This window comes from Chelon labrosus (genome assembly GCF_963514085.1).
Source record: "Chelon labrosus genome assembly, chromosome: 22".
NCBI lineage: Eukaryota > Metazoa > Chordata > Actinopteri > Mugiliformes > Mugilidae > Chelon > Chelon labrosus.
This window is the reverse complement of record NC_140355.1, coordinates 15,308,640-15,369,587: the sequence shown is the minus strand read 5'-3', so window position 1 is coordinate 15,369,587 and position 60,948 is coordinate 15,308,640. Positions and strand designations below refer to the sequence as shown.

The window sequence follows — 60,948 nt, the reverse complement described above, 5'->3', positions numbered from 1 at the left end:
CTCTCTTTGAAGTAGCTTAACTGGAAATGATAACTTTCATAAATGTTACTGTAGGTGTGTTATATTATCATTAGCTAAGTGCAATAAACTAGCACCTAAGCCTATAACTCTATTCAGGCTGATCATCATATTACCTTCAAGAAATGTGTCAAAGCAGCACCATCTAGTGGCAATGAGTGAGCATCTCAGTATAGTTTATGAACTACTGCACAAATCCTAAAGTTGTGGCTATTTGTGTATTTTCTGCCTCTGGTTTGTGTTGAACCCAAACATGCTCTATGCATTTAAGCAATTTCATCCAATAAAGATATAAATCTATAATATGTGTGGCATGAGTGTTGTTTTCACCGGAAGTCCCGCCTCAGATCTAAAAAACAAAAAGAGGTGAAGCCCGCCCCCTGGCTGCAAAATATGTCCAGTGTTTGTGAATTTGCTGTAGCTCCAATTTACTATTAGCTTTAATGGTCACCAGGATGGTTTCTCTGAATATTATACCATGCCTACACCATAACATCAAGATAAAGCTAACCTTTAACCTTTAACCTGTGCAACATCTCCACTTCTGCAAGGTAGCAGCAAGCTACAACAAAGTGGAGTCATATTTTGTCAGATGTGCAAATTAAGTAGTTAATGTGATATTGAACAATAATTAAAATCTATCTATCTATCTATCTATCTATCTATCTATCTATCTATTTTTCAATTTTCAGCACCAACTCGCGTCTTTTTCTGTGGGACGCGAATCCTCCAATCACTTTCGCCAATGCTGTCACGTGATTCCAGCCGACCAATAGGAAGCCGCAGATTAGCCCGTTTGCCGCACCCAAGTAGGATGATGGCGGATGGGCGGAGCGACGACGTAGGGACGACAAGCGCAGAGAGATAAACCCACTCTGAAACCACCGGGGTCGGGGATAGAAAAATAGCGAAAACCGCCGTTTCGCTTTCTCCCAGCATTGTTTATATATTCAAGTGCTTCATCAAAGAGAGGGTAAGTTGTGAAATAATCGACGCGGCTTGCGTTTTTAGCGGCCGGTTGTAACACGGCCCTTGTGTGTGTGTTTTTAACGTTTAGCTTGGCTCGTGTGTGTTTCAGTTGGTCGAGCTATGTTTTGCTAATGTGTTGCAGCTGAGCGGGGGAGTGTGCTCACAGGCTGCTGTGGACATTTAGCTCTACTTTAGCATTTACAATTTAACTGCGGTTTAATGAATTAAAACCTCCGCTCCCTTAGTTTTCTGTAGCGGACAATAAACACAGCCGGGGGGGGCGACACCATGTTGTACCCAGTGTGTTTCTTGCCCCGTGTACGGTTAGCTAGCTACCTGAGCAGGCCCGTGGTGGCAGTATTTTTGCATCTCACATGCGTAAAGACCCCGTAGCTGCTTTAATATGGACTCTTGTGCTCTTTTTTTTTTAAGTCTTAGGGTGTAGGGGGAATGGTGTGTGTATAGTAAGCAAGGGGGAGTTTTCGTTCAGCTGTGTGGTGATGGAGCAGCTTCCTGTCCGAGGTCATGCTGCTCCATGTCCTGCACAATAATATCAGTGCACATTCATCTTTACCTCGTAAACTGGTTTTGCCATTGAAGAGCAGGAAACTGCATGAGATCAGATGGAGAATCTCAATGAACCCTGTCAACACCACGTCAAATTAAAATCTATTTAAGCTCTGAATATACATACACAGTGCTAGACTGTTGTATTATTAAATATTTTGATATGTAAGGCATGTACAGCCTGTGTTGATATTTGAATTGCATTGTCAACACTTTTAATTACGAATAGTTTCATACATTAGCAGATGTGGTCACTTGCTGCTGTTTCTTGTTTCATATTACTGTAAATTGATTAGTTTTATATCAAAACAAGCAATTTGACAATGTCGTCCTGTGCTCCTGAAACAAGTGATGGTCATTTTTACTATTTTATGCATTTAAAAAACAGACCATACGGTAAAATAATTGTTTTCTGACTTAATTGTTCAGCTGTAACAAGAATGCTAGGAATATGATTGAGAGGCGGTCACGACACAGATGCATTGTAATGCTTTTGGCGTTTGAAAGTGCGTCTTTGTCTCGCATCAATATTCATTTTAAAGTCCAAACTCTACCATAACCACTAAGCCGTTGACGTTCCCCAGCTTCTTTATAAAGTGAAGCCCCTTCCCCCCTCTTACTGTATGCGGATTAGCAAAGCCAGACTGCCACGATAAATTGCCTGTGAGTGTGTTAAGGCATGGTAAACTCCCTGGATTCGGTAATTCTCTTAGAATGAGTGAATCTCCCAGAGGACGGCGCTCAGCTCTGTCAGTCTGGCTCCAGTCGACACCCTCGATACACACCACACTGCTACACACTCGCTGTAGATAGAGTGCTCCGTGTTTGTTTAACTCCCACTCCCCACGCCCTCGACTGCAGTGCAGCTGAAAAAAAAATGTGTTCCTCGTTTCAGCTCCACGCTCTCTATTTCACTATTTCCTTCCTCCGTTCCTCTGCGTATGTGATCGCCTTGCGGAGTCAGATTTGTCTTTCACTCACGCCACGGAGGTCGCTACAGATCGACATATGCAGCCACGTCCAGGTCACGTCATTTTCGAGCAAAATGCTACACACAGATGCGCATATGTTGGCACAGGGCAGTGTGTGAGACTAGAGGAAACTGTACAGGGAGGGGTGTGTTGTTACAGACGACCAGTCTCCCACCAGTCTGTCCCATATTCCATGTGACAACCAGATAAACACTGAACCGTACTCGCTCAGTAAGGCAACATAACATCTTATCTGGGTAAGACAGTTAACAACAGATAATACGTTTCCCAGCGTGACTATCCCAAGAAAAAATGGAGTTGTTTTTTCCTCTATGTCAAATAAAAGTTATCCATCTCTTGACTAACTTCATTCTGATAATAACTGGTACTTTATGGCGGCACATTTTTTCTAAGAATGAGAATGAGCTGTCACAAAATGTGTACCATCTTCATTTCATCAACTGCACTGTGTCGTATACAGCATATATATTGAAAAGGGAGTGGAGAGTTAATCCATAACAGGTCAGTGCTGGATCATTTGACACTGAAAAGGAATTGAAACACCTGGTACTCTGCATCGTTCAATATCAAACACTTAAATTTAAGGTGGGATTGGCATCTTATTGCTTAACAGGCACTTGTGGTGGATTAAATATGTGCCAAATTGTGTGATATTCTCATACTTGGCTTTATTTTATTTGTAAATCTGTGTGTACAAAAAACCTTATTTTCTTGCCGTGTTTCACGTAAGAGGCTACAGGCACTGGCAGCATTCCTCCATGTATGCTAAATATGGCCTAGTGTACAAGGCAAGACCAAACTGGGAGCAGCGCTAAAATGACACCTAACGCTTCCCTACTGCTCGCAGCAGTTGCTATTGGATTCTTCAGCCCCAGTAATGACAGGCTTCCAACTCGGAGATATAAAGAGGCCTTGTTTGAGAGCTTCAATTGCTTGAAACCCCCACTGTACACAGACGCATACAAACTAAAAACTCTTAAAGAAAGACTAGCAGCAGCAGTTTGAGGCAAGCTTCCTATTAACGCACATAATGATCTTTTCTGTGGCGATCACTTGCTTGGCACATTTTTGGACGGGACAAAACGGATGTTTTAGTCACGCTGAATAGGGCTTTTAGTGCAAGCTTCCGCCCCTTACAATGTAAATTATGATCATGCTGAAATATTTGCTAACACAAGAAGTGATTTAGAGTTTTATGAGGAGCCTGGTGCTAGACTTCATAAAGTCTCTCTACTGTGTGTTTTTTTTTTTTATCCATCACTGGTTCAACAGAGCCTCTGCAGATAATGGAAACATCTGTTTTGGGTGGTGTCAAAGGAAGTTCAGAATATCTGTTATCTAGAGAAACTGTGTCATTTGTTTGGTGCAACAGCATCCTGTTCATTTTGAGGTTACAAATGTGTATTGTGTCAGTAGGAACTAGCTTTGGAGGAGAGTTTTGTCTGAGAATAAAGTACATATTTAACTTTGATTTCATCAATATTCATTATGTTAAGATCATCTTTTATTAGTTGATTATTTGCTAAGTTTTAATAGATGAGAAAGTACATTAAAACATTACTAAGATGGACGAAATAGGCAGTTGCTCAACGTTTAAGTAAACCCTCTAGAGCAGCATCCTAACATTTAAAACAAAGTGGTTAGGCTTTTGAGCTAGTCGGAGATAAGAGCCCCAGCCATCGGCCAAATCTAATGCCCATAGCATTAGACATTAGGCCGACACGGCGTCTTTCTCACTGGCTGGGGTTAATGCCATCATTGTGTCTCGTGTAAGAGTGAACAAAGATGGATTATTCAAAATGTAAGAAGATCTGAAACTGTGTCTTTACACGACAACCTCACAGATGCCTTCGCAGAGGTTAAACCACTTGTCCAAAGCCCTAGCCTTGGCATTGATTAGGGCACACAATACAGTGCTCCTCCTGACCAAATACTTACTGTTCTGGTAGCTGTGAAATCCCCAACATTTTCAGGAAGGTACACGAGTTGCAGCTTTGGACACACCCCAAGTTTCAGTTTAGTCAGTACTGGCACTTTCCAATACAGACCTTCTAAAGAGTGTGGCTATGAAAGCCAAGGTGAATCTGTCTTTAGGGAGACAGGCCATCAGAAGATGCTCCATTCATACCACAATTGCATGTTTTTATATTCCGATATCTGGTAGAAGAGGTGATAATTTTCTGGTTTTCATGGTCTATATGTTTATTTCAGGCATGTCAGTGCTGCTTTGCAGAGCATTCACAAGTTTTAAGTAGATCGTTTCTGCACATATAGACCCATAAAACTAAATGACGTAAATTTATTTGAACATTGCACTCTTATGTGGGTGGAAGCAACCTTTAGCAGAGGTTATCAACGCGGCACGGAGGTTCTGGGTCCTAAACTGCTGGTCGTCTGGTGTTTTTATGTGGAGTTTTTAGGTTAATGTGAGTATGAATAGGGACATTCTGCTACAGGATACTACAGATGCATTTCCAATTACAAACATCTGGTAAAACGTCAAGTTTATAATGACTTCTTCATTCATAGATATCGTGTTCAAATATTTATATATATATAGTTTGTTGCAGTCCTAGTTAAAATCTAGAAGAGAAGTCTGCACTGATGCAAAATAACATCTTTGTAATAGAGCTTTTGCTAAACACCTTGAAAGAAATGTGTTTTCCTATGTAATACTTGCGACATAGTTCGTAATCTTAATCTGAAGTAAGAGTGTGCCTCTTTCAATTCGGTGTATATTGCATTAATTCACGTACACTTGTGACCCACGGCCGCTGAATATGAGCCTCAGTCACGGCGACATGTTTCGAACTTGTGTATAATGGGTAACACATGAAGCTGTGCGCCTCCGCTCGTGACACTGACTGACTTGCAGTGTGATGTTGGCCTACAGCGGTTATTACATAACGGTAATCTTTAAAAGGCTGTCCCGTGTTTCCATAGCAATGCGTTTGGTTTCCATAGCGATCGCACTCTCAACAGTGGAGTGGAGTGGAGTGGAGGCTAGCCGAGCCCCCCTAGCACCTACATTTCTGAAGAGAGATGAGAATAGGGTGTCTAGTGGGGGGGGGGGGGAACATTCTGTTGAACTTCCTCTACCTACAGCAAATGTTATTGCTTTACTATCCAAAAGGAATAAACAGTGTCAGGATCTGATCATTTGTTTTAGCTGGAGAGGTTCATGCTGGAAGAGTGTCTTATTATTTCCCAGCTGGATGGATTCAGTTTGACATGGCAGAGTGTAGCAGGGGGATTGGTTTACTCAAGCAAAATGTCAGTGTAAGAGACCCGGTTTAATACCATTAGTGTTTTTTTTTATTTTTTTTTATTCACAAAATGATACGTATTCCCTTTGAGCTCTCCTAGTTTTGTTTACACTGACATAAATTTGTCTGCAATGCTTAACTTAGCCTGTATATGTAGGTGTGTGCAGAGCTTGTTGTAGTATGTACTGCAGTGTTCTGACTTTATGAAGTGATGGAAACCTCATTGGATCCTATTACGCAATTCCTGCAGTGCTTTGGTGCAGAGTTGGGGGCAAAATTAGTATTCTAAATACCTTAGGGATTAAATAATTTCCTGGGCTCTTGGTGAAATCTCAAGCTCAAGTGGATAAAGTGGCGTAATAAAAAGATTCTAGACATTATTTATTAATGCCGCGCACAAAGAGTGTGTTCATTTCTAAGGAAAGGCTACAGACTCCATGCAAAAGGTTTATGTCAATGCCTTTCTGTAAAATGTCACCACAGAAGCACACTGTGTCCTTGTGTGGTTCATTGTAACTCAATCGGATACATGAGCGAAGGTGCTGACAACTCTGTCTTTACTGCTCAGATGGATGTCGGAACAAGTGCATTGTCCTCTCCGCGCAAAAAAAAGATCTGTAGGAAGAACTGCAACCGACAGCGAACGCAGCCTGTGGCTTGTCAGCAAGTCAAACTAAATTGAATAAGATCTGACTAGCTGTCTGGAAGCATTATGACTTGCCAGTAAGCCAGGCGGACATGGTTCAGTCTTTGAAGAACTCCAGACGCTGCAGTGTTATTAAGTAACTTTGGTGTGAGTCCAGAGTTCTCCACGTAAATTAAGTAAAATGTGTTTCCAGTGTGACTTTAAGGGGCATTTTTTGTATTTCCCTGTGATAGGCTTGGATATTTGTGTCACAGTTTTTAGACTTGTGTTGTTGCCTATCCAGAAACTGGGACTCTCTCTCCCTAATGACGGGGTTTGGCATTGGATCTAATTGCTGATCTCCCCATTATTCCTCTGTCAATAACCAATGTCCTAATCACATGAGTGGGACAGAACAACAGTATTCCTTCCTGAATGATCGCAGAGGGACTTCGCAGCTCGCTTTTCTCATGTTCTTCCATTTCTGAATTTGAATTTAAGCTAGCCTTTATTTATGACGAAAGGAACACAGCAAAGAGGATATGGGAAAGTGAAGATCATGAAGGAATTTGGTTTTAGGAAATCGGGTGTGAATGCATCGGCACCGGCTGCCTCGTCTTTGGACAGAGTTCGGAGTTTCTTCGCACGCGGAAGGCGTAAGGATTTTTTTTAAGAGTCATTTATTTTAATTTGTCTCAGTGTTTCACGTAGATGTTGAACATTTTATCCAGAATAACCGTCTGAAAGGAGAAACTACACGGTCAAAGTGAGGGTTACCAAATCCAGTCCATTGCTGGATTTGGTAACAAGCTAGTGAGCCCTGGCTAGCTTAGGTTAAAGCTAATTTACTTAGTATTTCTACTGTAATTAAAATATATCAGCTGTGATCAGTCAGAATCTTTGCAATATTGTTTGGTGTCTCATGTAACAAATTAGAATGTAGATAAATCTAATTATGACAAGTAAAAGCGGGCAAACTAGTGCTACTAAAAGGAAGAGTCAAAAATAGCAGGACTGCTAATCAGAATCTGTATTTGCTCCTAGTTGGTGTTATTTTACAGTAAACTTTTAAATGTATTTAAACGACTTTGATTATTTTAGGAATGAGTTTATTTGTAGTCCCATATAATAAACAAGATAGTTGTTAAATTCAGTTATATCGAATACCGAAAAGGAATAAAGGAGTCCTTTTAAAAGGAAGTTAGTCTGGCCTAGGTTAGCAGTGTCTGTGGTTTTTTATAGTGCAAGACAAATTAAAGCATTAAATCCTTTCTACAGTTTGGCCTGGCTAAAGACTGAAGACTTTCACATTTAGCTTTTTTGTTGCTCCCAGTCTCTTTTTGAAGCAGCCAGCACTAACGTTGTGAAAGTCTCATTTTGCTCCATTAGATGTATGTGTGAAGTAAAAATGAATAAGGTGTTGACGGCCCAGAATTAGCGAAACAGCACGCTAACACAAAAGCTCTAATGAAAGCAGGTGGCCTGAGATTTGTGAACACGTTGGTTTGGTTGTTGTGGAAAATCTCAGAAGTCCAATAAAAGCGGACAGAAACAGAGAAGAGGGTCTGTCAGCTCTCAGTGTGATGCTGGATGCTTTTGGGTCCAGTCTGCAGTTGTCATGGTAGTTTTGGTTGAACTGTTGCACTGATGCGGACTAATGGGCCGCATCAGTCTCTACTGGAGCACCACCCATTACCCATGCATACTTGCACACACATTTCCCTATGTTCGTAAGTCTGCCCCGTGGCCTTCAAAGTCGGAGCTTGAGTAGCCTCTGCAAGGATAAACAGTCTCCTCTTGTCTGTCACAGCCTGTTGGATGGACATGTGTCTATTGGAAATCTGCCTTCTAGTCGCTTTCCAAATCCCTTGCTGTCAGTTTGTTATTGCAACATGACACAACTACAAACACTTTTTTTTTTTCTCCAGGCTAAATGGCAAAAAGACCTGTGTTTTTATTTTATTTTCCCACAGCTGCTCACAGCTGACAGTGGTGTTATGATTCCAGGAAACGCACTGTGGAAATCAATACACCACTCTGAGCTGGGGAGTGACTGAGCAGGAAGTAGGGAGTGCGTGATTTACTTTCCGGTCTAATGATTGGCAATGTTCATTTCCCCTTTTACAGAAGGAAACTTTCTTCATGTCTTTCTGTCAGCATCTCAGTGTCACCTTACTTCAGAGAATACATTTTATTAGTTAATAATTAAATAGCGAAAGAATGCTAGTCATTTTATTTTTGTAGCTTTTCCAGTGTACTCATTTGAAGCTTATTTCTCTTCTATATTGCCTTGAAACAAATGGCTTCTAGACTGGTCATGCAAATAAGATATCCCTGCTTTTATGCACTAGATTTAAATCCTAAAACACATGCAAAGCCACCGTATAAATTTGGGTTGAATAACTGAACGTGCCAAATGCTTCATGTTTAGTTTTAGGCCAAAACCACAACGCCCTGTGATTATGATTTGTCATTTATGTCACTCCCACAGGAGGCCAGCCCAGGATGAACGGCGAGTCAGGTGCCGGAGTGGTGACGGCCCCGCCTCCCACCACAGCCCCCCACAAGGAGCGGTACTTCGACCGTGTTGATGAGAGCAGTCCGGAGTACCAGAGGGAGAGAAACATGGCGCCGGACCTGCGACAGGACTTTAACATGATGGAGCAGAGGAAGAGGGTCTCCATGATACTACAGAGCCCGGTCAGTGGATCTGTAATCCTGCATTCATGTAGTCGGATTAAGTTGTTGTACGTTATAAGTGGTCACGATTTTTTTTTCAATGCAGCTTGCCTTAACGTGAATATGCTGCCTTAAAGTGAGCAGCCTTCTCAATATCACATGATGGCTCCAGTTTATTCCTCATCAACAGTGTGATTGTGACCAACTAAATGCCCAGGACAGAGAACGGCACTGTTTAAAAATAAATAAATAAATATATGCATGAAAAACACTAGTGTATCTGAGCAGGCCCTGAATGCATGGGTTTTACGTCTGTGTTGAGGTCAGGACAGTGTAAAGACAAGCTTGTTACATGTACATGCTTGGTTATGTCTCCCTTTCACTCATGCTCCAATTTGTTGACACATATTTTCTTTTTTCCATGTCTTTGTCGATGACTGGCAGGCGTTTTGCGACGAGCTCGAGACGATGATCCAGGATCAGCTGAAGAAGGGGAAGACGCCGACAAGCCTGTTGGCTCTGCAGCAGATCGCAGACTTCATGACCACCAGCATGCCTTCCATGTATCCCGCCGCACCACAAGGAGGCATGGCGGCGCTCAACATGAGTAAGCAAAGAAGAGAATGAGTCTGTGCGACTTTTTGACCTCGGCCCTGCTTTGTCTGCGCTCACAATGAGTAATGCAGCGTACGTCAGAGATAATTTCAGGACAAAGAGTCGAGTCGGATTTCAGCCGGCGTAACCCATCTAATTGTAATAACGTGTAACAAGATTTCTTTCTTGTTAGAAAAGAACATGGTGGAAAGTGCTTCTTCTTTTTTTTCTTTAGAGTGCAACATTTATCTTCTTTACTAAACGTGAACACTGTCTTTCTGTGTGACCCCGTCTCTTCCTGTCAGGCTTGGGGATGGTGACTCCAGTCAACGATCTGCGTGGCTCTGACTCTATTTCTTACGACAAGGGCGAGAAGCTGCTGCGCTGCAAGCTGGCTGCCTTTTATCGGCTTGCTGACTTGTTCGGCTGGTCCGAGCTCATCTATAACCACCTCACAGTACGTTTATTATTTATAATGTAATGAACCATCATCTGGCCATTAAGGGATGATATAATTCACAGTGAGGCTTTTGGAATACCTGTATACACCGATCAGGCATAACATTATGAACTAAATAACAATGACCATCTTGTGACAATACAGTGTTCTGCTGGAAAACTTTTGGACCTGGCATTTGTGTGGATGCTATTTAGACATGTACCACCCACCTAGACCAGATCTCATAGCAATGACACTCCTTGATGGCAGCAGCCAACCCCAGCAGGATGCAGCCTGACACAGGCTCACACACAAAAACAGTTTCGGAACAACTCAAAGAAAAAACTGTGGGATGCACTGGAACAAGCCTGATCCACAGAGGTCCCTCCCCACAACCCATAGGACCCAAAGGCCCCCCACTAACAACATTTTGTTGCCAGACACCACGGGACACCCTCAGAGGGCCCATGTCCATTCTCTGATGTTGTTTTGGATATTAGGAAGGTGGTCATAATGTTATGTCTGATCAGTGTACTTTTAATTTATTACATATCCTGGCAAATATTCAACTAATTTTATACATTTCTGATTCAAGCTTTATGGGCTCTAGAGAAATGTGTATTTGTGTCGCCCTACAGCTTTGATCTATAAATCATAATATAATAATGTCTTCTAACGTCACCGTCTCTTGTCTTCATAGGTCAGGGTGAATTCAGACCAGGAGCGCTTCCTTATTGTCCCCTTTGGCCTCCTTTACAGTGAAGTCACTGCCTCCAGCCTGGTAAGAATCCGTTTTTAAGAAGAGAAAAAATCCTGTTTTTGGAGATTATGTGTCTGAACTAGCATTTTGTTTTTTTAACTGACGCTATGTTGTCTTCGCTTCCGTCCAGGTGAAGATAAACCTTCAAGGTGAGATTGTGGACCGGGGCAGTACTAACCTCGGAGTCAACAAGGCCGGCTTCACTCTCCACTCTGCTATCTACGCTGCGCGGCCCGATGTCAGGTCTATCGTACATATACACACACCTGCAGGCGCTGCGGTAAGAGACAGTGGTACCTTTATTTATTTAATGCATATTCATCATTGTTGTTCATGTGTTGACATTGTTCGTTTGGTTTCAGGTGTCAGCCATGAAATGTGGCCTGTTACCCATCTCACCAGAGGCGCTGTCCCTGGGTGAAGTCGCCTATCATGACTACCATGGCATTTTGGTGGATGAGGAAGAAACTACTCTCATACAGAAGAACCTTGGGCCTAACAGCAAGGTAACAGCCGTGTCTGTCTGTCTGTCTCTGTGTATGTGCATAAAAATAAAAACAAGAAATATTGCTTCTGCAGCCGAGTCAAGAAATGTGTGTTTTTCCTCTTTTCCAGGTGCTCATCCTGAGAAACCATGGCTTGGTGTCAGTAGGTGAAACCGTGGAGGAGGCTTTCTATTACATCCACAATCTGGTCACTGCCTGTGAGATCCAGGTAGGACACAAACTCGGATTTCTCTGGAGCTTAACACTGATGTTTGTCAAATCATCTTAAAGCCCCCATGAAATCAAATTCAGTGTTTTAAGTGTTCTTACGTGTCGTCCTGTTTACATTGATGTATGTACACCAGAGCTTGTCATCCTACACTCAAGGGCGTATACTGCTTTATCAGATTCCCATGCCCCTCCCTCCATGTGCCACTGTCCTTCACCCGCAGCCTTCCTGGCTTCAGCTTTCCGTTTGAACACTTATAGACAGCATATAAGCATTTGGAGTTTTTCAGGGTGGGGGCATCCCTAGCTTTGTTTTTGTAGAAAACATGTAAATCAAGCACTCTGCTAGCTATTTTAACAGGACTTTAAGCATCTCTATTTGCTATCTCTGTGGTATGATGTATAAAACATACATCTATTTGTCTTCATTTTTCATAACAGTTATCTTTGTCCCTTGTCTTTTTCACATCTCTATATGTGTCCATCTTTCTTCATGTTGGATGTTTATGTCTCTGTGCTTATGTCCACACCTTTTTTCTGTCTGTCCTGGACCTGTCTGTGGTTTGTCTGTTTGTATACCCTCTTAATGTGTTCCAGGTGCGAACGCTGGCCAGCGCTGGAGGGCCTGACAATCTGGTGATGCTGGACCCCGCAAAATACAAGTCACGCCCGCGGGTCCCTGAGCCAGCTGGTGACGGGTCCTCTATGCATCCCAAGTGGCTTATCGGGGAGCAGGAGTTTGAAGCTCTCATGAGAATGCTCGACAACTTGGTAAGCATGAAGGAAGAGGATAACTTTGACAAAGTTTCAGCATCAACCACTTTCTAACTCCTGCTGTTGTTCTGTGTCTTCCCGTTTCTTAGGGCTACAGAACGGGCTATCCTTACCGCTGCCCGGCATTGCGAGACAAAGGTAAAAAGCACAGTGACGTGGAGATCGCTTCCTCCGCCCACGGTGGTTTTTCATACGGGGAGGACAGTGACTCTGGTGCTCGCTCCCCGCTGAAGCACAGCTTCCAGCGCGGCCAGCGCGACAAGACCCGTTGGCTCAATGCCGGCGGCCGCCCCGACGAGCCCTACGAGGACGGGCCCGACGGCAGCAGCCCCAAGTCGAAGCCTAAGGTGTGGACGAACATAACACACGATCACGTCAAACCCTTGCTGCAGTCTCTCTCGTCCGGTGTCTGCGTGCCAAGCTGTATAACCAACTGCTTGGTCTGTGCCTACCTTATTGTTCATAGTATAGATTTTACAGCTACCTTGTTGGTGGAAACGGGTAGTTGGTCGGCATCCTGAGGACCGGGGGACAAAGCGGGAAAAAAAAATACAAAAAAACTAGGATATAATCTGAACCTGCAGTTTTCTGATCATCTTTTCTTCAGCCTTTGCAGAACTACTTGTACATACAGTATAACTCTGCTTTTCACTTCTTTTTTTGGCTCAGTCACACTGTAATTGCTAATGTCCTATTAACGCACCTTTCCAATGCAGTCAACCCTGCTTGTGTCTTAGCTGTAAATACTTTCCCTTCTTCTATATCCTTCTAGTCCCCTAATGCTTCACGATGCCGGGCCAGCTGCCCAGAGCATGCCCCACTGCATGTGTAGTAGTGAAATGCATTGTTGGTGTTGATGTTTTTCCCAGAGGAGCGAGCAGCAGGGGTGTGGCATGAGTCCTCACGTAGGCAGGTGAATGTGGCAAGACAAGGTGACTTACCTGCTAACCACTGTATTGCTCACCACCACTCAGCACACACGTAGCTGTTTCTCTGCATCTTGATGTTGGCTACTTTTATTGCTTAAAAGATGAGCAAGGCAAAATAAAAATAAACGTTAGGAGAGCTCTGAGGCTATGTTAACCAAAACTATGGACTTCTCACACATTGTATTGATTAGACATGTCAGTAGACAAAAGAGGAAGGTGGCATGTCTCTGAGAATAATGCTAGATGAATTAAAAATAGTGAGGCTATGAAACAAAACAAAAAAATTATTATTAGAGTTGTGCAGCCTGCTTTTATGATTTCTCTCAAACTTTTGCAACTGCTCGCAGTTGTGCGTTTGTGTTACCGCTATTATTTATGTCCGCTTTTAATTTCAGTTTTATTCCGAGAGTGGTTTTGAACACCTCAAGGCTTGCATGATTGGATTTGTTTGAAAAAAAAAAAAAAACATAACAAAAAAAAAAACATGAAATTTGACCTGACTTGTGAATCAATTATCTCCTGTTGGGAAAGTAGGAAATGTTGTGTTGTGAGACTCTTTCTCAGTGAGTATATCGTGTTTACATGTTCCCATCTCATACTCAACCAACCCAACCCAGCTATTTCCATTCAGAATCCCTTCCTCATCTAGCCCCTGGTTTGGCCGCTAACCAGCCAAGCTTGTAGTAAACACAGGAATGAAGTCATGAGCTTACGCTTTCCACTGCGAGTTACATCTTCAGTTCAAAACGGTTGATTGAATCATTTTGCATGAAGATTTGATTTCTATATTCACCTGCCGCTCATCAAGTTTGGCGCAAGAAACGAGCGCCGACTTTCTCCTTCAGTCATGCTGAGCATTACCAGGTTGACAAAAACACTTTCTTGTAAAGTACAGGGAGTATGTCTTCACATTAAGAGGAACACGCTAATTAGCAAGACAATGAACGGTTTCTTCCTCTGCAGAGGAGAGATTCTTAGTTTCTAGTCCTGTGACAATTGCTTTTTTTTGTCCCAACATGGACGGGTGTCCTCGGTGTTGTTTCTCTCTTATCTCTGTCGTCCTTGTTGTTGTGTATCAGCCTGGAAAGTGACTTTGGTGATGCCAGCTCACCCCTCACTGCCACTCTCGCTTCGTAAGCCAGTCTCATCGTCTCAGTCACCCACCCAGCCATCTCTCACTTCTCCCCCACCTCTCGCCACTCCTCACTTCTCCCCCTCCCTTAACTCTTTACCTTTTTTTTCTCATCCTGTGATGTTTTTTTTTTTGTTTTTTTTATTAGTTGATCTTCAGTGTGCTCCTCCTGAAGCTTTTTAATTGAAATAGTATATCAATGATGATGACAGAATATTTTTAGTTGCGTAAATGGCACTGTTACGCTTTAGTCACGTCGTCTGAACCGGTCCACATGCTGGTGACCTCAAAAGCAAGAAGGTTTACACTCATCTGAAGAACATTACTATTGTTTTTTTTATGTCGACGGGTGGGTTTATCTGTGATTTACTTCCCACAGCCTGGACCAGGGTTAAGTAAGAGTTTCTATAGATTAGCAACTGACATAAATTAATCTAAATAATCTGTCACAGAATACACCCAATAGATGTTTTGAGTTAAATAAATTCTAAAACTGATTCAAGTGATATAACACGTCGTCATTTAAGCACCAGCAGTTTCTTGCCAAAAATCTTTACAGTAAAATCTTGCATGCCGACAGAAATAAGATCCATGATCGTAGGTTGATAAATTAGCATCGTTGTAAATTAAATGTATAAAAACAAGACCAAATCTTGGATGTATTTTCCTAAATGTGCCTCATCATCATTGGTTCACGTATTTTTACATTCTGACCTTTTTTATTTATTTTATTTTTTACAGTCATCCTACTTTGTATATTTCAGTTAAGCATGATTCCTGTATTGTGAAGCCTGCATAGTATTATGTCAAAATATAATTTTGTGCTTGGGTTATCATGTATGTCTCTCTGGTTCTAGCTGTTTTATTAACGTTTTATTTGGTGTTTGCAGTGGGCAAAGGAAGAGGGGCTCCGACAGGCTGCTGCAGCCAATCAGTTCATCCCACTGAACACCAACCCAAAGGAAGTCCTGGAAATGAGGAATAAGGTATCGCAGCATTCTTCTTTTTAAGGTTTCAGCTGGTTTCCTGGTCATAAGAATGGTTTCCTCTGTGTTTCTAGTGTGATAAATGTTCCTGTTTTGTAGATCCGAGAGCAGAACCTGCAGGACATAAAGACAGCAGGGCCCCAGTCTCAGGTTCTGTGTGCCAGCGCCGTGGGTGAACGCAGCTTCAACCAGGTCAGTCTGTGAACTCGACACTTGTATACCTCGCCGCTACAGCTATCCAGACCTGGACACGAATATATTATTTCGTCTCTTCAGTTGAGAAGACCCAATTAACGCAATACCTCCTCTCATATATTCTGTCCAGGTATGGAGTCGTCCCATAAAGATGCTGCAATGTGTGAATATTGTATGAAATAGTCCTGGACACTGAGCTTTAATGAAAGAAACCAGTCGCAGTTAAAAATGTGTACATTGTAATCTGGTCTGACATCCGTTTCTGACAAAATAACCGATAAAAACTGAAACAAATACACCATACTCCATGTTGTTTATTAGAGCATGGGTTGGCTTTGTAACTGTGACATTATTCTTTGGCTACAGAGATTGTCAATCTTGCAGGTGAGTAGTATGTTGGAGAGGTAAACTCACTCTGCTCTCCAAAAACTGCCAAATCAGGCTGTGTCCATATTCATACATTGTACTTTCTTTTTAATTGAGTTATTTATTTATTTATTTTTTGATTTGCCTTGTCTTTTGGGTAGTCCAGAGTCCCGGCTGTTACTTGTAAGAGCGTTCGCAAGCTTTTGGTTCCTTAAAATGATAAACAAAACCCCTGTTACAGTGTGCGTTCTTCTGTGCATGTCGTCTGTTGAGAAGAACAAATGCAGAACATAGAACGTCCTTGAGATGTTTCCTTTGATTTTTGTTTGCATGGCGCATCCTTCCTTCACCAAAGAGCTCATAGATCACAAGTAAAAAATGTTAGAGGTTACTAAATCCCCGGTGCATCGATAGGAAGCCCACAGGAGGCACTGATGGGCTGTTGTTGGATATCAGATTCCACATTTCACTCTCCTGTGTGAATCGTTTGCCTCTACACTGCATGCTCCTGGCTGTTCCATCGCTGCTACGCTTTTCATAACTCCACGTCTCTTTGCATGCACTTTGTGTATGTTTGTGTGGTATGTATGGATGCAGAGGTGGAAAGCAAGTAAGCACAAAGAGCGCTGTGAAAGAGTTTGAGTGCAGCTGCTAGGGATGTCTCGATCCGATCTTAAATACACAGGATTACCTCCCCCGGAGAGTCGTAAAGGCTTTTCTTATCTTACTTATATTCCCATCATTAAATCCATTAAACAGAAATGTCAAAGCTAATGTAGCGAGGAGAGGATAGCTCATACTAGACGCTCCAACAGATGGTGAAAATCTATGCTCTCTATTCTAGAAATGGGCTGGTCGACGCAATAAACTCAGTAACCCTCACTGTAATACATTTCACGCCGTTACACTGTCTTGAGGAAACCTTTCTTATCTTTTAAACATGTTTAGTGTTTGTTCTTTCGGTGTAGCCTTTGCCTGAGTGTACCCTGCATATTACATTGGGGTTTTTTTTGGTGGCAGTATTCAACACCGATGATCCACAAACATCCACAGTGAAAAATGAAGTCAGTGAGACAGCAAATTGTAAAGTTCTTCCGCTTTAATGCTAGCCAACCGCCACGAAAACAGAAGAAGAAGAAGTTGTCTTCTTCATGTCTCTTGTGGCAGCTTTGGCAGCTTTGATGCTAGCTCACTTCCATTAAAACTAAGGCTTGGTTGATCAGATCGTTTAAAAAGTACCTAGATCGGCCCTGGTACCGATCGGGACATCCCTAGCAACTACTTACGAAAAGACAGAATCATACAAAACAAAACTCAACACAAGTTGTAGCCTCACGTCTGTGTGATAATTACTGATATAGTAGTACGTCTGCTAGAGTGAGATGTTGTTACTCTTTCCCCCTTTGTGTGTGAAAGGTGGTGTGTTTGTGAATGTTTGCACACATTCACGGCTGCCTGACAGACTGCTAATTTGAATGTGCTGGTGTTGAAGAGCTGGGTTGTGCCCCCACCCACCTCACTCGGGTTTGCTATTGCAGGATGCCCCTCTGTCTGACTGTACAGACACTATTGATGGCCTCGATGTGTCCGAGGGGTCCTATAGTCCTGCTAAATCAATTAGAAAGGTACTTACAGCTCCAATCACAAATATATTTTTCACCCGTACTACACATCATCCTCCAGTCACTCCGCTGAGCCTGCAGATAGGCAAAACGATATTTGGCTCTAGAGGAAAGTGCTTCAGTGAGTCCATGTTATGTTTGTAGCATCATGTGACCTAGCCTTTTCTATTTTTTTTTTGCTAGCTATATGGCTGTGCAGAATAATTTTTCTCAATATGAGGTTAGCAGTAAAATGGCTTTAGATCCAGTGATTTTGGTCTTTCTTGCATGTTTATGTGTGGCAATTACAACTAACATACAGTAATGTGTTTGGCTTTAGATGTGCAGTCACTGTTAGTGCTTCACCCTGATTATAATCTGTGTTGCACTGTTGGCTTGGATTGTTTCTCAGACCCATCAGGGATTTGCTGTATTAAAGCTACAGTATGAAATTTCAAAAGACCCCAATGCTTTTCTATTCTCGTGAATGTAATGTATTTATTCTGTTTATATTAGAAGACAGCCGGCAGCTCTTTTATTATTAACATGTCTGCTAGTGTTGCTTAAGAATCATGTGAACGTCTTGCTGCTCATCTGATTTCAGACTACACTTATTTTGCAACTGCTGCCAGATTTCTATGTGTGAAATATTCTGGGCCGCTTACAGTAAGTTAAATCTTCCCTCTGTGTGTCCTAAAGGGCGAGCTGGTGACCGCGTCCAAGGCCATCATCGAAAAGGAGTACCAGCCCAAGGTTATTGTCAGCAAGCAGGGCCCCAACCCATTCACCAAACTGACCGACCAGGAGCTAGAGGAGTACCGCAAGGAGGTGGAGCAGAAACAGAAAGGAACTGAAGGTACATATACTTGAATGTTTGGTGTTAGGCTATTAAATTTCATATCACGAACACAGCAATACTTTACCTAAGCATTGAGAGAGAGATAGAAATTACTTGTTTTTATTTTCTCGTCTGATTTGACAGAAAGTGTTGAATGACCTTCACATGGTAAAATTGTAATGGTGTTACAGAGACGGCAAGGAAGTTTGTTGTGTGTTTCACTGCTTCGTCTTCTGTAATGATTCTTACTTAATGAAGAAACGTGTAATAATATTTAATACAGACATTTTAGGAACTATACTGCTACACAGCGAAGATTCAAGCAATAATATTTTATGATCTATATGTTAAGGTTAAGTAATGTGCATTTATTCAACAATGAAATTTGATGTATTGCAAACATATACCACAAATATTCCAGCAAAATAACGCCAAACCACATTTACTCCAGACTGGTCAAACTGTGATGTTATCTCTCCACACACACACACACATACGCATGGATTCACAGTGCAGGCACGAGACGATTGTAGGGAGGGATCGTCCTCCAGTGTTCCCAGTCCAGAGGCTGAAACGATGCCACGGGATCAGGTCTCTGTGTCCGCATCTCTACCGTCCACTTCTGACTCACCGAGCTTAGAGAAAGCCCACCCTACAGCTACCCCGCCAGCCTCTGAGCAGGGCCTTGCTTCTACTCCCGGCCCATCTGGTGGGACTGAGCCAGCTCTGAGCGGCCCAGACTCTGCAGGGACAGTAGCAGATGATGTTTTTTCGACTGCAGACGAGGTTTTTTCAGCTCCGGATTCTCCACATAAGGAGTTCCACTGTGCCGTGGTGCGGGCCCTCACCAGTGAGTCGTCAGTGGTAGAGCCAGCTAAGAGGGGTCAGGCTCCAGGTACAGCAGATAAAGCAGAGTCTTGCCTAAACGCTGGCCTTCCACTTCCCTCCTTCCCTGCTCCGCCCTGGCCCGTCTTACTACATACCACTGCAGTGGGAGTCTGGGATTCCTCGCCTGCTGTGTCTTCTCCTTTTTCTGAGGGTTTGGAGTCTGCTGCCCTCCCTACCCACAGTCAAATCTCTGAAGCTTTTGCTTTATTATTTTTTACCTTTTTATCCCCTGTCTCTGATGTCTTGTCCTAAGGCATCAGAGTTCTGGCAGATCAGATACATATTTGCAGTTTGATTGGACGAGGAGCTGAGCAGAGAGGATGTTTGGAGTAAAGCTCATTTTAAGATTTAAACTCATCCCCTGTCTTTACGAACTCTACTGCGAAGCTGTCATGAGTTTTCAGGAAGCTGCATCTGAGCTCAGTCATCCAATCAGAGTGTATCGAGTTCAAAATTCTCTTCCTGCTAACCTGGTTATATCTCTACTGGTGTCAGCTGTGTCCCCCGTGTGTTTCTGACTAATTTTAATCAAGCCTAATGATCAGATCCAAGTCTTTGGGATGGTTTAAGGTTGATCTAGTGGGATCTGTGTGCATAGGTTTGCAGTGTTTTCCTGATTTAGCCTTCTTCCCTGGTTTGGTTCTTTGTGTTGCCTTCCTTTTCCTTGTGTTGCCGTGTTGGTGGTGTTGACGTCAGGTGGAAACCGTAAATAATTCCAGTGCAGATTTATTTAATTATTTGTTTTATTTCGAAAAGCTTCTTATTTTTTAATTTCTCTTTTAGATCCAGAAGAGCAAGTAGAGTCTGAGGAGGAGCCCAAAGCTCTGAAACCCACTTCCACGCCACCCAGCACCCCGGTCAGAGCAGAGGAAGGTACGTTAGCTTCACCAACTTGACTCACATGGCCTTGTCGTGCCTTGGTTCCAGCATGGGTTTCTCCAGTCCTCTGGCTGGACGGTTTCTAGGGTTTACAGAGGGATTCAGAGGCTCCTGTCTCTATCCACTTGCCTGTCTGTCTTGGGGTTGTGGTTGTTGTTGTGCTCTTTAATAATACTACTACAAGTGTTGTGCTGTGTTTTCTGTAATAACAGGCCAAGAGGTTTTGGTTATTTGATCAGATTTATTTTATGAACAGTGCAATCTGACAGTGATAATCTGAAAAACATTGAAGGCTTACTGTCAGAAAAAAGTAATCATCTGTTAATGGACCTCAGTGCAGACATTTAAATCCGCAATGCGCAGTTTCTGCCACTATCCGTCTGTCTCCCTATCCGAACAATTTAAACAGTTTGGGGAAAAAAAATGAAATACTGACACGGCTCAGGCAGAATAATTATTACACATGAGGTAATGTAATATTTTATTCAGGTTAGATTTTAGTCATTTCATTTTAGTGAAATATCTGCTAGTGACGTAATGTTTAATGCCAATTAATTATTCGACATAGTCCCATACAGCTACTGTAGCTAACGTTACGTAGTTGTTTATAGGTTATAGAAACTAAAGGGGATATTATTCCATTGACAGGTGACAAAATTAAATGCAAAGTTAACAATTTTTTTACCTTTTAATACAGAAATATTACATATTATACTTTTTTTTGGTCCCTCTTGGTCTTTATTACTATTGGATTACACCTATGTCAGTATCATTCATGATGATGCTTTAAAAAACAGGAAGTTATGATTAGAATTGATCTTTTTTTATTAAATTTATTAAATAACAGGTGTAATCTAATACCCAAAATGTTGTAATATAACATGTCTCTCAGTACGACGGTATCTCCTCTCCCCCTTCACTTCCATTCTCCATCTTTGTGGGGTCTACTAAGAATGGTTCCCAACCATTCTCCTTAAAAAAAAAAAAAAAAAAAAAAAAAATCCTCTAGTGTTTTATTTTTTTTTTCCTCTTTCACATTTATTTTATTCCTTTTTTTAATTTCACTCGGTGCCTGTGGTTTGATCTGCATAGACATTTGTTTCTACTTGTGCTTTTTCTTCTTTGTGGCTGCGATTACAATCAGGAGATGGAAATACAAAAGAGTACCTGTTGCCATAGTAAGTATGTACAGTTCCACCTCCTCACCACCCTCCCTAATTACCCGTCACCCTCCACGCCCGTGTTTGATCATTTACCCGTTTTCTTTGCATGGCTTCCGTAGCAGAGATGTTCTGTTGTCTGATCTAACCCGTTTGGGATTTGTGACTGTTCTCTAAACTCCTTTTCTTTCTCTGGGTTGTTGGGGGTTATTTCAGAGCTCCTCTCTCTCGTTACTTGCTTCAAATTACTGTTTTAAGTTTCAGTATTTAAATGGCTATGGCAAAAATAGCAAGACATAGTTTGATATATTTTCCTAATTCCCTTAGAATCTGTAATTTCATGCAATGAAGCGGAGTAACGACGCTATACGTGAAAGTGGAGGATGTTCCTGAAGTAAACCTCACAACCTATAAATGTTTTACATTAGATAACCTCTTTCCTTCCTGCCGATTACTCACTGTCTAATTAACCAACCTCTTGCACATGAGCACATTTCCTATAAATGTTTTGCGACGATGTATTTCTGTCTCATTGAAATGTCGCGGGTGATGTTTTTGAAAAAATGTGTCGTTTGTCTTACAGACGAGTCCTTTACCAGGTACATCAGTGCTTTATTTGAGTGTGGCTTTCCAACCAAACCTGCTGCTGTTGGTTTAGCTTGACATGTGGTTGAGGCCTGAAGCTTCGCTGTGTGGTGCTTAGTCTCCATTTTATCTTGTCTGTGCCGTTCGGTCTCATCTCTGTTCTCACAGAAATGAGTAAAAATGAAGACTGATGCGTGGTGTTTTTTCTTTTTCTGATCTTGTATCACACCAGTCCTTGTCGCATGTGAGCGATAATAAAAATAGCTGTAGCTGTTTTGCGGCTGAGTGCTCAGTGTGAGCTTGTAGCGGTGTGTTGGACTCTGCACAAATCTCTCTTTGCTGGGAGTATTCTGATTTATTGTCTAATCATCCGAGATGAGATGGGGAGCTAAATCTGCAAAACCAAAGCCGATGATCTGCCATTTTCTGCTGTATCCAGCACCGTTGGCACAAGTTATACCTCTTATCGCAGACTTTTCAGCTGATTCACCATCTTCAGTCTGCAACAAAATGAGTCAGTGAGAGAAATTACCTTGATTTGCCATTCGGTGTAAGGAACCGGTACAGAAGAAGAAAGACGGAAGTGGCAAAAGTTAACGATAGCTTGTACGTGGACATCTTCTGTATTTAGGAGTCATGGATGCGGCGGGATGCAAACCCGTGAACCCTCGGTCCCAAAGCTGCTTCACTAACAGCTCCGTGGCCCCGGTTAATAATACAAGATGAATGCTACCTTCAAATGGCACTCGTGAGGTTGTGGGAAGTGGTACAAATCATCCGAAAGTGATGAGAACACTGCTGAAACTAAGGCAAGAGTTTAGCAGCTGCGTATTGAAAGGATGGGCCATATTTAATGAAGGAAACACTATACAGCTTAATCAAAGTATAAATATTAATAATATAAAACACGTCACAACATGTAAACTCTGAGCTGTCAGAAAACTTCCTCCTTTGGGGTCAGAAAACACTCGAGGGGGACGTTAATATGGAAGTTTTGTCAAGAACGCAGTCGGCTAGACCCCATTTGAAGGCAGTATTGTTGCTTGTTGCAGGCTGCTCCAGTCTTGAATGAACTGACCTGTATGGCCCCGTCTGACGTATGACATTAACTCACGTTTGCGGTTTTGTTGTTGGCTTCTCTTCCAAAACCTCGCAACCTTGTTTCATGTTGTAGACTTTGATTTGTGTTCTGTTCTGTTCCTCTTTCGTTCTGTCTTGTTTGTACACAGGGTAAAAATGAGCAAGGGAACTGCGCTCATTAAGATTTCCCTGTTTAAATGAAGGTAAAACTAAAATGCCGTGCACCAGCTTGGAACTGTCAAAACAGACTTGAGGAGAGGTGGCTGTTTATGTGAGAGGCGTATTATTTTAGAGTGTTTTTAACGTTTGGCTTTTAGTGAGAAAATTGCTGGATTGTGTGCTCTTCTGCTCATATATAAACGGACACTGTGTGGACTTGCTGAGAGAAGTGTGGATGCTTCTTTTAAGGAAATGATGCTGGATTTGACAGCGTACCCAGTGGCTGCATCGTAGTAGCCTCATAGTAGCTTAGCAGTCCAGATCCACCTGTGTGTAGTCTGAGGTCATTAACTCTATCCATCCTCCCCCCTCCCTCCTCCAGAGTCCTTACCAGAACAAACCTTTAAGGATGACAGCGACGCAGCCACCCTGAGACAGACCCTTCCAGATTTAACACCAGACGACCCCTCCGACGCTCCAGCACTTCCTGCCGAAGACTCCACCTCTGCCGCCGCCGCCGCTGCTGCTGCCGCCGCCGCCGCTGCTGCTGCCGCCGCCGCCGCTGCTGCTGCCGCCGCCGCCACTGCTGCTGCTGCAGACACTGCTGCTGCTGCAGACACTGCTGCTGCTGCAGACACTGCTGCTGCTGCAGACACAGCCGAGGGGGAGGAACCCGCTGACGCCGGCGACCAGGAGGGCGACGAGTCTCCCAGCAAATCACCCTCCAAAAAGAAAAAGAAGTTCCGCACTCCTTCCTTCCTCAAGAAGAACAAAAAAAAGACAGAATCCTAGTCTGGTGAATGCTGGATCGGTCCTCAAGGCTGGCTTCTTACTTCTTTTCATTTCTGCTTCTCGTCTGCTACCATTGCGCCCGTTGACTAAGCCACAAGTTACACACGCAGTTACGCTTTTTGTTGTCGTTTTTGATATAATTTGTCGCTGGCTTATTAACCTATTTTTCCTCATTAGCGCGTGCCAATTTTGTATACAATGTAAAAAAATGATTGCATAAACGTTTTTAATTATTCAAGGCTTTTTAGTTGTGAGCGAATGATGCATTCTGTCTTGTCCACTCCACCTAGGCTTTGATGCATGTCTACGACTACAGGCCCACACAGCTGATGTGAGGTTTTAGGATTTTATCCCTTTTTTTTTTTTTTTTAAGAGTAATACTAAACCATTGTAACCACTAGAATGTATTGGGATTGTATCAAAATATGTCAAAGTGTCTTTTAAAAACAAAAAAACTGCACTCTCTCATATAAAATGATAAACTCTTGACAGTGAGAACTACAAATTGTGTTTTTCTGAAGCTGTGCACCCTTTTAATTACATGTTGGCAGACTGTGACAGCTGGGATATGTTTATTGGATTATTTCCTCATGGAAGACGTGTCAGTAATGCAATATTTTTTTTTTATTATTATTAACTCAGTCAGTACATTCAATCATATTCACATCTGAGTGTTTGTTCGCATTTTTTTAAACTCCAAATTTTTCTTTCCACACAGTCAGATGTGTTGTAAAACAGCTCTAGGTCTTTGTATAGAAGTTAATTCGTTAGCAATCTCCATCAAAGGTGCTGCAATCGTCTGCACGTCTGATGTTGCAAGCAGAGCGTGAATCATCCATGGAAGTGTGAGCAGGAATGTTCTTGTTATTTCAAGGGTTGATGTAATGTAAACGCTAACGGCTGTAAGTCTTTAGCGCAAAAGGAATGTGTAAATTCTCCGTTTTTCATTTTATTGTAATTATTTGAGCTTGGCATTGTTTCGTATTTACCCCCTTTTTAGTTTACGTTCATCTCTGTGAAACCGGCTGCAACGCTACACCTCGTGTGAGATTACATGTTTTTTTTTTTTGTAATCTTCCTGTGCTATTTCTCACAGTTGTAGAGCCGACTGAGCCGTGAAATACTTGGCTGTGAGAAAGCACTGTGAACCTCTTTCATAAACCACTGTTTGGGATGTCATACCACGCGATGCATTTAGAAAGCAGATCGCAACCGTAGAGTTTAGTTACCAAACACGCAAACGACAATGTTACTGTTAACGAAGCCGTGTGCTCAATCATGGACGCTCAGCTTATACCTTCCTGTGTAAAACTCCCAACTGAGCAACTTTCTGTTTCTGTGTTTCCAGTTGCAGCACACTGGAGAAGCAGTTTTACTTATGTCACTGTAATCGATAAATCGTGCTCGAGATTGCAGGGCATTAACCCACGAGAACATTAACACGCTTTGCTTGACGTGTGTGCATCCTTGTTTTAACAAAAGGTCAGTCTTCTTATCCGAGTAAACCTTCTGTCACTACACGTGGTTTACCGACAGCGCTACATATAAGCTGAAAACTCCTGAAGGACTGCATGTTACTAGTGCATAGAGTGTATACTGGCCTATAAATGACTGTAACCACCCTGTTATATTTGAGTTCTATTTTAGCTTAAGTGTGCTGATGACAATGCTAAACATCTTGTAGTCCTTTTTTTTTTTTTTTTTTTTTTTTTAAAAAGTCTCACATCTTATGCCGATTTGTATCCTCTGTCTGAACTACTACTTCCAGTTTCATCATTACACACCCTTCCATAACCATCTTCAGACTTCATCTCTCTGTTCTAATGGTTCTGTCTCTTTTACAACCATGAATAAAAACACTACCTTGAATATCATCACTGTGTGGTTGAAGTTATTTAAGGAAAATTCTCAAGTCAAATGAAAATGTTAATAAAGAACTTGCTCTGGAACATTTCAGTAGATGATGAAGAGTCAAGTAGAAAAATAATTTATTTGCTAATGTGTACACTCACAGGGTTGTTTTTTAACATGTTACACACATTGGGTCTGTGCATAACCTCACATTATAATGACACATCAATGAATACAGAATAAAACATACAATTTAATTCATTATTTTAGCATAAAACACTGTTTCATGCTAAACTACTTTTACTGAGATAGGAGGAAATATAAATAATTGAAATATTCTGTATAAAATGGGGTTTTTCATATGAGAATCCTATTGAGGGTGATCTATTCACTTGACCAGAACGACAACAGACACTTGTCTTCAACCCCCACTTTTTCTAATGTTAGATTTCTTGAGAAAGCAAGTGAATATTTATCCAACACGTCAATATAAAAGCTAAACAGCAGCAAAAAGGTATCAGTATAAAATATTAACAAACTGACGCTACAGTAATAATAAAAGGAAACTAGCTTGCACTGTGCTGCTTGAGCTTGAAATCTTGTGAAAGGTAAGAGTGGAGACACCTGTGTTCATATGTGGTTGTGTTTGTGCTTTTAATTAAATTTATTTGTGCCATGAAGTTGAACATAAATGGTTATAAATTCATATTGTTGAATGAATCCCTCCAGTTGTGTTGTCCAGATAATATTTCTGTGGATCATATCAAATGTACAAATTGCATATTCCACCAGATTTTATAGATTTAAAGACACAAAAGCAGAAACTCGCTAACGTATTTTGTTGTCAGCAGAATATCACATTTTAAAGAGTGTAAGATTTAAAATCAGTGTCTTGTTTTGAAACTGTTCACATGAAGTCTCAGTGGACTGGCATGGTGACGCCGGTCCAGTACTACTGTCAGTGCCACAGCGCTCTCCAGATTGACCCAGCCGACACCTGCGTTTGCTATCATCCTGCTCCTAGCGCTACTGACTATTTTATGCCTCACTGAACTCAACTGCAGCTGCCTTCCTCTTTTCTTTGTTGAATATGCAAACTGTGTGACACAAGTGAACTGTTTTACACGTAGTGTTTAAGCTTAAAGGCTTTGATGTCATTGGTTATAAGTCAGTGGATGCATTTGACCTTACGGTGTTAAATACAGCTTTACAGAACAAACTTTAAGAAAGCACGTTGGAGGAACCATGGCTACGTGAACCAAATTTCACTCACTGTAAACCATTTCAGTAAAGAACTCAATGGTTAACTCAGTGGTGGAAACAAATAAAAAAAAGTCAGAGGTATATAATCTATTCCTATATTTAGTTTAATTACATATTTGATGCATTTTGTTCCATATAAATATATTTTTTTACTTGGAGAATTAAAGATGATGTTTCATTCATCGCCGCTAGAGGCGCTGTAGAAAACCACCACACCGGAAACAGCTCTTTTTTTTCTTTTCTCGTTATGAACCTTTGACCTCAGCCTGCGCACGCTGGAAAATGGAAACGCAGTGAAACAACGTGGATAGTAAAGATTCAGTTGTTATTTATTAAATTGAACGTTTGGCAAAAGGTTGGTGTCTTATGTTTACTTCCGCCTGCATTTAATAATTCGACTCCTCTACTCGGCTAAAGCGTAAACACTTCCGGCTTGTCATTATGTTAGCTTGTTTACAAACTGTTGACCATTTGTAGTGACGCTAATTATCTGTAAAGCGACTCCAGCTTTATTGTTAAGCGGTACAATCGTGTAAAAACCTAATATTAGACACGTACATTTACGCCAGTGTCAATTTAAAATTACTTAAAGGCTAACTTTTAGCTAGTTTAGCTAACGTATTTGTATCGCGCTGCCTGTATTAGTAGCTGTGAGCCTCACCAAGGATATTGTTTTCACCATTATGGCAACAAAAAGTCAAAACCCACACAGCCATATAAGATGCAGAAGCAGCAGCAGTGGTTATTCATTGATCCAGGTTCTCTGTCACAGATGGGGAAGGTTCCGAAGAAGAGGAACCTTGCCGACAAGGTCCGCAAGATGAAGACCTCCACTGAGATCAAGAACAACCCGTTTGAGGTGAAAATCAACAGGAAGAAATTTGAGGTTCTCGGGAGGAAATCTAAGCATGATGTGGGTCTCCCGGGTGTGTCTCGATCCAAAGCTATCAAGAAGGTAAGAGACAAGAGTATAATGTTTTACCACACTTTCTTCACTTATTTAAATGGGAACTGCACTGATCTTATGTCCTATGTATTACGTCCTACTTCTAACAGATGTAAACTCCCTTGCCAGTTCATTAGGTGCACTAGTGAAAACGAATCCATCCTTGTATAACAGTCCTGCATTAAGTCTTCGCTTGATGAAGCTGATATGTTCAGCATTTGTCTAAAAAAACTGAGAGCTGTCAATTCAACTGCGTTTTTGTTTTGGAGGCTGTGGTCTGAGTACTTCTGAATTGTATTATGTTACACTGACAATTTTGACAATGTATTTTACTCAGTGGACTAGGCTACTTAATGGAAACACCTCTGTGTTTAATTTAATCCATCTTGACAGCACTGACAAACTATATCCTCCAGAATTATCACACATGTTAAATACCACCACTCTTATGCTGTTTCAACATAAACGTATGTAAACAGTCACAAAACTAACCTTTCATTGCTTCATTTTCACTTGTCAGCCTAACGAGGAGTTAATTTCACCACTAAAAAATATCTAAAGAACCTAATTTAAAGCTCAACCCCATGCTATTTTGGACCAAACTCATAAAACACCTAGAGAACTGCAGGTTGCAAATAGAAGCCATAGAAGAGCAAAATGTTAGTGATCAGAAAAAATCTGGAGATAGATCTGCAGAATAAATAAAAATAAGTCGGATTAAGTAAAAAAGATACAGAGATACTGGAGATACAGTCTTATTGTGTACCACTATATCTGGCAGCCGTTGGTGACAACTCACAATCCATTTAACGCTATCTGTGCTGCGAAGCCTGGTGCTCACAGTATCATGCTGAGAGAGGGATTTTCTGCAGGAGAGACTGAGAAGTTTGTAAGAACCAAGGAAACCGTGAACCCGTCTAAATCAAAGTTTGAACCACAGTGAAATCTCCTTCTTAACATTAGTTTGGTTAGCGTTCACAAGACACAGCATGTTGAAGGTTTTGTGTTTGCCTGTGACAGACTCCCCCATAAATCATATGAAATGTGTGATCTGTAGAGAAAAGAGACCCTCCTGAAGGAATACCAACAGAAGAACAAGTCCAGCAAATTCATTGACAGACGTATTGGAGAGTATGACACCAAGATGGCACCAGAGGACAAAATCCTGCAGAGGTTTGCGATGGAGAGACAGGTCAGTGATGTGATAATGATAATTTCCAATTGCCCAAAATGACACTCTGGATGGCAGATCTTGCAGAGCATGCAGGCAGATATAATGACTTCTACCTAAGACAGAGTTTTTCACCAGCTTCAAGTAATATTTGTATCATGGATGTAGTACATGTTTATTGTTAGTTTAGTTAACCAGTTTTGCCATGAGGCCTGTTGCAGCTTGACCTGTCATCCATAACCATCAGTGCCCATTTAAAAAAGGGTTACTAACCCTCCAACTTTAAATACCTTTCATTATCTCTTAGCGTGGCCATGATAAGAAGGATGTGTACAACCTGAACGAGGAGGAAGAGCTGACTCATTATGGCCAGTCCCTGGCCGAAATGGAGAAATTCAATGACATTGCGAATAGCGACGATGAATCAGAAGAGAAGGGTCTTTTATCCGGTGAGTCTGAACGACGGATGAGTGGAAATTTAGCTGTAAGATTTTTCTGTGGTACCCCGGGCCTGTTTCATCTTAGCCCCTTGAAATGCAGTTTTGGATGTGGATGTTTGGGTGTGTTGCATTTACATATGAAATTATTTTCTGTCTCACACAGCTGAGCTGACTGCCTCCCACTTCGGAGGAGGAGGGGGCCTACTCAGGAAGAAAACATCAGGGGAGGAGCAGGAAGGAAACCAGAGGGCCAAGTCCAGACAGGAGCTCATTGAAGAGCTCATCCAGAAGTCCAAGCAGGAAAAGGTGAGTTGGTATAAAATCACACCTTCCTGTTCATGAAAGGTCTTTGTAGTCTGGATTTTGGTCGATGCAGTTTTTTATTTTTTTGCCATATTGATATCGCTGCATATAGATCTAGATCAAAAGTTTACTAAATCCTGGTAATTTCAGCCCTTGGCTGATGATTGCAGAGATATTTTTAGAGGAGATGTGATTCAGATGACTGATGTTTGAGTTTGTTCTCAGAGGGAACGACAGGTGCAAAAAGAGGAGGCTCAGGAGCTGACTGAGAAGCTGGACCAGGAGTGGAAGAGCATTCAAGCTCTGATGGTGAAAAAGACACCAAAAGCAGCAGAAAGCGCCGACACACAGGAGGAGAAACCCAAAGTAGGGATAAACAAATCAAAACGTAAAAACGCTGTGTATCCTCTCTGTTGTGTGGTGTGTGATATTTCCATCATCTCTCATTGATTTCTCTGCCGTCTAGCTGGATGAATATGACATGATGGTGAGGGAGCTCGGCTTTGAGATGAAGGCTCAGCCCTCGGAGAAGTTGAAAACCCCAGAGGAGATCGCCAGGGAGGAGAGGGAGAAGCTGCAGAAACTAGAGGTATATTGACAGTGATAGAAACTTGCTTCACGCTGTCTGCACTTGTTAAATTAATAGTCATTTAACGTCTTAGCGCTCCCTGTGATCGTTTACTTTTTGCTGTGTGCTTTCTCCAGGCTGACCGACTGAGGAGGATGATGGGAGAGGATGTCGAGGACGGCGCACGGAGTCAAAACCACATGTCTGCGGACGACATCAATGACGGTTTCATCCTGGATACACACGACAAGAAGACCCTGTCTTATCAGGTACATAAACTGGAGAGTCGCTTATTCTAATCATTTGAAACTGTGATTATTTTTATGTTTACACCTGATATGTTTTATTCCTGTGTGTAGGATGGAAAATGGAACATTGGAGAGGAAGACGAGGGTGATGATGATGATGACGAAGGCGGAGAAAGTGGTGAAGAAGAAGAAGATGGAGAGGAGGAGGAAGACGAGGAGGAGGGTGGCAGCGAGGAAGAAGAAGAGGAGGAAGACGGGGAGGATGGCGGCAGTGAAGAAGAAGAAGAAGAAGATGGCCACTCGGACCTGGACTCTGAGCAAGAAAGCGAGAATGAGGAGGAAAATCAGGAGGATGAAGAAATCACTGCGAAACCTAAGAAAGTTCTCTCCAAAGAGGAGATTAAGGCCCAGCAGGAGGCAGCAAAAGCCGAGCTCCCGTACACATTTCCTGGTAACTACAGTATATACTGCATACTTCTGATCTTCATTCTAAATAGAGACCTTGTTAGTGTGTTGAATAAAGCTCAGATGAGTGTATATCACCATTCCCCCTCCATTATTGTGTTTAGTTTATGTTATATTCCGTGTTTCTTTCCACCATAGCCCCTGAAAGCTACAGTGATCTTAAAGATTTGCTCCATGGCCACACTCCTGACAACCAGCGCCTCATTGTGGCCAGGACTCAGAAATGCAACCACCCTAGCTTGGCTGTTGGCAATAAGCTCAAACTTCAGGTACAATAGAGGAGGTTACACATTTTTTATTTTTTTCAGTCAGTGTGGTACTTGTGTGTCTTTCAGAGCTGTAAGAACTTAATCTCTGTTTCAGAAACTGTTTGGCTTTCTGTTGGAGTACATTGGAGAACTGGCCACCAAGAGTCCACCTGAACTCGCCACCGTAGATAAACTCATACCGTGAGTTCAGAAAGTGTCTCTCTTTCTCAAGTACTACCCAAGGAAACCTGTTTGTTTACCATTTGCACCATCTTTTCTCTTTTTTCTTCTCTCTCTCTCTCTCTCTGCAGTGAGTTGTACGCTATGTGCCAGGTGTTTCCCGAAGCAGCCTGTCAGGCCATGCGGACTGTCCTCGGAGACGCCGGCCACAGCATGGAGGAAGAGCTGGAGGTCAAAGGTCACGCTGCTTTCCCCACACTAGATATGGTATGCGTTATTTTCTGGCAATGCAAGCGCGAATAAAGTGTTAGGGGGTTTAAATGTTACTTGATGTCGTCAGTGTTCGTTCGCACGTCTCATCTCTCATCGACTCATTTGAGTCACAGTTGCTCTTGGGTTGTACAGGATCAAAGTCAGCACTGCATCTGGTTTTGGCAGCTGGCCGCCAGTCAGAATATACTTAAAGATTTTAATCAAATGAATACTCTGACTGTGAAAGATATACATTTAGAAAAGTGAGGGAGAATGTCCCCGTCATGCTCTTGGTATATCGCATTTGCTCCTCTGTACATGACTGAGTCACAGTATGTTTTTTTTGTTTTGTTTGCTCTTTCAGCTGATCTACCTGAAGGTGACAGCCCTGCTGTTTCCTACCTCAGACTTCAGACACCCTGTTACAACCCCAGCGTTGCTTTACATCAGCCAGGCTCTCACCAAGGTACATGCAGCCTTCAGCCTTCTGTTTGTTGTTAGAGAGATGTTTTTGCTCCAGTTTTGTCCTGTAGTGTTCTTCTTTTATTGCATCTGCTTTAGTAATGTTGAGTATGTCTGTATTTTGTGACATTTTAGTGTCCAGTGAGATCACTACAGGACCTGACGTCAGGTTTGATGCTGTGCTGTCTGGCTGTGGAGTACGTTTCGTTTTCAAAACGCTTCTTCCCGGAGCTCATCAACTTCCTGACTGGAACGTTACACCTGGCAGTGCAGGACAAAACTTCTCTAGGTGACTTAACGCTCTTCCACTTCCCCCCCAAAGTGTTTCTTGTCTATGCACGTTTTTTGTGCCTGTGTGGTGTTGAAGCAGAATTGACGTTCGGTCTTACAATGCAGGTTATGCGGTGGTGCCACCCTTCAAGTCAGTAGGGAAGTACAGTGATCTGCTGGTGGTGTCGACCTCGGAGTGCTGCAAGAGCTGGAGCAAGAAAAGCTTGCCACTGTCTGCTACCCAGCACCTGGAACTCAGCAGTGACCTGGACAGAGACGAACACAGGTAGGAAGGGAGGGGTGCACACCTGAAGGAAAAGAAGCTGGTCGGACTCCAGCGACTTTATGTGATTTTTATACAAGTTATGTAAGTTGTTCTGTGTTGTCACCAATATATTCGGCAATGGCACAAACATAAAGCTTTGGCTATGAGGTACCACAATAAACAACGACAACAGTTAGACAGTTAGCTTAGCATAAAAGTTGGAAGTAACAGGTCAGATCAGGTTTTCACTCCACATGAGTTTTTTTTTTAACCAGTCCAAATTAAAACTAAGGACAGAAGACAGCTTAATTTTGCCTGGAACTAAAGAGCACACAAATGGGGGGAGCTGTGGAGTAGTGGTTAGAGATGCAGCTTCAGACCAAAGGGTCCCCGACTCCGCCACACCAAACCAAATTGCTCGGGCACAGCTCCCCCAGAGGCTGCAGCCCGCTGCTCCCACTATCCACACAACTGTGTGAATGGGTCAAATAGCAGGATCGAATTTCCAATGTGGGATCAATACATTATTATTGTTATTAAATGATTTCTGAAAATGCATCACAGGCTGGCGTCCCTCTGTCCTCCAGGTGTGTTGAGCTGTCTGACAGAGCGTCCATTGAGAGTCCAGAGAAACTAATCTGACCATGCAAAACCGTCTGCCCAACCTTTCCCCCTGCAGCCAAGCAAAACCGCGCCCCATTACCCCATATTATACTGCTGTGTCATTTCTTTGATCCAAACAGTATCAGACCAACATAAAACAACCCGAAAAGACTACTCTGACATCACATTGGGTCACGTTCACTGTCTTTTCTGTAAATTTATTCCAAATGGCCTCATCCTCCCATTAGGCCTTTACATATCCTACATTAACTGCTCATTAGTTTGCTAATTGTTAGACTCTGTGTCTTGTAGACGTCAACATTTGCCTAGCAGCGGTGCTCTCACTTGAACTCTCACTTGAACTCTGGGCGTTTAACATCCCATGTCCTAACCACAAGCTCACAAGTGTCATATGTTGCCTAATCGTCATCTGCGTATATAAAGTCATGGATATTATTAACTAGTGCTAACTCGTCTTTTATCAAGACAGAACCAGATAACTGCTTGTTGAAATTAATGAATACTGCACTTTCTCTGAGGCTGCTGAAATTTTCATCTAATTTGTGTAAGGATAAGCGGCTGCACATGTTGCCCCCCTTTCTCTCCCCGAATGGAGAGAGTAGCAATGATCACAGCAAGCCTGTCAGAGTAGTTACGGTTCTTCAGACTTGCTTTACTGGTTCATTCTTTAAGGATCATTTTAAAAATTTAAACCAAAAACTTGTCCCCAGACACGTTGTGTGTGTGTGTGTGTGGCCCAGGATGAAAAAATGAAGCGGTTACTCAGAATTGAATATGTACCAACAACTGAAATTAACACTTTCCCAGAGACAATTAAAGGCACAGCAGGAGGAGGGAGATAACGTGTGAGAAAATCTTTTGTCTTCTCCCTCACACAGATTGTCATGTTCGATTTGGACGTGGAAATGACTAGAGGACGATAAGAAGTAAAACTTATAAATTACTTTTTGTAGAAGTAAAATAACAAGGACAAAACTGAAGGACACAAACATGCACTCCTACACAGAATCGAGGTGGTTTGCAACATCATACAAAAAGTTTCATGCTCCAGGGTGCCGATCATAAAAAAAAAAAAAAAGAATGCGTGACGAGGGTCTTTTGTTATCTTTACATCCACCACTGTATGGGCATAAAAAGCTAAGACAGGCCATCGTACCAACGTGTTTACCTGTACGCGCTGTATGCCTCATAGATGATGCATCCACTCTTGTGATTCTGATGAGCCGCCAGCATGGTTTCACACAGCAGCTGGTGTGTGGGCACAAAGCAAAGCTTGCAAACAGGCTTGAGAGGGACCATGATTGTGCACAGTTTGTGGGAACGTACATTTTTATTTGTGCTCGACTAAAATTAATACTCATGCCTTAAAACGCACCGACTAAGTAATGACTATTTTAGAAAGAAATGATAATATTTGTTGGAAAAAGTAACTTATTTCCTTATTTAATCATCAGTCAGTAAGTATCTGTGTGAAATAATGACCAGAAACGTGTGGTAAGTCAGATTGAACCTTGCAGTGATTTGAGTTGTTCAACTAATCATCCCTAAACGCTTTCAGCCTGATCTCCTCACACCTGGGTGTCCAATGTTATTCTAATTTCCATGTTCCTTCAGGCCGTACAATGACTCGTGCACACCAGCAGCTCTGTGTGTGACGAGTTTAGTGGCTTTGGTAATTACTGCCAGGGTGATAAAGCAGACCTCGGGAAGGCGACGATAGAGTGAGTGTACTCTGCAGGAAGGCTAAAGCATGACCAAACGTGTAAAGATGGAGAGACGCAGTCACTCACGGAACAACGAGGAAGAAATATTATAATATTATAGAGTAGAAGTAGCGTCTACATTTCTCTTAAACACTTGCATTTGCACCGATCAGGCATAACATTATGACCAGTGACAGGAGACGTGAATAACATTGGCCATCTTGTGACAATTCAATGTTCTGCTGGGAAACTTTTGGAACTTTTGGATGTCACTTAGACATGTAGCACCCACCTAGACCAGACCAGGCACCCCCACCCCATAGCAATAACACTCCTTGATGGCAGCAGCCATCCCCAGCAGGACACAGGAACACAAAAACGGTTTAGGAAGAAAAAACATGAAGAACAGCACAAGGTGTTGACCTGACCTCCAAATTCACTAGATCCCAAACTGATCAAGCCTGATTGACAAAGGCCCTTCCCCTCAACCCATAGGAACAACACCAACACCACAGGACACCCTCAAAAGGCCCATGTCCATTCATGAGTCACAACTGTTTTGGAGGCACAAGGTAGACCTTCACAATATTAGAAAGGTGGTCATAATGTTATGCCTGATTGGTGTATGTGTCCTCTTAGTAGTTCAGTTATTTAGAGCTCCCGTGAAAGACTTGCCAGAACTCTTTTCCCTCTGTTTTTACAGTCCTGTATCTCTGGACAGACAGAGGTTACCTGTGTGAAATGATGAATGAGGGCATCACCAGAGTTATTCTCCCACTGCTAGTACTATGCAGGCAACCATGAGACAAACTGTGTTCTAAAGACGAAATCTTCTTTGTGTTTGTGTCTCCTCACAGGTTGATGTGTTTGTCTACTTGCCTAGACCTGCTGAAGAGATGCTGCCTGCTCTACAAAGACCTCGCGTCCTTTACGCACGTCTTCCAGCCAGTCAAAACCCTTCTTTCCAAACATCTTTCCACCCAAACATTACCGGAGCCTCTGCAGGTCGGTGCCAGATTCATTCTAAGCTCGTCTCTGGCTACTCTCGCCGTATTTTCTGTTCATTTACAAGCATGTGGTGTTTTTGTTGCAGGAGCTTCTCGGTGAGATCCTGGAGACCATCAGCGGCGCTCCTGCGACTCTCACTCGGCTAGTTTTTGAGAAGAAGAAGCCAATTCCTCTGAAGCTTCTCACACCAAAAATAGTTGAAGTGTAAGCGCACAAAAATAGAAACTGTCCTACCAAACTTCATTTTATTCAAGAGGCTGATGGTGTGTATTTGTTTTAAATATCTAATTTACGTATTTCTTATTAGGTTGGACTACGGTAAGAAGCATGGCAGCACCAGAGAGGAGAGAGAGAAGGAGCGTCTGAAGCACAAGTACAAGAAGGAGTTTAAGGGTGCTCTGAGAGAGATCAGGAAGGACACGCGCTTCCTGGCCAGAGAGAAACTCAGCGAGGTCATGAGCAGGTACGGATAAACTCTGTGTCTACATAATAAGTGAACAAACTTAGCACAAGCCTTTTCACTAACATGTGTTCTGTGTTTCAGGGATGCAGAGAGAAAGAGAAAGGTGAGGGAGCTCTTTGGCAGCTTGGCCAATCAGGAAGGAGAGTGGAAAGCCCTGAAGAGGAAGAAGAAGAAGTAGTGAAATGCAGAATCTTCGTCTCTACCGTATCTCTCTTCCTTTTCATAAAGACTTCTTCAGCTGAGCTGTGGATAACCTGTACGAGGTTATCATTTTATAGTGTTTAACATTTTGCTGTCATGATTGTGCACAAAGTTGTCAAATATACTGACGTCACAGTTGGATTCTGTTGTTGGAAGTGTCAACCCACAAGGCACTGTAACCACCCACAGTAACCGTCATGATGATGTGGTAAAATAAATAACCTTTTTAATGTCATATATTTTGTCCACAATGCATACACTGATCAGGCATAACATTATGACCACCATCCTGATATTGTGTAGACCTACCGTGTGCCTCTAAAACAGTTCTGACATAGTGGGGGCCCTTTGGTTACTATGGGTTGGGGGGAGGGGCCTTGCTTTTGCTTTTGAAAAACACTTTGGTCAAGACTTAAATACTGTTCTCTAATTATCAGATCGTCTATTATTAGATGGCCAAAAATCCTGATTTTGGTCAAATCAAAGAAAACCAACAGTAGAACTCAGGGCTATGTTTAATAGTGAAAGTAAGAGCATTTCCACATGTACAATGTGAAGGGAACTCAAGGGACTGGGACTGAACAGCTGTGTAGCCTTAAGAAAACCACTAATCAGTGAGGCTAACTGGAAAAAAAAAAGGCTTCAATTTGCTAGGGAGCATAAAGATTGGACTCTGGAGCAATGGAAGAAGGTCATGTGGTCTGATGAGTCCAGATTTACCCTGTTCCAGAGTGATGGGGGCATCAGGGTAAGAAGAGAGGCAGATGAAGTGATGCACCCATCATGCCTAGTGTCTACTGTACAAGTCTGTGGGGGCAGTGCTATGATCTGGGGTTGCTGCAGTTGGTCAGGTCTAGGTTCAGCAACATTATATGCCCGAAGAATGAGGTCAGCTGACTACCTGAATATACTGAACGACCAGGTTATTCCATGAATGGATTTTTTCTTCCCTGATGTTCACAGGCATATTCCAAGATGACAATGTCAGGATTCATGGGGCTCAAATTGTGAAAGAGTGGTTCAGGGAGCATGATACATCATTTCCACACATGGATTGGCCACCACAGAGTCCAGACCTTAACCCCATTGAGAATCTTTGGGATGTGCTGGAGAAGGCTTTGCTCAGTGGTCAGACTCTCCCATCATCAATACAAGATCTTGGTGAAAAATCAATGCAACACTGGATGGAAATAAACCTGGTGACACTGCAGAAGATTATCGAAACAACGCCACAGCGAATGCATGCTGCAATCAAAGCTAAAGGCGGTCCAACGTAATATTTTTGGCCAGGCAGTTTATATTGCTGGGCACCATCATGAAAACTGAAGCTACAGGGAGCTCTACAAGTCACATGACCCTTCTTTGTGAGCCATGGTGAACAATAACAGCAGGGAGTCATTACAGATACAAGATGTTCCAGGAAACGGCAGCTGACACATATGTACAACAACAAGTCAGTAACAAAGCCCTGTTTCTGTTATTAGATTTCCCCAACCCCTCAACATGAAGGTTAGCTGATTATTTTTAGTTTACATAGAAAAACACTTGCACACATATTATAATACTGCAGCTGGAGAGGGGATGTGTCGTGACCAACAAATACCACGCTACAGATGGTGATGTGCGGCGGGACTAACAGGTTCGTGTTATAAATGTAGCAGAGCTGTCTCTTATAGAAAAACGAAAACGCTGGAGGAGTTTCTTGCAAGGACAGACCTTTGTAAGTTGCTTACATATTTCCTCTGCCTTCGCACACTGCGTGGCCTTCAGCTGGGCGGCTCGAGCAGCACATGCCTGAGTACTTTGTGCTTTATTATAATCAGAAAGAGGTTGGTTCTGTGGCTACGGACAGGGTTATTATTACAAAATACATATTTCCTCTCAGATTAAATTGTAACAAAATGTCAGTACATTTAATCATAAAACCTTGTACTGCTGAAATCCTCGGCAGAAACTGAAATTCCTAAACATGCAAGGAGGCTTTGGTTCATTAGCATGTCGACGTCCACCAGATGAGTGTTTCTCAAACAGCTGACACATGCATGCTTTCACACCTACATGCACACGCACAAACACACTCTTACGCATACTGTACAGAGCTGCTGTCACTCTCTCATGAGAGAATAATGAAGATGACCTGACATCCAGCTGAGCTCAGGCATAACACTGTTAAAGAGGAATTACCGTTTTTTACAACCTGGACCTTATTTCTGGCATAAAATACCATCGTTTACTAACCCATATAACTTTGGTGTCATTTGGAGTCATTTGTCAGATAATTAGATCTGCGTATATCCATATAGTGGGAGTGACTGGGGCACCGAAACGCAGCCTCTAAATGACGCATTATCTGCTGCGAAACTCATTAATTTCACCAATATTTTGTTGTGATACGCTAGTGCTATTCCCTGTTGAGTCCGGAGTTTCTTGTTATCATCATCCGGGGTCTGTAGATTGACCTACTAACCTCTGACCTGGATGATGTCATCTCTGAGCGCCGCGCAGACCATGCTGCTTGTTTACCTGTAATTTGCTACCGCTAGTTTTTTGCAACATGGCTGAATATTTTTCCGATTCTGAGGTTGTGGACGACGACTTTGTTTATGATGGACATCCTTACCGCTTTGAACTCCGGACTCAACTGGGAATAGCACTAGCGTATCAGAACAAAATATTGGTGAAATTAACAAGTTTCGCGGCAGATTATGCGTTATTTAGAGGCTGCGTTTCGGTGCCCCAGTCACTCCCACTATATGGATATGCACAGATCTAAATATTGTCCGAACGACTCCAAATGACACCAAAGTTATATGGGTGAGTAAATGATCGTATTTTATGCCAGAAATAAGGTCCAGGTTGTAAAAGAAATGGTAATTCCCCTTTAACTCTGTCTTAATTCACAACTACTTCTTTCTTTTAAAATCTCGCAGTGGAACATTATCCATCAAGAGTACTGAAAAAGCTGGTTGTAAAGTCCAGTGATTTGCATGTTTCTCTGGGTATTTCTTTCCCCACTAAGAGTAAATTTTCTCAAACCAATTCTAAAAAGATGACAGTAATGTCTCACATACCCAGTATCTACCCTGATTCAGACGTTGTCAGACGTTGAGTCAGACATTGCACTGAAAAATAGCAAATTATTGTCTATTGGAATTTGCTGATGTGTCTGCACAACTATGTGCTTGCAAATTGAGAACTTATTTTAAATTAATTAATAATAAACTACTCACAGGAGGTCAAGTAAACAACAGGACTGACGACTTCTAATGAGGAAAACATTCATTAGCGTCTGCCGCAGACGGAAAATACAGAAATAAATTGATCATTATCTGATTAAATGTGAAACTCAGCATGTGTACTTATTTCATAACTACTCTGACCTTGCATAAGAAATACATTAGAGTGACCTGAAGCTGGGCCGTGGGATCCATTATCTCTCTTTTATTCTCAAGCTCTCTAACCTCTGACCACTTAATTAAGCTCATTTTCTGCCCATCATCACACCATATTGCCCAGGTCCATTATTTTAGATCATTTAACATTTCCATCACTAACACGTAGCCTGACTTTACAAAATCGGCAAGATTAAGAAGATATGTAAAATCAAATATGTGGCAAGTGGCAACCTCCATTGCCAAATGAAGTGAGTCAATCCTCGTCTATATTAAAAAAGGCCAATTTTGCAGCAGAAATCATCACGTATACAGCCTGGTATTGGTGTCTATAGCTTTTTTCCGCATTCATGACAACAATAGTACTACATTACTTGTGTGTTTATAGTACATCAAGGTTAATATTGTGAATAATCCACTTTGTGAAGTTGTAGCTTTTTTAACCTATTTTTTTTTTTGGTCATGTTTTTTTGTAATGTATTTTAGTATTTAGTTCTTCATTGCTCTTAATATTTCTGTTGCCTTGAGGGCCCACCATGCTTTCAACCATCTTCTTTATACATTTATGCACATGCTTGTATTTTGACTAAAGATGTAAATAGTTAAACTTGTTTTACGTTAACCCTTTTTTTGGCTCTGGGCCATCGATCAGGTCCTTATTTGAGCCATGACAGGCAAGAGATATTACACCAAAAATGTAAAAATTAAATTAATATATGAGTTTCGTTTGCCTCAGAGCAACAATATGCAGTAAAAGCAGCTGATACTGTTTTACTAGAGTAGAAAGGAGCTTTCTGTATGTTCTTGCTGTTAGAAAACCTATCAGTGTTAAAGATGAATAACTGTAAGTAGAATTTGTACAGTCTCCGTAACTTGACATAGGTACTAAAAACAAAATTTACCCCAGTTTTACATATTTTATTCAACATTTAAATCCCAATAAATGCATGACACAGCAGCTGAACAGTAGTTTACATGCTCTTGGTTTTCAAAAGTTCAATATGATATTTCTATATATCAGTCACAGCAGTGATAACTTAAAAAATACAGTATGAACGCACGAATAGCTCAGCACTCTGGAGTCCACCGCAAAAAACAGCGACAGTATACAGACAAAAATAGAGAATATCATTATGCTTCTATTTCAAACAGCTCCATGTAAATTGTTCATTTATATCGAGACACTTAGGTGTTTGTGGATTGTGGTGTATTTCCATGTTTGGGTTATTGACTTAGCCACGGACAGAAAACATGTAGACGCACACGGTGATCAGGTGGCCTTCTCAGTGGGAGGGAGTCACTGCGAACGGCAGCTGGTCACGGACGACACACACCTGAGGTCCTTTTAGGGAATGATGTGCAAAAGGCACACACAGGGACACAAGCACGCTCACACGACACCTCTCAAACTCAACAACATTTACACTTAGCACGGACGTACAAACACACACACACACGGCAGCACAAACGGGAGAAACCACACACGGACGTCAAGCACAGACTCCATGAAGGACGAGAACGAGGCACGACGGGACTTGGCAGAGCAACATGGAATGTTTCGGTCGTTGATATTTGATTGAGAAGCTCTCAAGTAGTTTAGCCACAGGTCTCCTCCTGAGAGAGAGAGAGAGACAGAGAGAGAGAGAGGAGCAAGAGGTGGGACGTGAGTTTACTGTCCTGTATGCTGATGACTTCCTGTGATGTGATAATTTCATTCTTTAATGGAAAAACACATTACACCGCCTATTTAAGTGGTTTATTCACGAGCCAAGTACAGTGAGTCTGTGCCTTTTACAAGATTTGACCTTAGAAAATCATTTTTGTTTAGCTTTAAACAGATTTTGTAGAAAATACAAACTAAAATATGATCAGTTTAGTCATATTTAATAATGACAGCCACCCCAAAAATGCCATATCCTGTATAAAACCTTAAAGGGAAATTACCGTTTTTTACAACCTGGACCTTATATCTTTACTCACCCATATAACTTTGGTGTCGTTTGGATGATATTTAGATCCAGCAGAGCGCCGGGTATATCCATGTAGTGGGAGTGACTGGGGCACCGAAACGCAGCCTCTAAATAACACATTATCTGCCGCGAAACTCGTTCATTTCACCAAAATTTTGTTATGATACGCTAGTGCTATTCCCCGTTGAGTCCGGAGACCTGGATAATGTCATCTTTGAGCGCCGCGCGCACACACGACTAGCTACTGCTAGTTTTTTGCAACATGGCTGAATATTTTTCCGATTCTGAGATTGTGGACGACAACTTTGTTTATGATGGACGTCCTTACCGTTTTGAGCCAGAGTATACGTGCGAGGAGCTCGTTGAAAGGAGGATGCGGAGGCAGAGAGAGGAACAGCTGGCCAAAAAACAACAAACCACTGCACGTCCGATAATAGTAAACAGATAACTCCGTACTCAATGGGGAATAACACTAGCATATCATAACAAAATATTGGTGAAATTAACGAGTTTCGGGGCAGACAATGCGTTATTTAGAGGCTGCGTTTTGGTGCCCCAATCACTCCCACCATATGGATATACGCGGATCTAAATATCGTCCGAACGACTCCAAATGACACCAAAGTTATATGGTTGAGTAAACGATCGTATTTTATGCCAGAAATAAGGTCCAGGTAGTTCTCCTTTAAATGGATTTTTCCTGTGTTTTCACTATATTTCAGTTGATTACGTGCATGCCAGAGAACCACAACAGAGGTTGCAGCTGTGTTTTAGATTTAAATACTGCAAAAGTTTGACCAGTAGGTTTTTAATTTAATTCTAGTCCAATCAAATGTGATTTGGCGTGACTAGCTAACTCTGGCTATCAAATGAAGAGGCCTCCCTCCCCCTTATTAAATATGTACGCTAGTAAAAGTGGTTACCTCTGTAGCTTCAGCAGGGTCGGCATCAATTGGTGACTCCGCAACGTTCTCTTCTGCTGTGGCATCGTCACCCTGAACGAACACAGAGATAAACATTTCTTTAAATTCACCCTGATTCATAATATACACTTGATCTTAAAGATGGTACTATATTTAGGAGGAAAAAAAATAGTTTTCAAAATGTTCATTATTCTTCTTCCACATCTGGAACTATAATACCGCTAAGTGTGATTGTTTTATTCAAGGGTAGACAGACGTCTTGGGGCTTGTGTTCAGTCTGCTTTGTTTGTCTGGGACTGAGCGCTTGTGTAATGAAATCAACCACATCGCTTGATGTTGTCCTTCAAACATCTACCAGCAATGTTTAAGCTGGATAAGATCACTTAGAGAAAATAAAGTCAAAAATGATAAAAACTAGGACTGTCCTCATGAGAAAAAAATAGAGACTTCCTTAGTTTGTGTGCTATTTTTAGTCCAGAGTAAAAGAGGACATCTGATGTTGTTATTGTGCTGCAAAGTCTACTTAGGGAGGAGGTCAGGCTCGCTCGATGGGTCAATAAAGCATTTTCTTCTAAATTTAACCACGTGGTTAAAATGATCTTTTCCTGAGCGATGACTGTTTGTGAGTGAACCTTTAAACTAAACAGCAGCTGTGAATGATTAGAAAATGATTTTATTTTATTGACGGCATAATGACTCCATGCTACATGTGCATCCTACAAGCTGTCCTGAGGGGCAGGTTATACTTCACAAAGGCACACAGAATGACAGTTTTCGTAATACGTAAAGAACACAAAGAATTCAACCCTCTCTCGTATCCCTGGATACGCTGACGCTCGCTGTGATCGGTGGTCACTTTGAGTGAGTGGGCTGCTAAAAAAAGGACGAGGCATCGGGCGCTAATGAAGAGAGGAGGTGACGTCTTTCCTGTCTTGCTGAAAGGACGCCTTGATTACAACGTGCCATTGAACTGACCTTCCTCAATGGGGAGCGGTCAGAGTGTGTTGACATGCGCTCGTGTGGTTGTGTATGTGTGTGTATCAGACGGCTGACATAACTTCTCCTCCTGCTGTTGCACTTAACACCACCCATCATGCCTCCACCAGAGACATGTGTGCTTGTGCAAACACACACATGCTTGGCAATAAACTCTGCCTTGTTACACCTGGGCAAAAGTTTAAAATTTGTTCCGTCTAGAGGACAAATCTAGCTTGAAATATGCGTGGGAAACATAATTCCCCCAAAATGAAATCAAAATGAAACCTCACCTACAGAGAACGCTTTGTTTCAGAGCAATTGTCAAGCAGAAATTGCTTCCTGGGGAAGTGAAATAGAGCCGCGTCTTTTATGCGCCTGAAAAGATTTGAGACCGCTTCCTATTTTCTGTCACGTATCCTCCTCTGCTCGCCCGCTGCCGCCTGTTCCTCTGTCTCATTGTCATTTTCCTCTCCTTCTACCTCTCCGTGTCCTGATATGAGTCACCGGCAGATGATGAATTGGTGAAACAACCAGATGAGGAGATTAATCAAGACTCAGCATCCCACCTTCCTCTGTTTGCTGATCTCTCTCTCACCCTCTCTCTAGGCGTGTGTGTGTGTGTATGTGTGTGTGTGTGTGTGTGTGGATTATCTCAACCTGGCATCAATTTTTAAATAAAATCAATATTAATGATGTCTAATGGCTCAGCTGGCTGGGAGCGATGGTTAAATGAGGACAATCTGTTGCTCCCTGCGTGTCACTCTCCCACTGGGAAGACCAGGATATATATTTTTAAATCAGTCCACCAGCTCTCCATCACTCACTCCGCTCGTGTCTGTTGTCCATCTGTTTGTCTGTTCCGCCTGCCAGTTTGGCGTGTCAGGATTCCTCTTAATGAGGCTCATCATTTTATCATTCGGCGTGAATGCCACCGTTGCCTATCTCTAAAAAACCAACTGCTGTGATGTTTGTCGCAAGTTCCGTCCTTTGATCCTTTCGCCAGGCAAGACGAAATAATTTTTGACGAAGTGTCAGGAGTTGCCACTGGCAGGGAAATAGCTTGATGATTTCTTATCTTTTTATAGGGCACTTATTTACAAATCAGAGACAATTAAAGCCGAGTTAAAGAAATGCATGTGTGTGCATGCCATCGTTAAATTGCTGTTATGGATTCCCCCGCGCTTCGGCGCTAATTAAGGGACAGGAGATGGCGCATCTCAGCAAACAGTGTTTGTGTTGCCCTGGGAAATATTTGATCGGCCTATTATTTCCTGCTACTCAGTGTTATGAGCGTTACGTGTTATGCGAGAGGAGGGTAATTGCTGGCAAATTTAGTTCTTCCTCCAGAACCTGTTTGACAACAAAAAGAAAAACAATGAACAATGTCAGCGTTTCTCTGCATGTAGCAGATCATGAGGCCATCTGCTCCTGTCAGATATCTTATGATTGGCGCCTTGAGATCTTCAGAACTAATGGAGCTAGTGTAAAGTGAAATGTCGTTGTATGTAAAAGTGTTTCTCACCAGAATATATTATGCGTATCCTTGAGAACGATAAATGTTGTTAAATGTATGGTATTTTCTTCTCATGTATCAGTAAAGGTAATTTTATATTTTATGTTTTGTGCTTGAGAGAGAGAGAGAGCTTTTTGTGCAGTACAATTATAATTATTATTATTTCAGTAGCTCGAAGTGTGTATTGTGAGGCAAATGGCCTCCATAATACGTGCTCAATAGCACTCCTAGTGGTCAAAAACTCCACAGGCCTCCTTTAAAAATTATTTTGGTTACACTCGTCGGATAATAATAAATGTGAAGATATTTATTTTAAAGAATCCAATTAAATTATATTTGTTGGTGTGAAAATATTACAAATCATATGCACATGTGTATTTATGAACTCACCACCAAAAACCACACCTGTGAAATGCTACTGATTGGTTTCTACAAGTCTACAGATTATGTACCCACATTGATCTGTAACTAAAATTATATGTTGGCCAAAACACAACTCAACCTGATGGTACACAACTACTAGCAGTTGAAATATCTAATTGTACAGACTGACAAAATACAGCCATGAGTGGAATAAAAGAACCCGTTGAAACGGCGTAAGGAGAATCATCTTTCACATTTGACTCATGTCTCTGCAGTAGATTGTTTGCTACGGTAAACTGCCTTTGCCTGCTCCTCGTCCACCCTGACAAAACCAAGGCCAGACTGACTGATGAACAATACGGGGAACCTAACAACATGTAACAGCTTTCATTTCAGAGGAGAAAGACACGGAGCAGATACGAGAAGCGATGATAAATGACTCAGGGTCGGGAGGCCATTTTGACGTAGTGAAGAGTTGCAGCTCGCAATGAAATGGAGGGATGTGCTGCGGGCTTCCATTTTTAAAAGAGTGGGATTTCAGCTGTGTACATTTGTGTTCGCCGTGATACGGCTGGAGAAGTGCAAGCATCGATAATGTGATAATGTAAGTCATTAAGCAGAAATTTGAACTCTTCTCACTCTTTCTCTAAAGACATAACAATAATGATACTCTGCTATTCTGCTTGTTTATTTAATCTTTCAAAAGGAGTGTTAATGGACAAATATTTGATATTATCTAATCTCCACATATCCTGAAACTTCCAAAGTTTTAGCAGAAATCAGTCTCTTTTTGTATTATTCCTTGAGTCACTCCTGCACTCGTCCCTTCTGTAGAGCCGTGATGTCTAGTCAGGCCTCATAAGAAATGTTTTGTGTATGGCTGCTGAGCATCTGGATGTCTGTATTTTTCATTTACTTCCATTGTTGTAAATGTCAATGGGATTTTGAATCAGGTTTTCTTGTGTCTGGAACAGGCTTTCATCTCTACGTTGTGTGCTTAAGTTTGTATTGAACTCCAAAGCTAGTTAGCCACGATAATTTTTAGCAATGATTCCTCCTGGATGTTTTTATTTTTATTTTATGTAAGTAGTCGCTGTCAATGGTGGCTAGTGCACACATATTGGTATCACATTTTGGAAATGAGTTGGGTTGCTAGTGTGCAGCTGACTTTTATTACTGGGCTCAAATGAACAGACTCATAGTTCAAGACACAGAGTAATTGAATTACCCTAAGGTACAGACACACCAAGCTGACATCAAAGAACCACTGGCAATGAAGCTTAAGTTGCACTTGAACACACCGTAAAGACTGCATCCAGTGATCAGCTGGCACGTTGTAACAAGCGAGAAAAAACATCACAAAAACTAGGGCCACAGACGCTCACAGATAGGGACACTGGCCTACATGATTCATAGCAAGACGATAGACAAGAGTCTATGATTTCTTTCTTACTTGTTTGGCTGGATCCTTTTTGACCAATCCGGTGGCAGCCGCAATGTTGCCTGCACCTTCCACCGTTTTCTGGGCCACAGTGGTAACCCCGGTAACCATCGCTCCACCCACCTGAGACACTCCAGACACAGTTTTTCCCGCAACTGTAAGGACGAAGGGAGGAGGGGAGAGGAAGGGAGGGGAGGGGAGGGGAGGACATTTGAGGAGGGTGTTTCTCTATAGAACCTCAATACCTGTGAGGATTAACACGTAGAAAAAGACGCAAACAAGACAAAAGATCCCAGAGTATGTGACCTTAGAGCTTGCACAGTTATTGGATGACGCTTCAGCAGGCAATAGAAAGTAGCGTCACCAAGAGCTGTTTAGTGTTATTCTGGACCGATGGGAGAATTTTTCCGTGTGCGTAGCTTAGTTTTGACCTGACGGGGGTTTTAAAGGAACAATCCAAAGTCAGAAAGGTTTAAAGCGAGAAATCACACGTCATGTTTTATGCAAGTCCAACAATTAACTACACTACTTTAATAAATTAATATAGCCATAAAGGGATCTTCAAAAGCAAGCGATTTATAACATAATCACTACAAGTAAGACTGACCTATACTTATATAAATGGGGCTTGAGAGAAATAAGGATGGAAAGTTTTTGTTCTTGTTTTGCCTGAAGAGTTATTTAAAACTGGCCCATCAGCTTTTCACTGGCAAACAGGAGCAGCCTGAAGGCCTCTCCATTCAAAACTCGGGCTTCACTGAGTTTCACCCCGCCTTTCATTGATGGAGCAAGGCCTTGTTGTGTAATTTTGCATATCATATAGCTTCCCATGTTAAATTAAAGCAAAAAAAAATAAATAAAATAAAAAAAAAAAATATATATATATATATATATCATAACACAGCGCTGTTCCTAGTGCTAAAAGATTCTGCGGTGCGGTTCGATGTCCTGCTCAGAATTTGTAATCCTACAAAATAAGTTTGGGCATTTCAGACCTTTATGGAACAAGGAAGAAATAAGATACCCTTTAGTGAACCGCCCACATCCTTTACACGCATGAAGTTGACATGGTTGGCATTACTTTTGTTTTAACAGGCAACATGCCAAAGGGTGTGGAAATTACGCCCTGCAAGAATCCAGAATTGTGACATACGATACATGATTAAGGCTCATCTTTTTACAGGATACCATCTTGTCATATGTGGACCTCCTTAAAGCAGATTTAAAAAAAAAAAACAGATCCCTTTGGTTGTGGAGTGAACCAAGAAGTCACACATTTCTCTTATAATCCCACCCGGCACAGGATACAACAATACAGACGGCCTTTTCCCCGGATGCCCATAAGAAGGCGGCCTCCCTCTGCCTCTCTGCTTGTTATGTATGAGAAATGGCAAGGCATGTCCCATGGGGAGTTTGGCAGGTTGCATCGAGTTTAGGCGGTTGAAATATGACACTTACTCACCTGCAGAGTTACATCTCTCTTTCCACCACCTGACAATTCTCTGAGATTTTATTTACTTTAGTGTCAAAGAGCTATTGTGTGTGTCAACAGATTACCAGTAAGGGGATAGATTAAGACATAAAGGGGAACTACTGTTTTTTACAACCTGGACCTTATTTCTGGCATAAAATATGATCGTTTACTCACCCATATAACTTTTGTGTAATTTGTATTCCTTCAGGAGATAATTAGAGCAGCGTATATCCATGTAGTGGGAGTGACTGGGGCACCGAAACACAGCCTCTAAATAACGGATTATCTGCCGCAAAACTCATTTTTTTCACCAATATTTTGTTATCATACGCTAGTGCTATTCCCTGTTGAGTCCGGAGTTAGCTGTTATCATCATCCGGGGTCTGTAGATTGACCTACAGACCCAGGATGATGTCTTCTGACCTGGATGATGTCATCTCTGAGCGTCGCGCGTTTCGGTGCCCCAGTCACTCCGACTATATGGATATACGCTGATCTAATTATCTCCCGAAGGAATACAAATTACACAAAAGTTATATAGGTGAGTAAGCGACCGTATTTTATGCCAGAAATAAGGTCCAGGTTGTAAAAAACAGTAGTTCCCCTTTAAGGCAATTATAAGTTACCTGTTGTGACTCCATCCTTTGTTTTGGTACCTGGAATGAAAACACAGGTGACGCTCAATTGGTCATAATGATAACAGTATTGGTAAAAATAATGAAATAGTAGTAGTAGCGGCAGTAATGAATCAGCAACGATTCGAAGCACATGATCATCAGTCAAATGAAATTCCCAGAACCCACCGACAAACATAACCCCGTCTTTCGTCATCCCAGCCGCTCCAGTCACTCCCTGTTTGGTTTTCTCCGCTGCTGCCACGACCCCGTCCTTGGCTTTAGAGAAACCCTTCATTAACGCGTCCATGGCCGCTGGATTGACTCCCAAATTACACGCACACAGCAGCTGCGAGGAGGGCAAAACAGGCGCAGTGAGAGAGGATGGAATGGAAGCACTCGTTAGATGAAACACGCTCCACAAAAAAAAAAAAAAAAGATTGCCACCGCCCTTCTTTTTTTTTACTATGTCTTTCTCTCTCTGACAGGTTTGTCAAGCCACACTCGTTTGGCTGAAATAATATGTGCGTCTGATCCCAGCAGCTCTGCTCTAAGGCTGCTGAAAATCCCACCTGTAGGAATTGGTTTCAGCCCAGCTGCGAAACCATGAATGGATTTACTATTCAGTAAAATAAAAAATGGAAAAAAAAAAAAAAAAAAAGAAAAAAAAAAACGAGAAACGGAATCGATGCATTGTTTTCCAATATGACAGACACAAATGAAATAGCTGCTGATAGAAAAAAGCAAAAAAAAAAACAAAACGATTTATAGTGGCGAAAGATACGAAATACAGCTGGGTTTTACGCACCTGTTTGCTTCAACTTCCTTTGAGGCGAGACTGTGGATGAGTCTTCCGGGATGGCAGACAGAGGCTCTTCGCACCAGCGGCAGAGAAACCGGTTTCTAGTCCCTAAACTTCAGCTGCACTCTGAGGACGACGTGTGCTGCTCCAAACAAGACGCGCGGACACAGGCAGGAGAGGAGAGGGACGGACACACGCTCCACAGGTTTGACAGACGCCTCCTACGCCGCCGCGATGGAGAAAGAGCGATTCAACCCAGTGATGCTGATGCGAGAGAAGAGATGCTCCGCTGCCTGTGTACAACACACACACACACACACAACACACACAAAGATTACGTAGCTCTTTCCGTACGTGGGTCGCCCACAGCGTGTAGGTGCTGCGAGGCTCTTTAAAATCATCAGCCGGCTGAATGCATCTGCGGACAAACTAGCAATTAGTGGCGGTGTAATTATGCAGGATGACACTGCTGGGCTCTTCACTGCTCCCACATGTGAGGAAGATGTTAACACGGGAGGTCCGTGATCAAGTTGTCAATGTATTGTGCATGAAAAGGCCACGGCTCGAGTTGTGAATATTGAAATTAAATCACTTTTAATCTTACATTACATGGTTTCCGATTGATCTGAAAGTTTCAGATCAACAGGTTGCATTCAGCAGTCCTCCTACACCTGAAGGACAAAGGACACTTGTTTGGACACAGCAGCTTGCACAAACCAGGAGAGGCGGATGGAGATATTATTTGCCACCCTGTTTAGAAACTGCCAACCTTATTAGCTTCTCAACACTAAAGCATTGTTACATAGTGGTAATGTAAATGGATTAGTAACATATACAGCTGCATTATTGGGAAATGTCCTGCCAATTTAGGGCGTTTCAGACCTTTACAGAACAAGGAAGAAATAAGATATCTCTTAGTGATCTGGTCACATCCTTTAGACACATGACGTTTACATTGTTGACATTACTTTGTTTTAACAGGCAACAAGACAAAAGGCGGGGGAATTACAACCCTGCAAGGAACCAAAAGTGTTACATCCACCAATCAGGCATAACATTATGACCACCTTCCTCATATTGTGCAGGTCTCCCTTGTACCTCCAAAACAGTTGTGATCATCAGAGAATGGACATGGGCCTTCTGAGGATGTCCTGCGGTGTCTGGCAACAGAATGTTGTTAGTGGGGGCCTTTGGGTCCTGTGGGTTGAGGGGAGGGGCCTCTGTGGATCGTCCCACAGATGCTTGATCAGTTTGATATCATTTTAGTTCAGGGGCCACATACAGCCCATTTTGATCTCAAGGGGGTTGGACCAGTAACACAACAGCATAATAACCTATAAATAACGACAACTCCAGATTATTTCCATTTGTTGTAGTGGCCAGGCCAGATTAGACCCTCTGACGGGCTGCTTTTGGCCCGTGGGCTGTATGTTTGACACCTGTGATCTAGTGAATTTGGAGGCCAGGTCAACACCTTTTGCTGTTCTTCATGTTTTTTTTTAGTTGTTCCTAAACTGTTTTTGTGTGTGTTATTGTGTCAGGCTGCATCCTGATGGGGATGTCTGCTGCCATCAAGGAGTGTCATTGCTATGGGGTGGGGGTGCCTGGTCTGGTCTAGGTGGGTGGTACATGTCTAAGTAGCATCCACATGAATGTCTGGTCCAAAAGTTTCCCAGCAGAACATTGTATTGTCAGAAGATGGTTGACGTTATTCACGCCACCTGTCAGTGGTTTTAATGTTGTGGCTGATCGGTGTATGATACTTAATTGAGGCTCATCTTCTCAAAGGACATCATCATCAGATTTATCAGATAGATCCCTTTGGTTGTGGAGTGAAAAGACATCTCCCCTTACTGAGACACAAAAGAGACACGAAGGACAAAGGACTCTCTTTTGAATACAACAGCTTACACAAACAGGAGCGGTGGATGGAGATAGAATTTGCCATCCATTTACTTCACAGTCTGAGCACTGTGGGATATATAAACTGTGCTTATTACATTCATTTGAAAGGACCACATATGAATCAGGAGAATCTTCATCTGGCTCACCTACTGAACATCCTCCCCCGCCTTCCTGTTTCTCCCCCCAGATTGTCCCTAATTTGGTTTTCCATCATTTCTAACACAGCTCGAGCCTTCTACGGTGAACAGAAAACCGCAGCCCGCCAGCCGAGTTAAACTTTAATTGAAATAACAGTCAAAGCAAGTATTTGCATGGAAAATTTTATCGACATTCAAAGCGCTTTCCCTTAAAACGTGTAAAACAATAACAGAGAGCGGACACGGCTGTCAGTGAACTCATCCGCTAATTCTCCAGGAAAAAAATAAATATCAGGTCTTAATTGATTTAAGCTGCAGAAAGAACTGGTCACTTAATAAGATTACTGAATTTTAGAATTTAAGACATGAAGTTTGTTGGGATTTTGATAAGAAAAGTTAGTGAAATGATGAACATGACCAGGAAATGAGAGAGGAAAAACACACTTCCTGGGTTAAGTTACACATTAACCACTATAGATTTACAAAGTGATGGGGAAATACAATTAAATACTTCAGGAAGGATTTCCTTGAGTAATAAATACTAAAAACAGAGTTGTCCTTTTTGAGACTAAGTTCCAATTAAAATTAGCCCTGACATTTTGTGTGCTGTTATCTCTTCTGTGCTGCGACCTCAAAACATACCGTCCAGGCACTACATGAATATACAAATACTCCATGATATGGTTACGGATATAGAAGGATGACACATAAAGTGCACCGCTCCCTGCATTTGGACTTGTTATAAATTATGAGGCGTGGAATCAACAAATGGGAACTCTTGGGATGCTGTGTTGATAGAGTGGACACTTCACACTGTGAGCTGTTTGGGGTGATCCGTCATGTCTTTCACATTACAGATGTTGTTGCAGGATCCATCATCGTGGACGGCCGGTATGTGCGTAAATCGACACGTGGCTCTGAAAGGCATCACAGAAGGTGTTGGCTGACCCTCTGCTTTAGCCACAGCAAATATGTAATGGATCACCTCTTTCACATTTTGTACAAATGTTCATGGTCCACTGAAGAATCCTTAATGATCACCTGAGTTTTCTATCCCTGTCTTTACAGTTGTAGCCTCTTCAGCTCTTGAAGTGGCTGCCGGGTATCTCACCGTCTGTGCAGAATAGAATATTAATTCAAAATTCCATTTGATCATCAGCGCGGTTGCAGTGAAAGCCGAGAAGCGGATCCCTTCCTGTTCCTTTTCATTCTCCTCGGCCCATTTTGACAGTAAAACGTTTGCAGCCATTTGCCTGGTTATTGCTAAGTGGTGGGCTGATAGCGCTTGCTATGGCGCCGGTTTTGTCTGCGCTATTGTCACAAACAGTAATCCTCTGAAGCCTGATGAGGGTTTCCAAATGGGGTCGGCCCAGGTAGATTTCAGTTTTCTGATTCGTGGCACAAACCACAAAATGAGTAAAATCAAATATAAAGTCATGATGAAACAATGTCTTCTCAAACACTGACCCTCAGCGCTAAAGTCGGCACCTCCTCCTAGAGAACCCAGATGGCCTCAGCAGTTTCCCTTCACTACTAAGTTTCTACTCCACTCCTGAGTCCGGTGCCAGCATCTCTCGCTATGCTTTTCACGTGAGTCATCATCCACTATCACTCTCACAGACGCAAGCAGCGTTTTTCTCCCTGTTAATTTTTCATGAGCCGTTCATTGTCTGTTTATCCCCACATTTCAGATAAGCTGAATCCAGACTCCTTTCCAGAGAGCTGAGTTTGTGAAATCCGCAAGAGGCCGCATCGCCGCCCGCGTGGTTCTAATATTTGGGCTTCGATTCAGACCGTTATCAGTTCAGTATGTTCATTCTGTTGCCAGACCAAGCTGTCGTGTTTAGCTCACTACAAAAGTATTGCGCACAAACACTGTTCCATCCAATGTCTATCATCGCCTATCCTGTAGAGCAGGGGTGTCCAAATCATTTTAGTTCAGGGGCCACATCCAGCCCAATTTGGTCTCAAGCGGGCTGGACTGTAATAATAACCTTTAATTGTTTCCCTGTGTTTTAGTGCAAAGAAGTGCAAGTACAACAACCTGAAAATTTCTTAAGAAAAAAAAAAGTACAATTTTGGCACATTGCTGCCGTCTGCTGCGTAGTTCTGGGTCTAAAAAATAAAGAAGTGCGACCACTAGTGGAACAATTAGGAATAGCAGGTACCTTCATTAAAAAATTTTGGACATTTCATCCCGGGGTGCAGATTGGACCGTCTGGCGGGACGGGTTTGACCCCTGTAGAAGGTCACAAGGGTGACTGGAGCCTATACCAAAGAAGAAACTGGAGCAGAAAGGCACAGAAAGGCCACAACACTATTCACGAACTTGTTAATGATCCGATTATGAATGTTGCGGTGGCATTTGTGGTATTTTATTCTGCATTTAACATTGCTGAGCCAAGATGTGCTGCTGCCCAAGGCCGCTCATTCATTCAGTGACAACAGTGACTTCTGCTGCCATGTTTGAGCTATCAATATGCATAACCTGAAGTTGCTTGATTCCCAGATGGGTAAAGGTTGGTTTTATCCATCTACTGTGTGAGGATCCTCAGCTGAGGGTTCAACATGAATAGTGTTTTTGAAGGTCCTGCAAATTGAAAATTTGAAAGTGCATTAATACCATTAAGACCTGTTCAAAAACATGCTTTGAAATTAGCTGCGGGGTCAAGAATTTTAGTTCATCACCATGGAAACACTCGGTATCTTTAGTCCCGCCTCATTCATCTCCCCATCTGTCACCCAAGCAGACATGACAAGTGTATGCTTCTGTCTGCAAGCCGCAATGTTTTTGATCTACCGTAATTAACCACAAAACAGGTTAAACATGTTAAACACACAATTATTTTACAGGATAACGTTTCTCACTGTCACTCAGTCCATCTTCAGACTGACTGGACTACAGAGCAGCAGGTATTCAGAGCCCCTCAAGGACATTTCACTTTGTGCAATTTTGATTAGATTACAAAATCCCTTGTATGAATAGCTGACATTTACAGTTCCTATTCACCCACTTTGACATTTTTATGTTACATTGTTTTACACAATATGACATTAAAGTAGATTCAATCAGAGTTTCACTTTATTGATCTTCTCTTGGAATAGAGTCAATGATTAAACAAAAAGACTGGACGTTTGGAGAAATTTGCTCTTTGTTGCAACTTGAAGAGAGGCTTGTTGTCACTTATAGCACAAGGTTAAGGATGACAAACAACTGCGGTTTTACTGCGTGTGAAGAACCACTTTGACTGTGTGCTTGAAACTGGAAAATTGTAGCAGTGCCATATGTTAAAGTTTGATGCTTTGTTGACCCATCCATTCACCCAACCCTCATAAGTACACAGACTTTGTCGCTCTTTAACAACTCTCTTTAGTCGAACTGACTTCACAGACGTCTCAAATGTGGAGCTGATGATTTGTCAGATCATTTTGTTTGGCATCCAGGTTGAAGAAACATTGTCCATGTAAACGTAGCCACTGACATCTCAACAACACACAGTTTCAACAAAACCATTCAGTTTGAACACTGGATTTATTGTGTTTGTTTGATATATATTGTATTCTGTACTACATAAGCTTTACCATACTGCATGCACTGACTTTCTTGTAAATACAACACACTCACAAACAGGATTTATACAGTGTTTAATAACTGGTCATGGCTATATTGATTAGTCAGGAACACAAAAGAAGGAAGGTAAGGTTGTAGGTGTAAGGCATATTTCACATGGACTCTGATGCATTTAATAAGCAAGGCTATATAAGATCTGATATTTGTGTCTTAGCATATAGCTTGAATCACTATCAGGGAAAAGAGAAAGTCACTTAAACAGACAAATCTCTAAACCACAAAGAAATTATCAGAGGGTTATTCCAGAAAAGTTTACATTTTTTTTTACTGCAAACACTGTTGAGAGTGCAATAAATCTTATGTGTTCAGATACTGTACAGGACCAACTTCTAATTAACTGTGCTGAGCTGTCAATCAGATGCTGGAGGGCAGAGCTGTTATGGCCTCGTGTCATTTGTCACCAGCTACAGGGGACAAGTCAGGCTCATTACTGTCTGTGCTGGGGAGCTTTAGACTCACAGCTACGGCATCACAGCAGCCCACAGGCTCAATTAAAGGGACCTGATGGGTTCCACACTAATGGTAATAAAGCAGCATCGACTTTTCTTCAGACTAATGTTTGTAGAAATCCCATAATCCTATCTTTGTGCGGATGAGTTTATTGTATATCGGACGTTTCTGTGCATCAGTATTTATATTGTTATTGATGGGAAACAGGGTTCACTCTGCTGATCTTTGTTACTAACATTAATCAAATCTTGTGAGACAGCATGGGATTTGATCAGGCAATATCAAAAGTGTTACTGCTGACATTATTCTCAGTCTTATCTTTGAGACAAATCCACAAAGATAGTACTTGATAATGAGGTCAAATATCTTCAAAATCTGACAAAACCTCTCAACAGAACTGAAGTTTTTGTAGCGTGTTTAAAAATCTGTTTCCGATATAAAATAACTGTCTTACAAATTAAAATGTCACATTTATTCCACATGTACATATGTACGTATGATATTTAAGCAATCATCCATTACCTTTGGCACTCTATTTCAAGAATTTACACCTTAGCATAGTTTTAGTTTTAAGTTTTAACCGCTCATCATATACTTTTAGCAACGAATAATTTAAATCCATCACTCATGACTATATTTAAAAATCTGTTCTGATCTAGCTATTTATTTCAACCATTTATAATTTACTATTAGCAATTTATCCATTTAAACTAACTATGTTTTGCGCTATCAGCTAATGCTAGCTAACCATCTAGCTCTCAGCCCACCATTACCTTTATCTTAGATTAGATTAGATTAGATTAGATTATACTTTATTTATCCCACAACGGGGAAATTCACCCGTTACAGCAGCAGAAAGTGTAATATACACCACGGAATTTGAAAAATAGAAAGGCAGAAACACAATAACAAGGAAAAATTCAACAATCAACAAAGGAATAAGACACAAATATACAAACAGTAGGCCTACTGGTTATAAAAAGCAGCCTGATGTGGGGAAGTTATAGGAGAGTATTGCAAAGTATAGTAATCATGGTATAAATGAAAAAAATATTATAAGAAACAGTAACAGTGCAATGTAGCATGGTGAAAAACAATTGTAGTTTAAGTAATATAGCTTTAGCTGTCTTTTTTAAACAACAACTTTTAGCTAATTCTTTTTTTATCTAACAACGAAAACATCGCGTCTCCTTATGAAATGATCTGCTTCAATAATCATCCAGTACATATGGTAAAAATTTTCAGGAATTGTTCCATTAGCCCGTTTTTTTTTTTTTTGTTTGTTTGTTTTTGGCGCTAGTTAGCATTTAGCTTTGTTTTAAGTCAACATTTATCATGTAATTTATTTAAATATCTACCTACTTAGTAATTTATCATTACTGTGTACTACAATAGCTGTTTAATCGATGTATAGTTTGACCTCTCAATTCAAATATATTGTCCATTAGCTTAGCAGTCACAGCTGTTTATGCATTATTCAATTATTTATGCATTTAGCTATATTTAAACATCTGTTCTTGTGCAATTTAGCTTTTTTCAGTGTTAGCTGTTACCTAGCCTATAGCTAACAATTGTACCCATTTACCCATTACTCTTAGTAAACAAGTGGTCTATTTTAGCTTTTTACACTTTTACTTGTAAGACTATGTTGTCTTCATTCATATCTAATGCAATGCAACTATTAATGTTGAACACAAATGTTGGATTTAAGTTTGGTAATGATCCAGAAGTGAGCCTTAACTTTAATTTGTGTAATAAATAAATAAATAAATAAATAAATAAAAATACCCTGATCTGATACTGAGCCAACTTGTATAAAGAGTTTCTTCAGGTGAACATACAACGCCCTGCACCATGTTACCCCATTTAATAAAGCATTATTGTTTTAACATTTTACTTTAATCTGTGACATTTTTCACAGACATATTTTAGATATTCACCTCAGGAAGAGCAGCGTTGCCAGGACTACAACTGGAGTAAGCTGTTTTTCTTCAAAGCTCCCTTCACATGTCACTGCACATCAGTAAACACTGGTCAAGGATAGAAATAAATAAGTAAATATATTACCTGTCATATTAAATAAACAGCCTAGAGCAAAGCACACCGTGAAAATTCAGCTTCTTTCATCAGTGACGGCGATCAATACTGAGCAATCAATAGCAACGTGATGCTAGTTTTAGTCAAGATGAGCAGGGCATTTTAAAACAAATGCAGCTGCTCTTAATTTAATTCATTTCTAACTGACCATCCTCAATGAGCCACTGGCAAGGAAGACAATGTGAACCATTGAGATTTTATCTTAAAATCAGTTTTTGCTGTAAAGAAAGCCAAGATATTATTAATTCATTCACAATACACTTTGCAGTATTGATTCAGGTTTTTCTTCCATTTGTGAACACGGTCTTATCAGGACTTTGCACCGTGTTCGTGAGGAGGAAGACACAGTCTGGTGATGCACGACATAAAGTGAACGAAGACACATCAAAACCTCAGTATGACTGTGCAGCTATGCCCTGCTGTCTCCGCCGGTCACACAGTAATTGGTATATCTGTCCATCTCTTTCACCCGTTTTCTTTATTTATGTGTGTGTGTGCGCACAGGTTTGCATGGTGGGGAGCGTGCATGGAGATCCAAACCCGATATTCACACTCAAAGTTTTCTTTTTTTTTTCTTTTCTGGCCTCATTAAGGATGGACTGACTGAGATCTAAAGTTAGAGAAAGAGCAAGGAACTGAGATCTGAAAACAATATCGCCCGGTTTTATTAGAGGGAACATTTAAGAACATTTACACTGCTGTCTGCTGATATTCATTATAATAACTATAATAATCAGACAATTTTAAACATGTTGTGCCAAACTATAAATAGTATAAGATCACTATTTATTGCATGTGAAGTGGTGGGTTCATGAGTTTATTTCCTGTTCTGCAGTGCCACCTAGTGTAGCATGTCTACTATAGCATTTGAACCCACTGACCTGCACAAGAACCAGACATATTAAAACCCACTGAGCACTCAGATGAAAACAAGAGCTGTGACTTATCTTAGAAGTCACCTTGTCAGCTGATTTATGCCATGCTGGCAGACCAAAGACACAAAGACACAAAGACACGTGCCTTCAATTGGTGGAAATGTGATTACTGTATCTGGCTTTGGGAGTGCATGCTCTGTAGATGAACCAGCACCGCAAACATCAGGGTTATATCCTTCAGATATCTGCGAATATTTGGCTGAAATCTCAAGGTGTTTGCGCGGCCAAGAAGGAAAATTATATTTTAAGTGGCTTTTAAGTTTTATGTCCATCATGCAAATTTTCAGATGCTTTTAGTAAAATAATCATTTGAATTTCAACAACTGAAGTAATTTTTTTTTACTCATCATGAATATAAACTGTCTCATTGCTTTGTCTGTTGTCACTGAGCTTCTACAACTGAAATTAATAATAATTATATATTATAATATTCCACATGTTTTGCTGTTGGACGCTATTTCATTCAGTATGAAATTAAACATTATAGGCCTGTTCTCTAAATTTGAGCTCAACAACATTTTTTTTTTTTCTCCCATATAATGTTTTATTTTCCTCAGATGACGCATCAATCCGCATAATGGCTCACAGACTCTCACTCTCACTGCCTTTCGCCTGGACATTGTCCATGCCTTGAGTCATCACACACTTGGCAGACCGTGGAGGAGCGATGACTGTTGGTTAGTTAGCCACTCCCTGGGCGTCGCTAGAAGTTTTAATTTGAACGTGGGCGCAGCCACAAAAGGTGAAAGAATGATCATCTGGATTATATCCGTGCCCGTTGTATTATTTGTTCGTGACAAAGGCATATAATAGAGACACAGAGAGCCTTAATCCGTATCACCATGAATCGGATGACTGCTGATTGTTTGTCCCTGCTTTTGATTTCCATTTAATTTTGCAAAGCCCTAACTGACAGTTATTTTTAACAAACTGGCAGTTTTTTTTTAAACTAACTGACAATAGGTACATTTTTTTATTTGTAGTTTGCCACTACCCTGGCAGAAGCAGGATTGCTCCTATATTGCTATATTACCAATCCACCATTACTATTTTGCAGGTATATTTTGTGGTTTCACAGCTTCAGGTAACTTTTTACAATACAACCTGGAGCATTCATTCATTCATTTATTTTCTATAATCGCTTATCCTGTGAAGGTTCGTTGGGGGGCTGGAGCCGATCCCAGCTGTCAGAGAGGCGGGGTACACCCTGGACAGGTCGGCATTCTAGTACAGGCAAGCTGGAGCACTTTTGTTCTATCAGTCCGGTACCATAAAATAGCAATTTAAGTATTACTTATGATGGTTCCTTTTTAAATATGGGATCAAGCAGATGTATCTGTGTATCAAGTGCCTCACAGCAAGAAGGTTCCGGGTTTAAATCCAACTGGGCCTTTCTGTGTAGAGTT

At 41.6% G+C, this 60,948-nt stretch overlaps 3 protein-coding genes across 14 annotated transcripts; 2 read left to right on the top strand and 1 right to left on the bottom strand.

Moving 5' to 3' along the window:
- The first annotated feature begins 797 nt into the window (after positions 1-797).
- On the top strand, positions 798-26,038 carry add1 (adducin 1 (alpha)). Of its 11 annotated transcripts, XR_014699744.1 has the most exons (19): positions 798-991; positions 8,929-9,137; positions 9,561-9,723; positions 10,016-10,167; positions 10,850-10,930; positions 11,040-11,189; positions 11,272-11,415; positions 11,525-11,623; positions 12,220-12,393; positions 12,486-12,836; positions 15,348-15,443; positions 15,543-15,635; positions 18,305-18,461; positions 18,955-19,338; positions 20,115-20,204; positions 21,355-21,388; positions 21,954-21,969; positions 23,185-23,238; positions 23,577-23,715. XR_014699744.1 is itself a non-coding variant. In XM_084572505.1 (18 exons), coding segments are annotated over exons 2-17 (2,364 nt in total). In that variant the 5' UTR covers positions 798-991; positions 8,929-8,942; the 3' UTR covers positions 21,955-21,969; positions 23,185-23,719. The 11 variants fall into 11 exon arrangements, 9 of the variants coding, with proteins under 9 accessions (XP_084428631.1, XP_084428633.1, XP_084428632.1 ...); XR_014699743.1 differs by lacking the exon at positions 21,954-21,969; XM_084572505.1 differs by having other exon boundaries at positions 23,185-23,719.
- A 1,321-nt stretch (positions 26,039-27,359) lies between these two features.
- Positions 27,360-37,152, top strand: nop14 (NOP14 nucleolar protein homolog (yeast)). Its single transcript, XM_084572751.1, has 19 exons — positions 27,360-27,455; positions 27,873-28,055; positions 29,104-29,238; positions 29,525-29,666; positions 29,821-29,963; positions 30,186-30,326; positions 30,427-30,549; positions 30,666-30,797; positions 30,888-31,227; positions 31,380-31,510; positions 31,605-31,690; positions 31,801-31,936; positions 32,286-32,387; positions 32,519-32,672; positions 32,780-32,939; positions 36,103-36,250; positions 36,339-36,457; positions 36,561-36,716; positions 36,798-37,152. The coding sequence occupies exons 2-19, from the start codon at positions 27,873-27,875 to the stop codon at positions 36,892-36,894; spliced, it is 2,628 nt and encodes an 875-aa protein (XP_084428877.1). The 5' UTR covers positions 27,360-27,455; the 3' UTR covers positions 36,895-37,152.
- A 3,829-nt stretch (positions 37,153-40,981) lies between these two features.
- Positions 40,982-51,184, bottom strand: LOC311507386 (uncharacterized protein). Of its 2 annotated transcripts, XM_084571700.1 has the most exons (6): positions 50,394-51,184; positions 49,775-49,934; positions 49,598-49,627; positions 47,510-47,652; positions 43,203-43,274; positions 40,982-41,923 (listed from the first exon to the last, which is right to left on the bottom strand). In XM_084571700.1, the coding sequence occupies exons 2-6, from the start codon at positions 49,893-49,895 to the stop codon at positions 41,906-41,908; spliced, it is 384 nt and encodes a 127-aa protein (XP_084427826.1). In that variant the 5' UTR covers positions 49,896-49,934; positions 50,394-51,184; the 3' UTR covers positions 40,982-41,905. The 2 variants fall into 2 exon arrangements, with proteins under 2 accessions (XP_084427826.1, XP_084427827.1); XM_084571701.1 differs by lacking the exon at positions 50,394-51,184 and having other exon boundaries at positions 49,775-49,968.
- Between the last annotated feature and the right edge of the window lie 9,764 nt (positions 51,185-60,948).

What these genes read in the sequence shown, in the direction of transcription:
- add1 (XM_084572501.1), top strand. Translation starts at nt 8,943, where the DNA reads ATGAACGGCGAGTCAGGTGCCGGAGTGGTGACGGCCCCGCCTCCCACC. An exon ending in ACACACCTGCAGGCGCTGCG is followed by an intron (nt 11,190 to 11,271) that starts GTAAGAGACAGT and finishes GTTTGGTTTCAG; the next exon opens with GTGTCAGCCATGAAATGTGG. An exon ending in TGAGAATGCTCGACAACTTG is followed by an intron (nt 12,394 to 12,485) that starts GTAAGCATGAAG and finishes CCCGTTTCTTAG; the next exon opens with GGCTACAGAACGGGCTATCC.
- nop14 (XM_084572751.1), top strand. Translation starts at nt 27,873, where the DNA reads ATGGGGAAGGTTCCGAAGAAGAGGAACCTTGCCGACAAGGTCCGCAAG. An exon ending in GATCCAAAGCTATCAAGAAG is followed by an intron (nt 28,056 to 29,103) that starts GTAAGAGACAAG and finishes TGTGATCTGTAG; the next exon opens with AGAAAAGAGACCCTCCTGAA. An exon ending in CTCAGCGAGGTCATGAGCAG is followed by an intron (nt 36,717 to 36,797) that starts GTACGGATAAAC and finishes TCTGTGTTTCAG; the next exon opens with GGATGCAGAGAGAAAGAGAA.
- LOC311507386 (XM_084571700.1), bottom strand. Translation starts at nt 49,895, where the DNA reads ATGGACGCGTTAATGAAGGGTTTCTCTAAAGCCAAGGACGGGGTCGTG. An exon ending in AGACGGGGTTATGTTTGTCG is followed by an intron (nt 49,628 to 49,774) that starts GTGGGTTCTGGG and finishes TTTTCATTCCAG; the next exon opens with GTACCAAAACAAAGGATGGA. An exon ending in AAAAGGATCCAGCCAAACAA is followed by an intron (nt 43,275 to 47,509) that starts GTAAGAAAGAAA and finishes GTGTTCGTTCAG; the next exon opens with GGTGACGATGCCACAGCAGA.